Source organism: Cynocephalus volans, chromosome 1 (genome assembly GCF_027409185.1).
Source record: "Cynocephalus volans isolate mCynVol1 chromosome 1, mCynVol1.pri, whole genome shotgun sequence".
NCBI lineage: Eukaryota > Metazoa > Chordata > Mammalia > Dermoptera > Cynocephalidae > Cynocephalus > Cynocephalus volans.
In genome coordinates, this window is record NC_084460.1 from 33,712,219 (window position 1) to 33,766,028 (window position 53,810).

Consider the following 53,810-nt stretch of genomic DNA (forward strand, 5'->3'; position numbering starts at 1 on the left):
GAGACAGGGAGACAGAGACAGAGAGAGAGAGAGTGAGAGAGAGAGACCTGGAGACGTACAGTCTCCTTTCTTTCTTTCACTACTCCCTCCCCATCTTGGCATCATCAAGATTAAGAGGAGGAAAAACACAGATGATTTAAATGATTTAAATGTGCAAGTAAAATAACACCTCAGTGAACTCATTATGCAAATCTATTCAATTAACTTCACAAATGAGATGAAGCCACCAGTGCCAAGGAGCTAATTTTCCTGGGGGCTTCAGCTCCGTCCTTGCCCTTCTTTGAATGCCAGAAACCTCTCTGGGTGGAAGGGAAGGGATGGGCAGGAGCTCACAATAGAGCCTGCCGTGTGCCAGGGCTTGGGCACAGAGGGCTTTACCATCATTACTTCCTCAATCTGCCTAGTACCTGTTAGAAACAGGAATAGTTACTGCCCTATTTTGCAGAAGAGAACCTTGAGGCCTGGAGACGGGGAGGAGGTTAGAACCTAGATCTCCTTAGAGCTTTTTACTGAAAAATTTTCAACTTGTCCCTTGGGGTTTGAGCTTCAAAAAGGGGTGACAGCTTCCTTAAACCTTTAAGGCAGGGGCTGTAGGCAAACCTCTTGTGTAAAGGGCCAGAGAGTAGGCTTTGTGGGCCAGACTCAACCATGTCCTTGTGGTTCAAAAGCAGCCACAGACAATACATAAATGCCTATACTGTGTTACAATAAAACTTTATTTACAAAAACAGGCAGTGGGCCAATCCACAGGCTGTAGTTTGCTAATTGTGCTAAGGGATCTCATTTAATCAGAGCTTCTTCCACAGCAAGGTAGTTAGACACTGAAGGCTGTGGAGCTCTGGGCAAGTCCTTTGTCCCTCTGAGCCTGTTTCTTCACCTGAACAATGAGGGAATGTTCTGTAAGGTCCAGTGATGAGAGGGGAATGAGGCCGCCAATGGTGGGAGAGCGCTCAGAGTTTCCAGTGGGACAGCCCCCAGCAAGGTGCACTGAGGGGCACTGTTCCAGTATCATCTCTGCATCATGACTTCATGGTGTAAGACGACCATGGGTCTGTGGGCCAGGAATTCAGACAAGGCACGGTTAGAGACAGTTTGTCCCGATCCATGATTTCAGCTGGGAGTACTTGTAGGCTGACTCAATGGCTAGAGTCATCCAGAAGCATCGTCACTTGCAGGCCTGGTGATTGGTGCTGGCTCTCAGCTGGGAGCTCGGCCGGACTGTTGGCCAGCACACCTCCATGTGGCCCCTCAGAGTGGTCTCTCTCTGTGTGGACAAGTTCAGGCTTCCCTACAGCACTGGTGGCTGGGTTCCAAGACAGTAAAGTGGAAATGCATTTTTATTACCTAGCGTTGGAAGCCACATAGTGTCACTTCTGCCACACTATTGTCAAAGCATCACAAACAGAAAGGAACATAGACCCCCTACTGGTCAACAGGAGAGTCAAGGTCACATTGTAAAAAAAAGCATGTGGGGTGGGAGATGTCATTGTGACCATCTTTGGAAAATACAATCCTCCCCATACACATGATGTAAGGGTCCCTGTGTGGGAGCGGGGCCCAGAATTTCACTAAACTGGTTCAAGGCAGCATCAGCCCTGTCACTGGGAACCCAAGCTGTCAGACCACTCCCTGCAGACCCAGTCAAGAGTTTTCTGGTTATAGCCAGCCATGCTCAATCCTTGATCTCCTTCCAGAGCTAATCTCAGGCTGTTCCTGCAACGGGACCATATTAGCAGTCAGGGTTGTTAAGCCTTTTTCTTACAAACAATGAAGGAAACAAAAGCAAACAGCTCTCTCCCACGCATCAGCCCCAGTGACCCCAGCAATTGCAGGAGAGCAGATGGGGAACTGCTGAGACAAATCATCTGGGAAATGCCTCCTGAGGCTAGAAGATGGAATTACGCTTTGCAGGCTAGAGGGTGGAGCTAGGGTCCTGGCCTGGGTCCATAAGCAGAGACCTTCAGAGAGCAGCTGGTTGAAACAGGGCCCCTGCAAGAAGCTGGGGCACACCAGGGTCACACAGCTGCAAGCAGTAGAAGGAGTCACTGAGATCAGGGTTGCTGAGACCTGGGGGACATGTGAGAGTCTGACCAGCACCCAGTGAGATTAACAATGGCTCCCTGATCAGCTCATTCCAGAATTCTACCTCCTCTACCACCTGATCCTCTCCCCAGTAATGGGAGTCGGTGGGGAGAAGGACCCCAGGCTTGCTTGGTGTCTCACAGTAAGCCAGCAACTGAGCCAGGACTGAATCCCAGGGCCCTGCCTCCTTCCACTGAGGCAGTCTAGCAGGGTCTTGGGGCTCAGGATCCCTTGTAATTGGTCTCATTATTAATAACCATGCTACCTCCCATCTATGGCACCCAATGCACTAGACATTACACACATCACCTCACCCAACCCCACAACAGCCCTGAAGGGTACAACTCTTACTGTCACCCCCCTTTCCAGAGGAGAAAATGTTACTTCCATGGAGAATAAGTGGTTGAGCTGGGATGAGACCCCAAGCCTGGCTCTCCCTGGGAGTGCTTGGATGCTGGGATGTTCCTAGCCCTGGCTCAGGGGCCTGGAGCTTCCTGTCCCAGGTCATTGGCAACTGGAACTCCCATGAGCCACAGCTGGGTGTGGCTACTCGGCAGGAGTTCCTGGAAGTGTGGGAACATGTGGGCCCTGCAGTTAGAGCAAGGGTCATTGTGGCCATTTTAACAGTTGGCAAACTGAGGCCCAGAGAAGAAACCAGGGCACTCCTGGTACTGGAGGAGTAGAGGGTGGGAGCAGAAGCTGAGCTGGATCCTAGTTGATACTCCCTAGGGTGAGCTGGATGTGAGGGAATGAAGAAGGAGCAGAGACGAGCCAGCAGCTCCCCGCCTGCGGACTTCAACTGATCAGATAGTCCCCGTGACTCATCCCCACATCATAGCAGCCCCCAGGCTGCCCTGGCCTCAGCACCTCCAGCCCCAGCCTTGTCCCTCAGCAGTGAGGACAGCTCCAGACCTACCTTTTCCCCTCCCCATGCCTGGGGAACATTGTTTTTCAATGATGGTGGGCAGGGTGACCATGTAATTTATTGGCCAAACTGGAACACTTTGGGGAGCTATTAATAATTATGCAGGGACAGTAGGTACTAACTGAGACTGTCCAAGGCACGCAGGGATGTCTGGTCACCCTCTTGAATAGTCATTGTTTAACTCAAAGTATCAGAAGCACTAAAGTCAGACACGCAGGTATCAGCCACAGTTTAGGGCCAAAGAGTTCTGCGGCAGGTATATTTTTAACTCCTCAAGTCATGGGGCACTCCGAAGGGAATCCAAGTCTACACGTAGAGGCTTAGAAGACATATTCTGAAATGAAAATGCCGGGGTTTGCATCCTGGTTCTACCACTTACTGGCTGTGTGAGCTCAGGCATGTTACCTAACCTCTCTGACCCTCATCCAAAAAACCAAGCTACCCCCCTGGGACTGTTGTGAGGATGAAATGGGACAGTGCAGGTAAATCACCCACAGTGCTGGCATCGAATAAATGCTCAGCAAATAAGTGGCCATTATTATATCGTATTAATTTAATATTATTTATTAACTATGCTGGATGCTGAGAAGGCCAGACCTCGAGATCTCAGATACAGCCCTGCCCTGGGTTGTGGGAATGTAGGCCCGGTCAAGGGAGTGAGTGCTGGGCATGAAGGGTAGACTGAGGGCTGTGGGGTTCAGAGACGTAGGAGGGCCTTTCTGACCTGGGTAGGGGCATCAAGGTGGGCTTCTTGGAGGAGGTGACCTCTGGGCAGGGTTGTGGTCAAGGCTGTTTGGAAGATTAAGGTCATAGGAAGCTCCTGTTTCCAAAGAGCTTATGACGCCCCCTTTCTCTATACAAGTACACAAACAAAATTTACTGACGTTCTGCTTTTTATCTTTATGAGAACTCAGTGCTCTCTTTGAGATGTCAAATATCAAATTCTTTTCATCAAAAAGTTCCTTTTGGGGCTCTTGAACTCACATCTCATCTGCCTATTGTTTTGTCCAGGTTGCAGTAAACAGAAGTCCCTAGAGCTTGTGCTAGCATGAATGGAAGATGGAAGAGAAGGCTCGGGTTGGGATGGGGTGGTGAGTGGTGGTACCCTGGCGAGCAGGGCAGCCTGGCTCGGGTGTGAGGGGTGGGGCTGGACCCAGTGCCAGGGCTGTTGCTGCCTCTGAGCCTCTTGAGTCTGGCTCTGAGCCTGTCAGCTTTAGTCCTGCACTAAAGTAGTCAGTGAGGACTACTTGTTTTCTGTTTTCTACGGACACAGATGTACACAGTGGCCCTCCGCACTTGAGTTTACACATGCTCGGTTCAGAAACCACCTTGGTTGTCTGATTTCCAAATCCAAATCCTGAGGAAAAGAATCTGATTGGCTAGTTCGAGTCACGTGTCTATCCCTTCAACCAATCAGCCTATGACCAAGGGGCCCGTGGTGCGGCATTAGCAGAGAACTAATGGGCAGGGTCGCTGGATATTCGCTATAGATAGGTAATATTTCGACATGTAGAAAGCGGAAAGGCTTTTCTAGGAGGAGGGCACAGCATGGGCAAAGGCTTAGAGATGGGGAATCAGATGCTCTGTGTGGAGAACACCGAGCGGCTAAGTTTGTGTCGGTGCTCCTGTGGCTGCTTGAAGGACAGCTCCAGTAGCCACATCCCCGCCCCTGTGCCTATTGCCACAGACACAGAGAGGGAAGTCACAAGTGAATCAGCAGCAGAACCAGAGCTCGACCTCCCATTTCCTTTTCCCATGGAGTCGGGTAGAGGAGCAGGGAGGATGAAATCAAGAAATAACAGGCTTCACAGGAGCGGTAATGACATTTTAACTTGAAAATTGCAAGGAGACGGGCCTGTGGAGGCGAATGCAAATTTCATGCAGATAAGATGCAAATAGGCCTGCCTGGTGCACCTGGATGTGGCTCAGTGACAAATCCTAACGGGCACCACGTGGCTGCATGATTGATTATCAAGGCCAGCTGGGATGACAACTGCACTCTTCTGGGAGCTGAGGGAGAGGTGAGCCTGTTTCTAGGCAGCTCTGAGTGCCCTCTGATGAGGACCCTGAGGCATGGCCCCATCTAGTTCAAGGACAGCAAATGTGGGACATATCTACTACTTATATTCCTGCCGGCACCCATGGCAGACATCATTAATCAATCAAAAAATTGTTTCTTACTGAGCCAAGCGGGTGCTCTAAGCAGCCCCTACTAATCGAAAAAAGTTGGCATTCATCCATTTATTCATTCATCTGACAAATTTTGTTAAGTTTCTTTTTCCGTGCCAAGGATACATTGAACAGGCAGGCTCAGCTCCTGCTCTCATGAAACTCACAATTTAGTAGGCCATATGAGCATTAATAAAATATTGAAAAATAGCAATTGAGATAACGTGCTATGGAGAAGTATGTAGTTGTTTTTTTAATTTTATTAATTTTTTAATTTTTAATTTTTTTAAAAATTTTATTTTGTCGATATACAATGTGGTTGATTATTGTGGCCCATCACCGAAACCTCCCTCCCTCACCCCTCTCCCACCCAAGAATGTCCTTTCTGTATGCTTGTCATGTCAACTTCAAGGAATTGTAATTGTATGTCTTCTTCTCCCCCATGGTTTTTGTGTGTGTGTGTGTGTGTGTGTGTGTGTGTGTGTGTGTGTGTGTGTGAATTTATTTATTTATTTTTATCTCCCACCAATAAGTGAGAACATGTAGTATTTCTCTTTCTGTGCCTGACTTGTTTCACTTAATATAATTTTCTCAAGGTCTATCCATGTTGTTGCAAATGGCACTATTTCATTCTTTTTTATAGCTGAGTAGTATTCCATTGTGTAGATATACCACATTTTACATATCCACTCGTCCAATGATGGACATTTGGGCTGGTTCCAACTCTTGGCTATTGCAAAGAGTGCTGCGATGAACATTGGGGAACAGGTATACCTTCGACTTGATGATTTCCTTTCCTCTGGGTATATTCCCAGCAGTGGGATAGCTGGGTCATATGGTAGGTCTATCTGCAATTGTTTGAGGAACCTCCATACCAGTTTCCGTAGAGGCTGCACCATTTTGCAGTCCCACCAACAATGTATGAGAGTTCCTTTTTCTCCGCAACCTCGCCAGCATTTATCATTCAGAGTCTTTCGGATTTTAGCTATCCTAACTGGGGTTAGATGGTATCTCAGTGTGGTTTTGATTTGCATTTCCCGAATGCTGAGTGATGTTGAGCATTTTTTCATATGTTTGTTGGCCATTTGTATATCTTCCTTAGAGAAATGCCTACTTAGCTCTTTGGCCCATTTTTTAATTGGGTTGCTTGTTTTTTTCTTGTAAAGTTGTTTGAGTTCCTTATATATTCTGGATATTAATCCTTTGTCAGATGTATATTTTGCAAATATTTTCTCCCACTCTGTTTGTTGTCTTTGAACTCTGTTAATTGTTTCTTTTGCTGTGCAGAAGCTCTTTAGTTTGATATAATCCCATTTGTTTATTTTTCCTTTGGTTGCCCGTGCTTTTGGGGTTGTATTCATGAAGTTTGTGTCCAGTCCTACTTCCTGAATTGTTTCTCCTATGTTTTCTTTAAGAAGTTTTATTGTTTCAGGGTGTATATTTAATTCTTTAATCCATTTAGAGTTGACCTTAGTGTATAGTGAAAGGTATGGATCTAGTTTCATTCTCCTGCATATTGATATCCAGTTCTTCCAGCACCATTTGCTAAAGAGGCAGTCTCTTCCCCAGTGTATAGGCTTGGTGCCTTTGTCAAAGATCAGATGGCTGTAGGTGTGTGGGTTGATTTCTGGATTCTGTATTCTATTCCATTGATCAGTGTGTCTGTTTTTATGCCAGTACCATACTGTTTTGGTTATTATAGCTTTGTAGTATAGTTTAAAGTCAGGTAGTGTTATTCCTCCAGCTCTATTGTTTTGCTCAGCATTGCTTTGGCTATGCGTGGTCTTTTGTTATACCATATAAATGTCTGGATAGTTCTTTCCATTTCTGAGAAAAATGTCTTTGGAATTTTGATGGGGATTGCATTGAATTTGTATATCACTTTGGATAGTATGGACATTTTCACTATGTTGATTCTTCCAATCCAAGAGCATGGGATATCTTTCCATCTTCTTGTATCCGCTCTAATTTTTCTAAGCAGTGGTTTGTAGTTCTCATTATAGAGATTTTTCACATCCCTGGTTAACTCAATTCCTAAGTTTTTTTTTTTTTTTTTTTTTGGTGGCTATTGTAAATGGTCAGGCTTTCTTTATTTCTCTTTCTGCATGTTCACTATTGGAGAATAGAAATGCTACTGATTTTTGTGCGTTGATTTTGTATCCTGCTACTGTGCTGAAATCATTTATCAACTCCAAGAGTTTTTTTGTAGAGGCTTTAGGCTGTTTGATATATAGGATCATGTCATCTGCAAACAGGGACAGTTTGATTTCATCTTTTCCAATCTAGATGCCCTTTATTTCCTTCTCTTCTCTGATTGCTCTGGCTAGTACTTCCAACACTATGTGGAATAGGAGTGGTGAGAGTGGGCATCCTTGTCTAGTTCCTGTTCTTAAAGGAAAAGCTTTCAGCTTTTCCCCATTCAGGATGATATTGGCAGTGGGTTTATCATATATGGCTTTAATTATGTTGAGATAATTTCCATCTATACCTAACTTATAGAGGGTCTTTGTCATGAATGAGTGCTGAATTTTATCAAATGCTTTTTCAGCATCTATAGAGATGATCATATAGTCCCTGTGTTTGATTTTATTAATATGGTGTATCACATTTATTGATTTACGTTGTTGAACCAACCTTGCATCCCTGGGATGAATCCCACTTGATCGTGGTGAATAATTTTACGTATGTGTTGCTGTATTCTGTTTGCTAGTATTTTAGTGAGGATTTTTGCATCTATATTCATCAAGGATATCAGCCTGTAGTTTTCTTTTTTGGTTATATCTTTACCTGGTTTTGGTATCAGGATGATGTTTGCTTCACAGAATGAGTTTGGGAGATTTGCGTCCGTTTCAATCTTTTGGAATAGTTTGTAAAGAATCGGTGTCAATTCCTCTTTGAATGTTTGGTAAAATTCTGCTGAGAATCCATCTGGTCCTGGGCTTTTCTTTGTTGGGAGCCTTCTGATAACAGCTTCAATCTCCTTTATTGTTATTGGTCTGTTCAGATTTTCTGCGTCTTCATGGCTCAGTTTTGGGAGCTTGTGTGTGTCCAGAAATTTATAGATTTCCTCCAGATTTTCAAATTTGTTGGCGTATAGTTGTTTATAGTAGTCTCGAATGATTCCTTGTATTTCAGATGTATCAGTTGTAATATCGCCTTTTTCATTTCTAATTTTTGTTATTTGAATCTTCTCTCTTTTTTGTTAGCCATGCTAATGGTTTGTCTATTTTATTTATCTTTTCAAAAAACCAACTTTTTGATTCATTGATCTTTTGTATTGTTTTTTGGGTTTCAATTTCATTAAGTTCTGCTCTGATCTTAATGATTTCTTTCTGTCTGCTAACTTTAGGTATGGATTGTTCTTGTTTTTCTAGTTCTTTAAGGTGAAGTGTTAGGTTGTTCACTTGCCATCTTTCCATTCTTCTGAGGTGAGTATTTAATGCAATAAATTTTCCCCTTAGTACTGCTTTTGCAGTATCCCACAGGTTTTGGTATGATGTGTCATTATTTTCATTAGTTTCAATAAATTTTTTTATTTCCTGCTTGATTTCTTCTTGGACCCATATGTCATTAAGTAGAGTGCTATTTAATTTCCATTTGTTTGTATAGTTTCCAGAATTTCGTTTGTTATTGATTTCTAATTTTAATCCGTTATGGTCTGAGAAAATACATGGGATAATTCCAATATTTTTGAATTTGTTGAGACTTGATTTGTGACCTAATATGTGATCTATCCTGGAGAACGATCCATGTGCTGATGAGAAGAATGAATATTCTGAGGTTGTTGGATGGAATGTTCTGTAGATATCTGCCAAGTCCAATTGATCTAGAGTATTGTTTAGATCTTGTGTTTCTCTGCTGATTCTTTGCCTAGATGATCTGTCCAATATTGACAGTGGAGTGTTCAGGTCCCCTGCTATTATGGTATTAGTGTCTATTTCCTTCTTTAGGTCTAACAGAGTTTGTTTTATAAATCTGACTGCTCCAACATTGGGTGAATTTATATTTATGATTGTTATGTGTTCTTGATGGATCAATCCTTTTATCATTACGTAGTGTCCCTCATTGTCTCTTTTTATGGTTTTTAGTTTAAAGTCTATTTTATCAGATATAAGAATAGCTACTGCAGCTCGTTTTTCTTTTCTGTTTGCATGGTAAATCTTTTTCCATCCTTTCACTCTTAGTCTATGTGAGTCTTTATGGGTGAGGTGGGTCTCTTGAAGGCAGCATATAGTTGGGTCCTCCTTTTTAACCCAGTCAGCCAGTCTGTGTCTTTTTATTGGGGAATTTAAGTCTTTTACATTAAGAGTTGTTATTGAAAAGTGCTGATTTATTCCTAGCATTTTATTGATTATTGTTTGGTTGTCTTAGGTATCTTTTGTTCCTTGCTCTCTGATTTACTGTTTGTTTCCTGTGTTTGTTGGTTCCTTGGGTTGTAGATAGCCTTTTTGTTTGTTTGGTTTCTGTTCATGAATGCCATTTTTATTCTACTAGTGGGTTTTGACTTTTCTTGGGTTTTTATGGCAGTGGTAGTTATTTTTCAGGAAGCAAACCCAGTACTCCCTTGAGAATTTCTTGTAAGGGTGGTCGTGTGGTGGTGAAGCCCCACAGTTTTTTGTTTGTCTGAGAAATACACTATTTGCCCTTCATTTCGGAAGGATAGCCTTGCAGGGTAGAGTATTCTTGGCTGGAAATCTCTATCTTTTAGAATTTTGAATATATCATCCCATTCCTTTCTGGCTTTTAGGGTTTGTGATTAAAAGTCTGATGTTAGCCTGATTGGGGCTCCCTTATAGGTGATTTGATGCTTCTCTCTTGCAGCTTTTAAGATTTTCTCTTTGTCTTTGAGTTTTACCAATTTGAGTATAACATGTCTTGGAGAAGAGCTTTTTGGGTTGAACACGTTTGGAGATCTTTGAGCTTCCTGGATTTGAAGATCTGTGATTTTTCCTATACCTGGGAAGTTTTCTGCCACTATTTTGTTGAATATGTTTTCAATGCAATCTCCGTTTTCCTCCCCTTTTGGAATACTGATGACTTGGATATTTGAGCGCTTAAGGTTGTCTGATATCTCTCTCAGATTTTCTTCAATGCCTTTGATTCTTTTTTCTTTTTTCTTTTTTGTCTGCCTGTGTTATTTCAAACAGCCCATCTTCAAGTTCAGAGGTTCTCTCTTCAACTTCTGCAATCCTGCTGGTTAAACTCTCCATTATGTTTTTTATTTTGCTGAATAAATTCTTCAGTTTGGCAATTTCTGCTACATTTTTTTTTAGGGCATTGATTTCCTTGTACATTTCTTCTTTCAGGTCCTGTATACTTTTCCTCGTTTCATCATGTTGTCTAGCTGAGTTTTCTTGTATCTCATTCAGTTTCCTTAGAATTGTCACTCAAAATTCCTTGTCAGTCATTTCAAGGGCTTCTTGTTCTATAGGACCTAGAGCTTGAGAGTTATTATCCTTTGGTGGTGTACTTTCTTGATTTTTTGTATTTCTGGTATCTTTTGATGTTTATTCATTGTGGCAGGGGGTTTCTCACTGCACAGGTTTAACACTATTGACTAACTAAGATGTTACTGTGGTTGCTAATTTGGTATGGCCACCTCAGTGACTGCTCAGTTGGCCACTAGTGCCTTGTGTGTGTGGTTGCCTCGGGTCTTGGGCCTCTCCAGGGAGCCACCTCTCTGGTCAGCTTGGACTCTGCTGGGCTGCTGGGTCATGGGGTGGTACCGCAGGGTGTGTGGTCTCTGCTGAGCTTCCACCTCCTGTGCTGGACTTCTCCCTGTTCTGTGCACTCTTGGCCAGGCTGCTGGGATGCGTGGAGGCACCACAGAGCATGTGGTCTCTGCGGAGCTTCCCCTCCCCCTGCTGGATGTCTCCCTGCTCCGTGCACACTAGGTTGGGCTTGGGATGGAACCGGGTGGCAGCGGTGAAGCCGACCTGCTGCTGGATCACATGGCAGTGGTCCCCCCACAGGGTGTGTGGACTCTATGAGCTTCTTTCTCCCCTGCTGGACGTCTCTGTGCTCCGTACACATTGGGCCGGGCTGCTGGATTGCGCGGCAGTGGTGTGGTGTCCGTGGAGTTCCTGCCTCCCCTGCTGGACTTCTGCCTGCTCTGTGCACACTAGGCCGGGCTGGGAATGGAGCCGGGTGCCTGCGGTGAAGCCTACCTGCTGAATCATGCAATGGCGGCCCCACAGGGTGTGTGGTTTTTGCGGAGCCTCCACCTCCCCTGCCAGACATCTCCCCACTCTGTGTGCACTGGGCCAGGCTGGGAATGGAGCCGGGTGGTGGTGGTGAAGCCTATCTGCCGGATCATGTGACGGCGGCCCTGCAGGGCATGTGGTCTCCGCAGAGCTTCTGCCTCCCCCGCTGGACGTCTCCTTGTTCGGTATGCACTTGATGTTATGTTTTTATAGTGTAAATCGGTTGATTTGTGGGAGAGAGTGACGCTAGGGACCGTCTATTCTGCCATCTTGACCAGAAGTCCAGAAGTATGTAATTTTTATAAAACGGAGTTTTGACTCCTTCAGAGTGGGTAAGAAAGGCTGACGTTGTCGCTGATATCTGAAGGATAAGAAGGGCTTAACTAGCTGAAAAGGTGAGGGAAGAACATTCCAGACCTCGAGACAAGAAAGAGCTGTAGCAGACACTGTCAATGCTACCCCCATATTCTCTATGATCACTTCTTGTTTCTGTGCATCCCTCCTTTGGTGTGTGTGTTTTAAACAGCTTTATTGAGATATAGCTCACATACCATAAATTCATGCATTTAAAGGGTACAGTTCAATGGTTTTGTATACTCATAGATATGTGCAAACATCACCATAGTTAATTTTGGAACATTTTCATCATCTCCAAAAGAAACCCTGTACCCTTTAGGGATCACCCCCATACCCTCCCAGTGCTCCCTGCATTCCCCAGCCCTAAGCGACCACTAATCTACTTTCTATCCCTATACCTTTGCCTATTCTGGACATTTTATATACATAGAATCATATAATATGTAGTCTCATATGACTGCTTTCATTTAGCATAAAGTTTATAAGGTCATCTATGTTGTTGCATGTTTCAATATTTCTTTCCTTTAAAAATGTTTTATTGTGGTAAAATATATATAACATTTACCATTTTAACTATTTTTTAAGTGCATGATTCAGTGGCATTAATTACATTCATAATGTGCAACCATCACAACTACCTCTTCGAAAAGTTTGTCATCATTCCTAACAGAAACTCTGTACCCATTAAGCAATAACTCCCCATTTCCTCCTCCTCCCAGGCAGTAGTAAATCTCGAGTCTACTTTATGTCTCTATGAATTTGCCCATTATAGATATTTCGTATACTGGGATCATACAATATTGGTGCTTTTGTGTCTAGCTTATTTCACTTAGCATAATGTTTTCAAGGATCATCCATATTACAGCATGTATCAGAACTGCATTCTTTTTTATATGGCTGGATAGTATTCCATTGTGCATATATAGACATGAGGGGTCTTCAAAAAGTTCATGGAAACATTCATATTCTCTTTTAATTCTATTTTTCCGTGAACTTTAAAAAGTACCCTTGTGTATATTTTTGTTTATTTGTATGTTTATCCATTAATCTGCTTGTGGACACTTGGGTTTTTCCACATTTTCGCTATTTGAATCATGACACAATGAGCATTGGCATGCAAGTGTCTGCTTGAGTCCCTGTTTTCAAGTCTTTTAGTATACCTAGGTACAGAGTTGCTGGGTCAGTCTATGTTTAACTTTCTGAGGAGCCATCAAATTCTTTTCCACAGCAGCTGCACCATTTTACATTCCCACCAGCAATATACAAGGGTTCTACTTTCTCCACATTCTTGTCAACATTTGCTATTTTCTGCATTTTTTATTATAGCAACTCTAGGAGGTGTGAGATGGTATCTTATTGTGCTTTTAATTTGCATTTCCCCAATGACTAACAATGTATGTTTTCATGTGCTCATTGACCATATGCATATCTTCTTTGAAGACATGTCCATTCAAATTCTTTACCCATTTGTTAATTGGGTTATCTTTTTATTGTTTAATTTGTAGAAGTGCTTTACATATTCTGGATATTAAAACCGTACCATATATATGATTTGCAAATATTTTCTCTCATTCTATAGGTCATCTTTTCACTTTCTTGATAATGTCTTTTGATGCACAAAAGTTTTTAATTTTGATGCAGTCTAATCTACCAATTCTTACTTTTTTTGCTTGTGCTTTAGGTGTCATATCTAAGAATCCATTGCCAAATCCAAGCTCATGAAGACTTACCCATAGGGTAAGAGTTTTATAGTTTTAACTCTTATATTTAGATTGTTAATTCTATTTTTAGTTAATTTTTGTATATGGTGTGAAGTAGTGGTCCAACTTTATTCTTTTACCTGTGGAAATCCAGTTGTCTCAGCACCATTTGTTGAAGAGATTATTTTTTACCTGTTGAATGGACTTGTCACCCTTGTCCAGAATCAATTGGCCATAGATGTACAGGTTTATTTTTGGATTTTTAGTTCTATTTCATTTGTCTATATGTTTATCCTTATGGCACTAACCATGCTGTTTTGATTATTGTAGCTTTGTAGTAAGTTTTGAAATTGGGAACTCTGAGTCTTCCAACTTTTCTTTTTTAAGTTGTTTTAGCTATTTGGGGCCTCATGCAATTTGATATAAATTTGAGGATCAGTTATGTTGTTTCTACAAAAAAAGTGGTATGAATTTTGATATGATTACATTGAATCCATAGATTGCTTTAGGTAGTATCGACATCTTAACAATGTTAAGTCTTCCTATCCATGAACATGGGATGTATTTCTACATATTTAGGTCTTCTTTAATTTCTTTCAGTGATGTTTTGTATTTTTCAGTGTGTAGATCTTTCACCTCCTTGGTTAATTTATTCCTAGCTATTTTATTCTTTTAGATGCTATTGTAAATGGAATTGCTTTCTTAATTTCCTTTTTGGGTTTTTCATTGCTGGTGTAACACACTACTGATTTTTGTGTGTTGATCTTTTAACTTGTAACTTTGCTCAATTTGTTTATTAGCTGTAGCAGCTTTCTTGTGGATTATTTGGGATTTTCTAGTTATAAAATCATGAGATCTGATCTTTTTAGTACAGAGATAGTTTTACTTCTCCTGTCCAATGTAGATGCCTTTTATTTCTTTTTCTTGTCTGATCACTCTGGGTAAAACTTCCAGTACAATTTTGAATAGCAGTGGTGAAAGCGAGCATCCTTGTCTTGTTCCTGATCTTAGAGAAAAAGCTTTCAGTCTTCCATCACTGAGTTTTATGTTAGTTGTGGGTTTTTCATAAATGCCCTTTACCACGTTGAGTAAGTTTCCTTTTCTGGGTGTTTTTATCATAGAATGGTGTTGGATTTTGTTAAATGCCTTTTCTGCATAAATTGAGATGATCATGTAGTTTATTTCCCTTTGTTCTATTAATGTGGCATATTACATTGATTGATTTTCTTATGTTTTAGCAACCCTTACATTCGTGGGATAAATTCCACTTAATCATGCTGTATGATTCTTTCAATATGCTGTTGTGTTTGGTTTGCTAGTATTTTTGTTGAAGATTTTTGCATTTATATTCATAAGGTACATTGGTCTGTAATTTTCGTTGTGATGTCTTTATCTGGATTTGGTATCAGGATAATGCTGGCTTCGTAGAATAACTTAGGAAATGACTTTATTCCTTTATTTTTTATTATTTTTAAAATTTTTATTGAATCATAATTGATTATACATATTTTGGGGGTTCGATGTTGACATATATTGATCAAATCAATATTACTAGTATATATATTGTTACAAATTGTACTTATTCTTTATCCCCCTTGTCCAATCTCTCCCTATTCCCCCTCCCCCCTCTGATAACCCTAGATTTCTTCTCTCCCTCTGAAAGAGTAATGGTTATTCTGTTGATTTGTTGCCTAGATGACCTGTCCAATGCTGAGATAGGTGTTCAGTCCCCCAATATTATCATAGAGCAGATGCTTCTTCTGTCACTCCAGAATGGGCTTTGTGGAGAAAGACATCCTCTTCTTTTGTTTGGTCTCTGCTGATGACTGTGCTTGTGTCAATGCACTCCAGTGGCTGATGGACCATCTGCATGGTGGCTGTGATGTCTAGCCACTTTTGTGGCAGCCATGATTACTGTGGTGGCTGTGGTGGGCCACCCATATGAAGGTGATATTTTTGGCATGCTCCTTGGTGCTGGCAGTGTGCTTGGTTATGGGCGGGGGATCCAGTCCCTGGATCCATGACTCAGGTCCCCTGGCAGGCCCTGAGGCACCGGTGGTGTGCCTGGGCCAGAATTAATTTTTTGTCTTTTGCTTACTTCTAAAATGGGGGAACCTCCTGTGAGAACCAGTACTTGAGCTGTGTGGTTGAGCTAAATTGCTACTTTTCTGCTGTTTCTCTAGGGAAGGCTTTTTGTGCAGCTCAGGGTTTAATGGTTGACCTCATAGGTACTTCCGGCTCTGCAGAAACCTGGTGGATCTGGGTTGTGTAGAAACTATGATCTGGTCCTTAGTCTTTTCATCAAACCGCATCCCAGGCAATTCTGCATTCCTGACTAGTCTCCTCTGAGTTGTCCTGCACTGATTGGGGGCTGGGTCAGCTGTCCTTGCTGTGTCCCAGTGTTCTCCCGGTGGGGCCGTCTCCCCAACTGCCTGTGCTCCAAACACTTCAAAGGGATGGGCTGTGCACTGGTCCCTTGTGATGACTGACTGGCCTCTGAGTGGCTCCTCTTTTTCAGCTGTTCTGGCTCCTCGCTCCTGTGTGGGTCCATAGGAACCCTATTAGTGGTCTTGCTTGCCTGGGGGCCACCAAAACCCTCTTCTCCCCTGCCACCTCCAAGCAACTCCATCTGAAGGGCACAGCTGTGGCTTTTGCCGGCTCCTGCTCCATGAGCTCAGCAGCTCCAGCTTTAAAGTGGCCACAGCCTGAAATGCTCAGAGCAGTTTTGTCTTTCTCTCATCATGGCTTCTCCCACCTTCATGCACTCCATAGGTCTCTCCTCCTCTTCCCCTGAGCTCTAGCAGCCCCAGCTTGGCTGTTGTTGCTTTCTCATAGTTGTAAATTGGTTGATTTGTGGGAAAGAGCGATGCTGGGGACTGTCTATTCTGCCATCTTGACTGGAACCTCCACCCTGCATCAGTTTATGACTTTATTCCTTTTATGGCTAAATAATATTCTGTCATATGGATATACCATATTTTTTTCATCCATTTATCAGTTAATCAACATTTGGGTTGTTTCTGTCTTTTGGCTATTATGAATAGTTCTGCTATGTACATTCATGTACAAAATTTTGTGTGGTCATATGTTTTCATTTCTTTTGTGTATGTAACTAGGAGTAGATCATATGGTAACTTGATGTTTAACAGTTTGAGGAACTGCCAAACTGCTTTCCAAAGTAGCTACAACATTTTACATTCTCACCAGCAGTGTGTGAGAGTTCTGATTTTTCTGCATCCTCACCAACACATTATATGTCTTTCAATTATAGCCATCCTAGTGGGTGTGAGATCGTATCTCACTGTGGTTTTGATTTGCATTTTTTTGGTGACTAACGATGTTGAACACCTTTTCATGTGCTTATTGGCCATCGGTATGTCTTCTTTGGAGAAATGCCTATTCAGATTCTTTGTCCATTTAAAATTGTTTATTATTATTTAGTTATGAGAGCTTTTTTCCTGGGCATGTTCTGGTTTTTATGTAAGAACTTTTTATATATTTTTGATTCACAGTATTATCTTCTACAGGTCCACACCTGCAACTCTTTATCATGAAGTTGCCTTGGGCTACTGGACCATGCTTTGTACTCCATGATTTTGCAGAGAGCCTGAAGAGCTTCAGAGGTGTAAAATACCTTCCAGAGTTCCCCATGTGATCAGGCAGAGGCTGGGACTTGGTCTGAAATGGCACCTTGGCTTTCTTCCCTTCTCTGTTCTGATTCCTTTCCTGGTTTCTCTTGTGATCGCCTCTTCAATCAATCATCTGCTCCTGAGTCCTCATTGCCAGTTCTGCTTCTGGAGAACTTGACCTCAGAAAGAGCTTGGCATGGCTGAGAAACTGAAAGGAAGTTAGTGTTGCTGGAACTCCAAAAGCATGGAAATTGGGGTGAGACTAAAGCTGTGGGCAGAAGCCTGACCACACGGGGCTTCATAGATCACAGTGAGGGTTGGGTTTTAATCTGGAGAACTATGGGATGCTATTGGGCAGTGTTAAGCAAGGACTAACATAGTTTTAGATTTTACAAAGGCCCTTCTAGTTTCTGTGTGGAAGACGGATGAAGGAAGGATATCCACATGGCTGCAGGAAGACCATCAAGGATATGCTATAGCTATCCGGGACAGAGAACATGGAGGCTGGAATGAGGATGGAGAAGATGGAGGGAGAGAGAAGTAGAAGATCAGATAGAGATTATTAAGGGGGTATATTTAAGGGATGGAGGGAGGTTCAAGATTAACTTGCAGGTTTCCAGCCTGGGTGCCCGGATGGACTGTCAGTGCACAAAGAGGCAGGATCAGGAGAGGAGATCAGAAGCTCCACATGCAAAATGACACCAATTTGGTATCCCAGGGCTGGCCCAGTCCACCCTCTGAAGGAAAAAACAAACCTCTTTTTCTTCCCCCCCACTACTTTCTTTTAGGGTCACTCAATACAGAACACTTCTGTGTCCAACATGTGTGTGGAGGAGTGTGGGGTTTTCCCCACAAACCAAGCAATCTTCCAGTGGTCCTATAATTCAATTCAATTCCGACACTACTGCCTGGAGTTAGAGTTATATCCCTTAGGTTAACGGCTCAGTCCCACAAGACTGCCACCACTTCAGATGCCAGTCACAAGCCCCAAATAGTGACCTGTGCTTCTGGCCAACCAGCTATAAAATCACAACCCCATCCTTGGGTTTGATTAATTTGCTAGGATGGCTCACAGAACTCAAGGAAACACATTTACTGGTTTATTATAAAGGATATTACAAAGGATACGGATGCCCTCTCTGGGTGTGCTCTCCTGGATTTGGCATTGATCAGAACTAGGTCCAGATAGAAGAGATGCACAGGGCAGAGCATGTGGGAAGGGGGTGCAGAGCTTCCATGCCCTCTCTGGTGTGTGCCCCACTCCCATCATCTCCATGTGTCTAGTGATGGAGTTTAGATGTGTTGTCCCCTCCAAAACTCATGTGGAAATTTGATCTCCAATGTGGCAGTGTTGGAAACTGATTGAGTCATGGGGGCGGATCCCTCATGAATGGATTAATGCTCTCCCTGGGGGAGGAGGGGTAGTGAGGGAGTTCTCACTCTATTAGTTCCCACAAGAGCTGATTGTTTAAAAGACCCTGGCACCTCCTCTCTCCCTCTCTCTCTTGCTTCCTCTCGCCATGTGATCTGCCAGTACCCACTGGCTGCCTGCCACTTTTCCGCCACGAGTAGAAGCAACCTGTGGCCTGTTGCCAGACGCAGCTGTCCCAGAATCATAAGCCAAATAAACCTCTTTCCTTTATAAATTACCCAGTCTCAGGTAATTCTGTTATAGCAACACAAAATGGACTAAAACATAAAATTGGTACCAGAGGAGTGGGGTGTTGCTATACAGATACCTGAAAATGTGGATGCATCTTTGGAGCTGGGTAATGGGCAAAGGTTGGAGGAGTTGGGAAGACTTAGAAGAAGACGGAAAGATGAGGGAAAGTTTGGAATGTCTTAGAGACATGTGGTGGTGAGCAGAATGCTGATAGAAATGTGGATAGTAAAGGCCATTCGGATGATAAAGCCTCAGATAGAAATGAGGAACTTATTGGGAATTGGACAAAAGATCACCCTTGATACACCATAGCAAGGAATTTCGCTGCATTGTGTCCACTCCCTTGGACTTTGTGGAAGGTGGGACTTAAGAGTTGTGAACCAGAGCATTTGGCCAAAGAAATTTCTAAGCTGCAAAGCATTGAGGAAGCTGAATGGTTGCTTTTAAGAGCCTACTCTGAGTTATGGTGGCAAAATCATGATGTAAAGCTGGAATTTAAAAGAGAAGCAGAGCGTAAAGATTTGGAAAATTTGCAGCCTGGCCATGAGGTAGAGAAGCAGAGAGGAGGAGAAAAATGCAAGGGTGAAACAGATAAACTGGTTGCTAAAGACATTATCTTGACGGTCAGGCAGCCAGATGCTAATAACCAGGACAATGGGAAAAATGCCCTAAAGGTATTTGAGAAGTCTAGCAGGGTGCCCCACCCATCACAGGCCCTGAGGCCTAGAAGGACTGAGTTATCCTGGAGGACAGACCTGGAGTGCAGCTGCCCTCAGGATCCTGTTCCCTGCATCCCAGCTGCCCTGGCCGGAGCGACCCCACGTGTGGTTCGGTTCGTGCAGCAGCCCTGGAGAGTAGAGCTGGAAACCTTGGTGGCATCCATGTTGTGCTAGTCTGTAGGCCAGCAGGACACAAGAGCAGTGGAGGTGTGGCAGCCTCCACCCAGATTCCAGAGAATGTATGGAAAAGCCTGGGGACCCAGGCAGAGACCTGCTACAGGGGTGGAGCCACCACAGAGGTCATCTACTAGAGCAATGCCGAGCAGAAAAGTGGGGCTGGAGCCTCCACAGAAAGCCCCCACCAGGGAAATGTCTAGTAGAGCCAAGGCAGCGGGGCTGCTGCCAAGACACCAGAACTGCAGGGTCACTGGTAACGTGCAACGCAGGCCTGGAAAAGCCACAGGCACCAGCATGGCCCACTGTGCTGTGCCTAGCAGAGCTGTGGGAATGAGGCTGCCTGATGCTTTGGGGGCTCAGATGCCCAGTTGTGCCCAGGATGCAGGACTTGGAGTCAAAAAACATTATTTTGGAGCTTTAAGACATAATGTCTGCCCTGCTGGGTTTCGGACTTGTTTGGGGCCTGTTTTTCCTTTCTTCTGGCCTATTCCTCCCTTTTGGAATGGGAATGTATACCCAATGTCTGTTCCACCATTGTATCTTGGCAGTAGAAAAATTTGGTTTTGACTTTTATAGGTTCACAGCTGGAAGGACTTTTGCTTTTGGTCTCAGATGAGACTTTGGACTTTTAAGTTGGTGATGGAGCAAGCTAAGACTTTTGGGACTGTTGAGATGGAATGATTGTATTTTATATGTGAGAGGAACATGAGTTTTGGGGTGCCAGGGGTGGAATGATGGAGTTTGGATGTGTTGTCCCCTCCAAAACTCATGTGGAAATTTGATCTCCAATGTGGCAGTGTTGGAAACTGATTGAGTCATGGGGGCGGATCCCTCATGAATGGATTAATGCTCTCCCTGGGGGAGAGGGGATTAATGAGTGAGTTCTTGCTCTATTAGTTCCTGTGAGAGCTCGTTGCTTAAAAAGACCCTGGCACCCTCTCTCTGTCTTTTGCTTCCTCTCACCATGTGATCTGCTTGTACCCGCCGGCTGCCTGCCACTTTTCTGCCATGAGTAGAAGCAGACTGAGGCCCAGGCCAGATGCAGCTGTCCCAGAATCATAAGCCAAATAAACCTCTTTCCTTTATAAATTACCCAGTCTCAGGTAATTCTGTTACAGCAACACAAAATGGACTAAAACAGTCCAGCAAACTGGATGCTCTCTAAATCCAATCCTTTTGGGCTTTCTTGGAGGCTTTATTATGTAGTCATGACTGATGACATCATTGGCCATTGGTCAGCCCCTCCCCTCCCCCAGGTTGGTGAGGTGAGGCTGAAAGTCCCAACCCTCTAACATTCCTCAGTCTTTCTGTTGACCAGCTTCATCCTGAAGCTATCTAGGGTCCCCAGCCATTAGTTATCTCATTAGCACACAAATGATACTCTTTACTCCAGAGATTCCAAAGGGTTTAGGAGCTGTGTGCCACAAACAAGGGGCAGAGACCAAATGTATATTTCTTAAGTCACAATATCACATGCCCATTTCACAGATGAGGAAGGTGAGGCCTGAGGAAGTGCAGTGGTTCACCCAGAGTCCCCTACCATGCCCCAGGCAGTGGGGAAAGGTAACCCAGGAGTCCTGCCATCCAGCCAGAGTACTTATTCCCCATGGGGCTCGCTGGCTCCAGCTTCTGAGAGCTATTTTTCTGCTGGGAGAAGGTGGGGTTTCAGGCCAGATGAGTTTGTCCTGGGCTGGACCCTGGTTCACAGGCTCCCAGAGAACAGAACATTTCTGTTTCATGAGGGCAGACTGTGCCCTGAACCCAGCCAGCATTCCTGTCTGCCGGAGTGGGTAACTAGAGGACACAAGGGTGTGGGACTCCCACCTCAGAGTGGATGATAAGACAGAGGTTCATCTGCTCTCCTGGATTTGGCATTGATCAGAACTAGGTCCAGATCCCAAGGTTTCCCCTTCTTAAGCCCTTTACTGGCTGTGTGACCTTGGGTGAGTCATTTTACCTCTCCAGGCATCTGTCTTCTCATCTGTAAAATGGGGACATCCCAGAGTGTGACCTTTGTGCTCCTCAGGGTCATAGTAAATATCACACAAGGAAATGGATGGACAAAAAAGTATGTTGTAAAGTATGAAGTGCCCAGATGCTTGTTTGGGCTCAGTCCTACCTCTGTCCAGCATCACTGCCTAGCAGACTTTCAAAGCTTTGCTCCTTCACAAGACAGCCACTGAAAAAGGAAAAAGGCCTGGTGTGGAGCTCGGGGATCCAGAGATCTTATTATCCTGGCCCAACAGACTTGACAAACCCATTGGACCGATGAGGAAAACTGAGGGGCAGCCATCTACTTGGAGCCACCAGGCTGTTAAGCCTGGATTCAGAGGCAGAGCTCTCTCATTCCCAAGATGAGAAAGATCCTTATTTATCCAATGCCCCCATTGGACGGATGGGTAAACTGAGCACCAGAAAGGGGAAGCAACCTGCCTGGGGACACCAGGCCATCAGCAACAGGGCAGAAGTGCTGCCTGAGGTCCCTGACTCTGAGGCCATGCTCCTCCTGCCCCTTGCCTGCCAACCCTTCGAGCTTGAAAAGAGCACTCCCATCACAGTGGGATATTCAAGGTCATGTCATTGGCAAATGTGGGGTTCCTTGTAAGCCCCATCTTCTCACCAGAGCTGACTGCAAACTTTGTTAAAAAAAAACAAAAAACTCTCTGCCTCCTCAAAGCAGCATTTTGGGAACGGAGGCTATGCTGATGCAAAGCTATGTCCTGCAGGAGGCCGTGCATTGCCCCTATCACAGGTAAGTCTGGGCAAAAACCCATTAATTAGGCCTCTTTTAGCCTTTGAGAGACAACTGGGGATCCAGAAAATGAATTAGGGAATCCACATGATTCCAAGAGTGAAAAACTCTTTGAGATCAATAGGGGATCAATTGGTGCCTCCTGGAGAAATTTCTTCCTCAATTTGTCAGGTAAGGAAAACAAGGGCCGGCAGGGCTGGTCTAATACTAGATTCCATTTAATGAGCACTTCCCACGTTCCAGGCACCTTTCTGAGGGATTGCCACATATTAACTCATTTAATACTTACAACAAGCCTCTGAGGTCTTATTATTCTCATTATATGGGTGAGGAAACCAAAGCACAGAGAGATAACATCACTTGGCCAGAGATGCACAGCTTGAAAATGGTGGAGCCTGGGCGGGAAAGTGGTCAATCCAACCCCGAAGCCCATGTCACTAACCACTCTGCAACACTGCCTCATGTGCTACAAGAGACCTGGATGTGGGTGCCACCCAAAGGATCACGCCCAGCCCAGCCCAGGCAGGCTCCCTGGGCACACAGATTGGTCAGGCACAGCAAGACTGCAGAGAGGACAAACTGGTGGCCACTGCAGACCCAGCAATCAGCCCAGGCTTGCCTGACAGTGAGTCCAAGGCATCAGTGTCACATCAAGTCCAGCTCTGCCACTCACCGTGACACTGGCCAAGGCACCTGCATACCTCTCTGAGTCTCAGTTTCCTCCTCAGTAAAATGGGGAGGAATTAGTATTGGCTTCCTAGGTTGGTGTGAAGAATTCAACGAGCCCTGTAAAGCTTTTAAAGGACTGTGATATTGTGAAATATATATTTGGTCTCCTGTCACACAACTCTTAAAATCCTTAGATCTCCAAAGTGGTAAGAATGTCTTTCTGTATGCTAATGAGTTAAGTGGTGGCTGGCAGCCCCTAGGTAGCTGCAAGATGGGGGCTGGACTCAGGAAAGACCAATGCAGGAGTAGAGGGTTGGGACTTTCAGCCCTATCCCCCAACCTCCAGGGAGGGGAGAGGGGCTGAAGGTTGAGTTGACCACCAATGCCATGATTTAGTTAATCATGCCTATGTAATGAAGGCTCCATAAAACCCCAAAGGACAGGGTTCAGAGAGCTTCCAGATATCTGAACACGTGGAGGTTCCTAGAGGGTGGTACGCCTGCCCCGGGGAGGGCATAGAAGTTCCAATCCCCTTTCCCTACATCTCACCCCGTGAACCTTTTTATCTGTATTCTTTGTAATATCCTGTAGCACAAATGGGTACACGTAAGTATGTATTTCCCTGAGTTCTGTGAGCTGCTCTAGCAAATTAATCAAACCCCAATTTATAGCTGGCTGTTCAGAAATTCCAGAAGCCTGGACGTGTGACTGGCATCTGAAGTGGGGGCAGTCTTGGGGACTGAGCCTTTAACTTGTGGGATCTGACACTATCGCCAGGTGGGCAGTGATGGAATAGAATTAGAGGACACCCAACTGGTGTCCACAGCAGAATTGCTTGGTGTGTGGGGAAGACCCCTACGTAGAAGTTTTCTGTGTTGTTGCTGAGTAAGAGTATAGGAAAAACATTTCAGTTGGATTGTGGTTTTTCTACAGGACTTAACACAAACCAAGGCACAAAGAAAACGCAAGGAAATGTTAGCTACTATTATTCACTATTCTTATATACTGTTACTCATCATTGTATTTCATGTCTGCAGCCGCTTCTGTCCCAGGGGCTGCTGTGAGTACAGAGGTTGTTGAGGTGCAGTTCTTTTTGGACACAGAGGGATGCACAAGGTGACCTCGCCAAGGATGCTTCGATCACGCATCCCCCCAGGCCCCCATCTCTAGCAGTAGCTGTGGTCTCTCAGAAATCAGTTTCCATCCTTGCACCCCAGGTTCCCTGACTCCCTGCCTGTGGTCCCCACTGTCTGGATGCTGTTGCTATGGCAACAGCATCTTAAGAGGCTTCAGGCCCCCTTCTGAGATGACAGGCATGGATGGAGATGGGCTGATCAAACACCTCCTGCTTCCTCAGCCTGTCGGGACAGAAGGCGGGGAGTTGAGTACAAGGTCAGAGCTGGCTGGGGTGGGGGCTGGCTCAGCTGCAGCCCCAAGACTTTCCCAGCAGCATCCCACCCTGCTAAGTCACCTGGGGAAACACCGAGCAGTTGGTTACAATGCACATCCATGCATCCCCCAGCCCCAAGAGTCTGATTTTAACTGTCTGGGTAGGACTCCCAGGAAGCTGCCTTTTGATAAGCTCTGCTGGTGTTCTGAGGCAGGCCCAGACCACACTTGGGGAAATCTTGAGTCTTGGAAGATTCCCAAAGCCATGTTGGGCACTCAGTGTGTATATATCTTGCTGTTGGTCCTTCAAGGCCTGCTCCAGGCCTCTCTTCTCTTCCAGGCCTCATCAGTGGGAGGACGTGAGCCCCCACCCTCCTCCCTGAGCCTGAAAAAGCCAGGGCTAGGCTGCCAGAGGCCACCTGGGTCATGCTTCCTAAGGCAGAGACCGGAAAGCTCTCCTTTCCAAAAATGATGCTCAGGGCGGGGTTACTCGGCCTGTGAAACACATGGCTGCCTTCTGGACACTCCATCTGAGATGACAGAGAGAGGCCTCTGTCCACCACCCCACCACCTGCTGGATGAGAACGGGCTGCCTCCCCTCACCCAGCCCCAGCCCCCCGCAGAACCGCAATGACACTGGGCACCTGAGGCTGTGCCTAAAGAGGCAGGTGCGGGGCATGGGGGGACGGGAGACATTCAGTCTGTGACATGAGGGGGAGGGAAACAGACAGGGACCTTGGAGGGGGTACAGTCTCTCTCTGGAGTGCAAGGAGAAGATTCTGTGGGTTCCTTGAATTTGAGAATGGTGGACCATGCCGTTGGAGGAGCCAGGTGTGACAGAGAAAGCAGCAGCCATGCCCTGGCCCTCACCCTTCGTGCACACAAACTAGCCTCCAGCTCCGGCAGGCCGTCCCCTTACTGAGGCCAGTGGAGCCGGCTTTGGCTGCAGCCCACCAGCGCTAACTCCTGGGAGGTGGGAAATGAAGCCCCGGCTCCCTCACCCCTCGCCCCTCGGTGGGCTCATTTGGTGTATTTGGGAGTCCTGTGCTGTCTTCCAGAGCTCCCCGGCAGGTCGACTTCCTGTTGCCCATGCAGTAATTTGCTTCACAATGTACCCTTCATTCCCTTCCCAGACTCAACTCCCTACTCCCCCACCAGTGGTTCCTGGGATCACCACCAAATACACTTACACTTGAATCCTTGTCTCAGCATTTGTTTCCATAGGACCCCAAGAGAAGAGGCCACTCCCCAACCTCCCTATCCGTGGATTCTGCATGAGGGCAGCTCTGGCCCTTGTGCCCAAAGGGAAAGCTGTGTCCTTTTCTGAACTCCAGGTGGGTGTTCAGCTTGCCAGAGAGTGAGACCTTTGGGTCTGTACCAACAGATCTTTCCACAGCGAGACCCTAGAGTTACGGAGCCAACCACATGCTTTATTGCATCCTGGTTCTGACCCCCACGTTCACTATTCTGCCCCTCTGAGAGTCAAGTCTTCCAGGAGTTTTCTGGAGCTGGGAGCATGTCCACAGTTCTCATCCTCCCAGCACAGGGAAATGTAAGACCAGTGCTCAATAGCCACATCTCGATGGGGCTGTCCTGGGCTCCCCAGCTCCCTCTTAGATGGGCCTCGTCCCAGCGACACCCAGGAGCCTGGTGCAATCGATGGGGGCTCCCAGCTAGAGGGATGCACGGGGACTTGTCTGGGGTGAGTCCTCCAGAGATGTCTGTGAGTCTGTCCCCTCAGAGGAGAAGCTGTCCCCCGTGGGGTGGGGGACCTTGTTCTGCCTGGGAAGTCGCTGCCAGGAGAAGAGGGTGGCAAGAAAACACTCAGGGGCAGGGGCAGGGGCAGGGAGCTCGTGGGGGCCTTTGCCTTCGTCGGCCGCTAATGAAGGAGGGCCTGCCTGGAAATTCCTGTTCTTTCCCCCTCTGGGGGCCCGAGGAAGCCAACAGGATTTTGGCAAGAGATCCAGGCCCAGTGGGTCCTGCAGGGGCAGATCCCACCTCCCCCTGGAAGTGGGTTCTCCGTTCAGACCCTGGGCCTTGGCAGCTGCCCCTCTTAGTTCCAGGTGTGCCAAGTGGGCAGGGGGAGCCACTGGGGGCTGACAGTGGGCCAGCGCCTTCTTCAGGAGGGTCTGGATCTCCTCATGCCTTTCCTGGGCCTCCTCCCACAGATCTTGGCCCAGACCTGCCTGGCTCAGGGAGGCCACTTGCAGCCCCATGGCTGTGAGCTTCTCAGCAGGGAACTCAGATGCCAGTCGCTGCAGGTAGCGATGGAGGCGGCGCAGGTCCCCAGGGCTGGCCCTTTGGGCTTTGCCCAGCCTGAGCTGGGTCATCAGGTCCTGACAGTCCATGTGGAACCAGGTCATCTGGGGGACAAGAAGAGAGGGAGGTGGGGGCTCCATGAGGACAGGGATGTGCCTCTCTGAGCAGAGAGGGGGCTCAATGAAAAAGTATTGCTAGATGGAATTAATAAGTGCCCGATGGACGTAGGGCCTCTCAGCTTGGCTGTGATTCCCTCTGCCGGCCATGATGACAGTGTTTTCCCTCTCTTCCCTGGGGTACATACACCTGCCACCTGGAAACAGCCCGCAGCACTCCTGGGATCTTCAAGCACCTTCCAATAGACCTACAGGCCAGCAAGGACTAAGTGCGCTGTGGCTCTCAGTTGTAAAATGGGGATTGTACTAGATGATCACAAAAAGCCTTTTGTGAGCTGAAATTCTGGATCCTCAGATTGTGTTTACCTCTATGAGTGGTGCTGAGGGAGGAGAATGGCCACTGGATTGAGCGCTGTCAGGCTGTGTGAGTTTCACGTATGAGCACACTGAACTGTACCAGCAGCCCATTTTACAGAGGAGGAAACTGAGGCTCAGAGAGGTGAAACCACTTGCCCCAGGTCACACAGCAAGTCAGGGAGGAGCTGGATTCCAATTTGGATCTGTCCTGCCTCCAAGAGTGTGTCCTCCAATCATCTCCTTGTACAAAAGGAGAAACTGGCCCGGGCAGGGAGAGCCCTGGCAATCTCACAGTGAGACAGCCAGGCCAGGCCGGAGGCCCCCTCATGCCAGCCAGGCCTCGGCCTCATTTTGTGATTCTGGTGTCCCCGCTTCCCCTGCAAAATGTCTGTAGACTGCAAAGGAGCCAACCCATTCCCAGCAGCTCGTGAAAAACATAATCTTCCTCTCCATTAATTTAGAACCCGACAGCGGGCTGTTAGGCTGTGGGGATTGGAGAGCCATTTTCTCCGAGGAGACCATCTTTCCGCGGATTAAGGGAACTTGTCTTTAGATAAATGGCTTCATATTCGTGGAAGCACGCGGAGCTCATGGCTGGGAAAGGGCTCCATAAATCTCCGTTAGCGGCACAGTCGTGTTATTATTTAGTGCCAAAGCGGCTGCACACACGTTCCCCACCGGGGCTGAGCGCAGCACCTGGCTGCCCTGTCTGTCTGTCTGGGACTCAACACTCCAGGCCAAGCTGGGCAGAAAGGAAGAACAACTCAGAAGGCGTCTTGCTCACCCCTTCATTGTACGGATTAAAATTCAGGGCCAGAGAGGAGAAGGGGCCAGCCCAGATCAAACAGTGAGAGTTGGCCAAGGTGGATTCCTTGTCAGGACCGCCACCTCCCCCTGAGTGATTTCTAGGCCTGGGACAGACACTGCCTTCTCACAGGCCACACCCACTATCTGTCCTCTCCTGGCTCCATGCTCTTCCTCCATTCACCAGCCCAGGCATCCACAGTGTGCCCACCCTGTGCTAGGCAATAGGACGGAGCGTGACCAACTCAGACCTGGTCCCTGCCTTGGGGAGCCCACCTCATAGGCGACAGACAGGAGACCAGCAAGTGGTAAGCAATAGGATCATCTCAGGTCACAATGGGCACCATGAGGCGATCAAACAGGGTGATGAGAGAACGAGGGGTGGGTCACCCGGTGATCAGGAGGGGCCTCTGTGAGGAGGGGACAGCAGAAGAAAGGCAGGAAACCAGCCACGGAGGGGAAGAGCTTTCCAGGCTGAAGAACAGCATGTGCTTAGGCCCCTGGGTGGGAGCAAGTTCATTTGATCCAGGGAAGGCCAATGGGGCTCAAACTTGCTGAAATCAGTGAGCAAGGGAAAGAAGCTTCCAGATGCCCTTAACCCTTGAGGCATTGCTCCTACTAATGGTAATACGACTGTTGTTAATAATAATAATTCTAAATTTGAGCAAAGCCCTGTGCCAGGGGTTACTTCCACTTGATTTAATTCTCTCTCTACCTGGCAAGACCAGCACTAGAGCCAGATGGTCTGGGTTTGAATCTCAGCTCTGCCACTCTGCGAGCTGTGTGACCCTGGGTAAGCTATTTGACCTCTCTGTTTCCTCACGTGTAAATGGGTGTAATACTAGTTCCTGCCTTGTAGGGTTGGTGTGGCAACAATACGATATGTGAAATGACTAGAACAGGGCCCGGCACATGATGAGAATTACACGAGCACTAACTATAATTATGGTTATTAACAAGGAACTCCAGAGCAGCGAAGACTGTTGCTGAGGTCGCACATGTATGTGACCCTTGACTCTGTGTCTCAGATTCTGCCTGTACCTTGTTCTCTTACCTCTACACAGCTGAGAGTGGGGGGTCCCTTCACTGCCACTGCCCCAAGGAGTGCCCTGTCCTCCCACGGCCACAGGCATGAGTTCACCAGAGTCCCTCCTGCTGCCCTCTGAGGCATCCCAGGTTCTCTGTCCCCTGTGTGCTAGGCTGGCCTGACACCTGGGAGGTGAGGTATGGCTCTTCCCAGCTCTGTCCTTGGTGGCCAGCGTGAGGGGCAGCCAAAGGCACTGGGCCTGGGCCTGCCATGTGGGTTCCTGTCCCAGCCGGGTCACGTCTCTCCCAGGCTTCTCCTTTGTCTCTGACGGCCTCAGTTTCCCCATCAGAAAAGTGAGGGATCTGGCCACATGGATTTAGGAGAGGTGGGGGCTTTAAGTCAAATCTTGCTTGACCACCAACCCTCTGAGCAACCTTGAGCAAGTCACTTCCCTCTTTTGGGCCTCAGTTTTCTCATCTGTGAAGTGGGTACACGGTTGGTGGCCCTCCCTCATAGAGATACGGTGAGAATTAAATCAGAGAGGGTCTGCATGGAGCACACACTCAACAACGTGGCCATCCTCACAATAACCTGATCATCCTCATCATTGTCAGGGCTGCTTGGACAAGGGAGGCTGTCACCATTTCCTCCTCTGTCTTTGTAGAAGGACACAGGGCATGTCATAGGGCATGGACACATCTGCGTACAAATCCCAGCTCTTCCTCTCCCCAGCACTCTTTCCCCTTCGTGGGACTGTGGGACTGTGGGAAGGAATCCCACAGAGCCTCGTGCTGTGTCTAGACCCTCCCTGTCCCCAGTGCACCCCAGCCAGGGAGTAGGGGTCTGTGCGGTGGGCCGTAGGGCTCACCTTCTTGCAGAAGCGGTGCAGGTGGAGCAGCGTCTCAAGGTCTGTGCGTTGCCGCTCAGCCGCCATGTAGAAGTGGGTTAGCCTTGCCTGGAAGGCCCGCTGGGTGGAGGCGAAGGCCACCAGCCCCGGGAACTCGGCTCCTCCCGCCTCACCGGCCCCTCCGGCTGCAGCTCCCAGCTGGGCCGCCTGCTTGGACAGCTCCAGACCTCGGCGGTACTGGGCCTGAGAGGGGAGAGGAGGGCGTGCGCTCAGCTCCCACCATGGGGGGACCTCCCCCAGAAGCCAGGAACCTTCTGCTGCCCCACGGCTGAGTTATGAGGCTTCCTGAGCCTCGGTTTCCTCATCTATGTAATAGGAACTGTAAGAACACCCACCTCACAGGGCTTAGCTCATGGTAAGCGTTTAACAAACAGGAGCGGCTGTTATGCTTCTGAAAGTCTCCAGGCCTTCCTCTTGGCAGTTCCCTTTGCCTAGCCGGGCTCTGCCCAGGTGTCACTTCTGGAAAACCTCCCTGACTCTGAAGTCCAGGTAACAGTCTCCTCCTTTGTGTCCCCACTGTTCTCCTTTTCTGTCTGTTTCCGTTTGTCCCCCACCTCCACCCCCTACCCTGTGCTCCAGGGCCCAACACATCAAGGATGACTCCCCGCCCCTGCTCTCTAAGGCTGACTCAGTGAGTCTAGGGCAGGGCCCTGGAATCTGCATTTTAAGAAACTCTCTGGGGATTCTGGATATTCTTTGGACGTGGTGGTCTGGGAGGGCTTCCTGGAGGAGATAACATCTAAGCTGAACCCTTGTTATCCAAGTTGGTCTCTTCACTGTCTCTGGAAGTTTTCTTGCACTTTTCTACCTCCACATCTTTGCTCTAGCAGTGCCACCCCCTCTAATGCCCTGGCCATCCGCTCCAGGCCTGATCCTCACTGTTCCGGAACGCACTGCAGCCTGAAGGAAGAAGTCCTCAAACTCTGCGTGGGCTTTTTCCACCGTCTCCAAGCTTCCATCCTGGGGGGTCAGCGCTTGCAGGCACTGGCTTCCTTCCTGCTCCATCCAGTCGCTGACCTGGGGAAGGGGAGGTGGGTTTGGACTGAGGTGCTGCTAGGGAGACATCCCTGGGTCAGCTCCCGACGTCCTCGGAGGCTGAGGTCTCGATCTCAGTCATTCAGTGGCTGGGCCTGTGACCATTCTCCCAATTCTGGGCAGGGGAAGAGAGGGCTTGGGGAGGAGTGTGCATGGTCATGTTTGTCAATATCCGACGGGAAGAGGAACCCAGAGAGCATCTGGCCTGGCCAGCCCGTGGCACATAGCAGGCCCTCAGTACACACTGTGGTCAGAATGAAGTCACAGGGTGGCACATTTTGGCTTACTCTAGCCACTCAGTGCCACCCAGTCATTAAAGGGGTGGCCGTGGGTGGGGAGCTCCCTGTTCCAGGGGGCATGCAAACGGTGCTGGAGGAAAAGCTGCAAACCATAGAGGAGGGTGCATGGGCCTGCTAGGAATTCACTGTGTGAACCAGCAAGTCATTTCCCCTTCTAGGCCTCAATTTACTCATTGGTAAAATGGGATAAACATGAATATTCAACAAGAAACAGAGGGAATAAAATGGATCTCGATCACATGAGCAAAAGTTCCTTTCTCACTCTGGGGTGTCTTAAAGAGCACATATGAACTCACTTAATCCTTACAAAGCCCAGTGCAGCAGACACTAATACTATTCCCCATTCAGCAAATGAGAAAACTGAAGCACTGGATAGTTAAATAACCTGTCTGGGGTCATGCACTGGTAAGTGCTGGAGCCAGGACTGGAACCTGGGCCTGAAGGGATGTGCTGGCTCCAGGCACCAGCAGTCAGGTGAAGTGGTGCGAGGCACGGGATCCAGGATCAGAGCTCCCCACCCTGGCTACACATTAGAACCTGCCCTGGGAATGTTTAAAAATCTCAGTGCCCAGACCCCACCCCAGCCAACTAAGTCAGACTCTCTGAGTGGGGCCTCTGAGTTGTGCAACCATGGGCAGGAGACATAATGTTGCCCAGCCTCAGTTTCCTCATCTATGCAATGAGGGAATCTAATACCTTCCGTATATCAGTGGTAAGAGATGAGTTTGGAAGTGATGATGTACACAAAGGCTCTGGCCCCAGGGCTTGGCACACAGTTGGTGCTTAATAAGTGCAGCTCTTGTAATGGGTTACGTCTTCACCCATTAAGTGCTTATTGAGTGTCATGTCATGTGCCATGCCCCAAGGATGCCTGTCTGGCCATTGAAGGACTGCCAGCCTGGTGTCCTGATGCCAGAACAAAGCAGCTGGCTGGGCTGGGCCTGGAGTAGGGCCTTCCCTGTGGAGGGTGGCCTGGCAGAATCCCCACAACCCCCAGGCCAGCCTCCCCTTTCACCTGGTGGATGGCGGCTTCTAGGTGGCCCAGGCGGACACGGAGCTCCAGCCTCCCCAGGAGGTGGTTGGACGCGGTGACCAGAACATGAAGCTGCTCGTCCACAAGGCTGTACAGGGCAGCAGCATCAGCCAGATGGCTCCTGGGAGGTGGGGGAGGGTGAGGAAGGCCCACGATGCCCTCCCTCCTCCCTGTACTCCCGCCCAGCACAGGCCTGCCCCCGACTCTGCAGCCCAAGCCTGGGTTTCCAGATGCTGACTTGCTGTGTGACCTGCAGCAGGTACTTACACCTCTCTGGGCCTCAGCCTTGGTCTCTCATGGGACTGGGAGGACCAGAGGATGTATCTCTAGGAGGATATTGAATCCATTTGATCTGGATTCAAATCTGAGCTCTGCTACCTTCTAGCAAATTTCTCAACCTTTCTGTGTCTCTGTTTTTTAATCTCTAAAGTGGGGATAATAATAGAACCCACTCCACAGACTGGTTGTGAAGATGGAATGGTAAAATGCCTTGGCTCTCCACCCTGGCTACATATTAGAACCTGCCCTGAGAACTTTAAACAATCTCAGTGCCCAGGTCCCACCCCAGGCAACTAAGACTCTGAGTGGGGCCTGGACATGGGTGCTTTTTAAAGATCCTCAGGTGGCTCCAGGGCAGCCAGGGTTGAGAACCAGCCCTCGTGCATCCAAAACACTTAACACCCTGCCCAGCACGTGATGTTTGTTAGCGCGTATTATTTCTGCTGCAATGATGCTGAGTAGCTGCAACACACCCCTCCACCCTGTCTCCATTTTACAGATGGGAAAACTGAGGGCCAGAGGGGAAATGACTCTCATGTATGGCAGCCTGAATTGGAACCTAGTCCAGGGCTGTTTCTGCACATTATTTTTAAAAATGGTCAAAGACATTTTTAAAAATAAGACACAAGACAAAGTATGGGGTACAGTTGGGATTTCAGGCATGGGGATACCTGAGGGAAGGGAGAAATCTCAAATCCTGCCCCACCGTCCTTTGCCCTGGAGGGTCTTACTTCAGAAGGAAGAGGAAAAAGAGAAGCTGGAAGGGAATCGTGCTTTCCCAGAGGGAGCCTCGCTCTGCCTGGGCCTCCCCACCCGACTGCAGCCCGCCATGGGTTGCCACCCTTCCGGGGGAGGGATGAGAGCGCAGGGTGCATGAAGGGGACAGAAACTGCCAGCCCGCCTGGAGAGGGAGCAGGGGGAGGCAGCAGGCTGGGGCTGCATGGAGCGCATCTGCAGAACCACAGCGCTCCCTGGTGGAGCTGCCGGCGGCCTAGGGACAGGAAGGGCCTGGGCAGGCTGGGAAAGACAGTCCCCGCCCAACAGGCAGTGTCGGGGTGTGGAGATGACCCCCCATACCTAACGTCAGGGACCACCCAGCACTCCCATCTGCGTGAACCTTCCCGGAGTCTTGGGTTGCGGCTCAGGATGTTCAAGAATCTGGGGCCAGGCTGCCTTGGTTTCAAGTCCTGGCCCCACCAAGTCCCAGCTGTGTGACCCTGGGCAAGATACTTAACCTCTTTCTGAGCCTCAGGCTCCTCCACTGTAAAATAAAGATAATAGCAGGATCTACCTCAGAAGTGGGAATTGAATGAGTTAATATTTATAATCCCTTAGGACAATGCTGTACACACACTAAGTGCTATTTTGGGTGTTGGTTCAATAAGCAAATTGTTCTTAAAAGCTTATGCTAACTTGGCACTTGACTCCTGAATATAAATAGCAGTGTTCTAATAGAGATAAAATATTCCCAATTACTGACCAATTTAATTTGGCTTTCCAAATTAAATTTAGGAAAGTTGGTCCTTTCCAGGAATGTCTGTAATTTATTCAGTGGCTCCCAGACCCCTGACACACCAGAAGGTTCTCCCAGTCAGGCTGAGCAGGCTTCCAGGAAGGCAGGGCCATGTGGGGGTCAAATGCTGGTGGCCTCGCTTCAAATCCTTAACCAGACATTACCTAATAGTTGTTTCACTTTGCTGAGCCTCAGTTACCCATCAGGCAAAAGAGGGCAACATGGGCCTCCCAGGGTTCTTGCCAGGAATAAATGAGATGGGTCTTTGAAGGGGCTTGGCCCCGTGTCTGGGTCAGAGAAAGTGCTTTGTCCAGAGGGTGCTCAGAAACAGGTAGGGGATGTCCTCCAATGCCCATCCCAGGCCGAAGATGGCCAGGGCTGAAGGAGAGGCAGGAGAGAGGGGACGAGGAACTTGCCAAGGCCCAGAGTGGGGGCCGGGGGCCAGGCCTCAGCCCGGGATATGGGCCCTGCAAATGCCTGATCCTGGGCAACTACGGGCCTGCCATATGTAGGGTGGCCCCAGCTCTGAGCTCCCAGGCTGGGGAACAGGGTGCGGGTGAGGGAGGAAAGGCCGGGGTATCTGTACCTGACATCAGGGTTGAAGTCCAGCCTTCTGGCCTCCCTCCGCAGCCTGGCCAGGGTGGCTCCACCTTCTCGCTGGAGGCCCAGCAGGCCTGGGTCCCTCAGCACAGCCTCCATCAGCTCCTTGGACTTGCTCAGGCACCTGGAGGCTTCCTGCCAGCATAGGGAGTTGCCCTGAGGTCCAATCCCCTCTCTCCCCCTACAGCCTTCCAGGGCTCCCCATACCCAGAATGAGCCTGACTTTCCCAGCTGGCATTCAAGGTCTTCCAGAAAGTCTGTCCTTTTTATCTCTAAAGCATCTCCTCAAGCCACACACGCTGTCATCATGGCAACCTCTCCCATCCAAGCTCCATCCTCTCTTGCTGGGACACCATCCCAGCCTCTTCTCTATCTCCCTGCTGTCTTCTGGCTCCCCCTACAGTTTGTTTTTCCATATGGCAGTTGAAAGGATCTCAAAGTGTAAATCTGGTCATCCCCCTGCCTAAAACTCTCCAGTGGCTTCCCTACCTGCTTAGACTCGAATCCCAACCCAACTCCACCTTGATCCGGCCCCTGCTGGGTCTAGAAGATCCTCCAGTGGTTCACTCCTTCTCCCCTCCCTGCTCTGCTCCACATTGGCCTCCTTGCTCTTCCTGGGATCCCCAGCATAATCCCACCTCAGGGCCTTTGCACGTGTTTGCCCTCTGCCTGGTGCACAGTCTCCCTTGAAGGCAGGCTCCTTTTCAAACTTCAGACCTCACCTTAAATGCCATCTCTTCAGAGAGGCTCTCCCTCTTTCCCCACTATTCTCAATCTTCCTTTCATGGCATTTGGCACAATCTGTAACTACATATCCATTTCTTTGTTTGCTTTTTAAATGCCTATGTCTGCCACTGCACCACGAACCCCACGAGGGCAGAGAGAAGTCGGTTTGCCCCAGGCTGGGTTTGCAGGACAGGACATACAGTGGGTTCCCAATAAATATTGGTCAAATGAATGAATGAAAAACAAGGATGATGCCGACCCTGGCTGTCCTCTTCACTGAGCCCTTGGTCCATGGAGTCTGGACTATGGTATGGCCTCCCCACCGCATGCTCCAAGCTCACCTGTACACTGCCAGGGAGGTGGTCCGCCTTCTTGAACTCCTCGATGGAAGCCTGTAGCAGGGAGGAGGCCTGGCGGAGGTCAGCAAGGAAAGGGTCTACCTTCTGCAGGACGGAAGGCCAGAGCAGAGGCATGAGCCTGGGCCAGTGGGGAGGACACTTCCCCCATCCCAGGACACAGGAGGCACCATGCAGTGTTTTTCAAACTTTAGCTGCATCAAAATCATCTGGAGAGCTGGTTAAAACACAGACTTCTGAGCCCTGCTCCTGAGATTGTGATTTCAGTCCTCTGGGGTGAGGTATGAGAACGTGCGTTTCTAACCAATTTCCAGGGGATGCTGATGCTGCTGGTCTGGGGACCCACTTTGGGAAGCACTGGTGCTGGGAATGAGAGAGGAGGAGAAAGAGGCCAGGCTTAAGCTACTCCCAGGCCGGAGGGGATACCTTGCAGGAGGGAAGAAAGGGAAGGGAGGGGGTGGGGTGAGGGGACGTCCTTGGCTGAGTCCAATGTCAGCCCAGCTCCACCACTTTCTAGCTGTGAGACCTTGGACAAGTTACTTAACCTCTCTGTGTCTCCACTTCCTCCTCTGTAAAACGGGATCATAGCAGTTCCTGCCTTACAGCGTTGTGTGAGGATTAAATGGATTAATTTGTACAAAACACTGGGAATAGAGCCCAGCACATACTATTAGTCATCATCGTTATTAGTTTTATATTCTGGGTCTATAGGTAAGATCTCATTTTAAGGAAAGGTGTTAAAGCTAAAATATAGTTCAAAACCCACTGGATTAATTGGGAGAGGGAAACTGGGTGCTTAGGGGACAAGTAGGAAAGGAGATTTTCAGCATATACCCTTTTGTACCATTTGAAATTTGAATACATTGCCTATTCAAAAACAGGCACAATTTGAAAAAGATCGCCTAGGCAAAAAGCAAACCACCACGTTAGACTGTGAGTATAGACTAGTGGTTCTCAACAAGGGGTGACTTTGCTCCTTAGGGGATATTTAGCAATGTCTAGAGACATTTTTGGTTGTCACAATTTTTGGAGTGCTACTGTCATAAGAGGGTGGAGGTCAGGGATGGTACTCATCATGATACAGCACTCAAGACAGCTCCCAACAAAAAAGAATTACCCAGCCCCCAAATGTGAATTGGCAGAGGTTGAGCAACTCCTGTCTAGAGAGAGCCCTGGGCAGGCATGTATGGGCACTGGGTCCAGCATGGTTTGAGCCTATAATCTTCTGTGTGTGGTTGTGCAAGTCGCCCCCGTCCTGTGTGTCCTCATCTGTTAAATAGGGCATGAAATGCCCCTTGCAGGGTTGCAGTGAGGAGGGATTGCAATCACATAGGCAAGGAGCCCAGCACTGGCAGTTTCCTTATTTCTCTCCTCTTACAGATGGGAGCACATCTGCCTCCCCCACCAGACCCCGAGTTCCCCCAGTTGTGTGGCTCCACAGAGCAGGTGCCTGTACATTTATTTTCAGTTAACAAAGGCATAGCTCTTAGCATGTACCAGACACCCTTCTAAGCTCTTTACCACATTAACTCAATTAACCCTCACACACACATTCAGAAACCATGAGGAGATGCTACTATTAACCCCTACTTTGCAGATGAGAAAACCAAGGCTCAGAGAAGGTAAGTAACTTACCCAAAGTCACACAGCAGAGCTGGGAAGAGAACCCAGGCAGTCTGGCCCCAGAACCTGAGTTCTTAGTCATTCTACTCTGCAACTTCATTGTAAATGTTTGTTGAATGACTGTGTTTTTGAACCTGACAGGGTTGATGGATCTATGGGACAGGACAGTAAAGAGAAGAAGAGAAGGAGGGGCAGGGGCTACAGGCTGTGATGGCAGACACCTGGAAGAACTGCACCCACTCGCTGTGGCAGTAGGGCAAGGAGCCTTCCAGGTCTGGGGGCAGCTGGCTGGGGTCCACATGGTGGCTGAGGGCCTTCAATGAGGTCAGCACCTCCACCTGCAGACAAAAGAAGTCAGTCAGGAGGACCAGGGGACTCTGTGGAGACAGACATTTGAGAAGGTCCTGCCCAGATCCCAGCTCCAGCACCAGCCCACCTCCCACAGGGAGGGTTGACACCTGGCTTTAGGAGCTGCTTTCTGGGCAACCAATCTTCTCTGCAAGCTCTGACAAATCAAAATTTGGGACCAGACCCTGGTTAAGGAATAGCAAATATACAACATGTGTAGTGCCACTCTCCCAGCCTGTGCCCAAGGAAGACATCATTAATCAATCACCGCACTTGTTCCCTCTGAGCTTGGCTCTTTCTCAGCACAGCTCTCCAGGCAATCACACAAGCTGATTGAAGCTGGCCCTGTGTTGAACTTCTTTATAATTCTTACACTCTTTTCTGGTGACCTACCAAGGTGCTGTCTCCTCCTTGGGGCTGATGAAAAAGGCTACCAAATCCTAACAGTGTCCCCTAACACATGGAAGAGGGACTAGGTGACTGCTTCTCCTAGGCAGTGAAGTTTGAGGTTTATGCTGAGAATAGATTCAGATATGTAGACTTGGGGTTGGATGGATTCTGTGGGTTTTTGGACCCCTCTGTTATCCCTGCTACTCAAAGTGTGGTCCATGGGCCAGCAGCACCAAGGAGCATGCTAAAAATACAGAATCCCAGGCCCCGTCTGGAACGACTTAATTGGAACCTGCACTTTGACAAAACCCGTAAGAGATCTGTAGGCACATTGAAGTTTGAAAAGCACATCTCTAGCTCACAATGTGCCTCTTTAACCAGGAAGTGGGAGAACTTTTAAATCACTTCCCGAGGCAAGGCAGAGGGCTGGGTGCCCACACTCATTATTGTGGTATATGGCACTAATTAAAGGGAGCTGCAGGGATCTTTCCTGCAAAGTCCTGAGTCAACTCCATATCTGTATTAATTAGGGAGAGAAATATAGGAAGAGCAGGGCTGGGCTGCGAGCCAGGAGACTCCAGCTCTGTGTCTATTCAGCTTACTGTATGGCCTTAGGCCTCGGTTTCCCTATCTGAAAAGAAGGGGGAGGGGCTGACTAGATGCAACTCAGTCAAGTGGCAGTGCCTACCAGGAGTTGCGAGGATCGCCAGAGAAAAATAATTCTGTGACAGATTTGGCGATGCCGGCCATGGGGCAGGACTGAAGAGTTGTAGTGCCCAGGCCTCGGGTTTATTGCCCTACACTGGACTATTTCAAGGCCTCTTCTAGCTCGTGAGTTCTGCAGTTCTTCATCCCCATCCCCCAGCTCAGCTCAAGCCCAACAACTCCCCTCCTCAACCGCGACGCTGCCTGCTCCTCACCTGGATGTCAGGTAAGGTCTGCACCTGGAGAGCATCCTCCTTCTCCCCCAGGAAGAGGACAGCTCGGAAGGAGGCTGGGACCAGAGCCTGTCAAAGAGAACCACTTCAGAGCTGCTCTGGCCAAGCCTCCACAGAGCCTCCCCACCCCTTTATCTCCTCCTCCTTTCTCTCTAAGATGCAGGCACATTTACAGGGTGGGAGCTTCTCCCATGACTGGGACCTTTGTGTATTACATTTGGATGATGAATCATTAGAAGTCAAGACAGCAGCAAGTCCAAGCTGCACTGCAAACCTTCCTAGATGACCCGCCCCTCTGGGTCTCAGTTTCCCCACCCATAAAGCAAGGCGGTCAGACCATGAGGTAAGCATATGCCAAACCTCCATTTACTCTGCTGCCCAGAATGGCTGGTCAGGAGTCTCTTTCCTCCCCCGTTCTCAGTTCATGAGGTTTGTGGGGTCTAAGTCTAAGCCAATCGGTGTGTTGCATTCCCCTGGCCACCGGGATTGGTTGATGGATGGACACCTGAGCCAATCAGACTTAATGAGACACAAGAAACTTTTGCTGGGACCCCTGGGAAAATAATCTCTCACTCTTTCCTACTGCATTTAAATGAGAGACCATGTTAGAGCTTCTGGGTTCCATGCTGTCACTGGGACCTGGGGGAGCAGGGAGAGCTGTTTGAGAAGGGCACCCTCCCAGGAGAACAGGGCCAGAAATGGAGAGAGAGGAACTAAGCCCTTCTGACAATATTTGCCCCTGGATCAAGCTGTACTTGATGCCAGATTTAACTCCTGATCCATCCAGTGACATGAGCCAATGAACTCCCTTCATCTTTAAGACTGTTTGGGCTGGGTTTTCTGTTAGCTGCCACTAAAAGGTCTTGCCTGGGGATCCTGGTTCTAGTCTGAGCCCCCCAGGCTGTGTGAAGTCCAGAGGCACCTGGTGGCTCCCAAGACTTACCAGACTGAGGCTCTCCACCTCCCACTCACCTGAGCGGCCTGCAGGGCACTGACCAGGCTAGGCTGTGGGGGATGTTTCCTGGCATCAATCACGACTGCCAGCCCTTTGGCTTTATCTTCAGGCCTGTGGGTGACAAACACAATTGGCCATCTTGCTGAACAGCCGGGGGCTCTCCAGGGGGAAGGACTAATGGAAGGTGAGGGAAACTGGCTGCTAGAAGCCTCGATTTATTGGTGAATTCTTCATCCTGCAAGACCAAGTTCCAATGCCCCCTCCTCCAGGAAGCCCTCTGTGATTCTTCTCCAGGCAGAGTGCATTGCTCCCTCTTTGCTCCCACAGTATCTCACACAGCCCTCTCTTGCGACCCTAATAATCATAACTATAGCCACTAGCCCAGTTGCAATGAGTGAGTCACCCAGCATTCACCTTCCCCTTTTGTATGGGCACAACCCCCAATTTGTTCAAGAATCTAACTCCCTCTATACAGCCATGTCCCCCCAGGGACTGGTTTCTGATTGGTTGAGTGACCAATTCCCCTGGCCAGTGATTGGGTTAGATGGGGTCGTGTGACATATTTCTGGCCAATGAGATGTGAGGGGAAGTTTGCTGGGGACCTTCTGAGAAAGACATTCTCTCCTCTAAAAAGTTGTGACAAGGAGATACAAGGCAGAGAAATAGAATGACAAATTTCCTTATCAGATAAGACATTTTGAACTGGAATTTCTTTTACTTGCAGCCAAAACACTCTCACTGGTTCATCCACAGTGCACCGAGCTTACAGTGGGCCACTTCTCAGTGGTTACCTTAGGATTTTCCAAACTGGACCAATTGTCAGGACCTGTTAAAATACCAGCCCCTCACTCCAACCCCCACCCCAATCCCTCCAGACATCAGAGCAGTGGGTATAGGGTGGGGCCAGGGAGTCTGTGTGCTTCTAAGTGTCCTCAGCTATTCTGATGATACAGCAGATTTGGAAAATAACTCCCACCTACCTTCAAGTCTTACAACCACCCAGTTCATAGACAAAACCAGCAGTGGCCTAGTGCAGGGGTGTTGTGGTGTCTGGCAACTGGGGTGAGTTATTTCATCTCTCTGAGTCAATTTAATAATAATAGCACCATCCTTCTAAAGGGCTGCAGTGAGAACTGGTGGATTTACTTATGTAAAGCATTCAGTGACTGCACAGAGTGAGAGGGATATAAGTGTTTGCTATTATTACTGTCCTCAAAGAGGAAACTGAAGCACAGAGAGGTGAAGTGGTAGACAGTGAGAGGAGGCTCTGGGAGATGATACCAGGTCCCTGACTTCATGTCCCAGGCTGCACCTGTCTCTGGCTATGCCTGTGCTGGATAGTGCTTTGTTTCCAGACCTGTCTCCACCTGCAGCCTAGAGGTCCCTTGATGGAGGAGCTTCTGCCCAGCATGAAGCTGGGCCCAGAACGGGTGCCCAGCCAATGTTTGCTCAGAGCACAGTAGAAAAACAAGCCCAGCACACAAGAGACTCATGTGCACCATGATCCACGGTTTACACTACACACTCCCCTTATCTTCTGTCACCACTTGTGACCCTATTTGGTCCTCAGAGCCCACTTGGTCATCCCCTTCTTTCAGATGAGCTCAGAGAAGAAAGTTATTGCCCCAAGGTCACATAGCAAGTTGATAGGATTCCAGGGGTCTGTCTACCACACTGGCCACTTCTCAGTACAGAAAAGGGGGTCTCAGCTCCACCTGGGGCCAGAAAAGCCACTCCACCTTGACAAGAGGAAAAAAATCCCAGTGATCAGCAGATGGCAGTGATGGCTCCAGTGGGGTAGAAGGATCCAAAGAGTTCCATCAGTCTCCCCAACTCCTACCCCCAATAGCAGCAGGCCTCTAGGTTGGGTTGGTGTCACTAGCCACAGTCCTGAGCAACCCACCTCTGAGACTGCTCCACTGGGGACGTGGTCTCAGAGGAAAGGATGGTGACTCATCCCCCTCCAGTTCAACATTAAGTCTGAATCGTGGCGGGATGGGGGGCTGTTAGGAATTAGCCCGGGTCACTCATCATTCACTCACTCATTCTTTCACTCGCACTCATTTACTCATTCATTCATTCATTCATTCACTCATTTACCCTTTTCTTCATTTATTCAACAAATATCTATAATTCAGATGCCAGCTCAGGTACCACCTCCTCAGGGAAGCCTTCCCTGATTTCCTAATTGAAATTAGACAGTGGTTCTCAAAGCGTGATCGCCGGCCCAGCAGCATCAGTATCACCAGGAAACTTGTCAGAGATGCAAATCCTCAGACCCCATCCACCTCAGATCTACCGAATGGGAATTCTAGGGGTGGAGCCCATCCATCCATCTTAACAGCCCACCAGGTGATTCTGATGCATGCCCAAGGTTGAGACCACTGACCTACAACATCCCTCTCTTTTCGTCACCTCACTAACGCTCCTGAAAGTTGCTTGTCCATGGTTTGTTTCTTATAGATGGTCCATCTCTCCCACCAGCCTGGGAATCCCCCGATGGCAGGGACAGAGCCTGTCCTGCTTTCCCCCCAGCGTCTGGCTCAGGACTGGCTCTGTGAACAGATGACTGGATGGAAGGGTACGGTGTCTCTCCACTCAGTGCCTGGTCCAAGGCTCTGGGCCGAGAGGGTTCAGGGGGAGATTGCATGGTCAGGGTGGCCCAGGCCCTTACCTGGGGATGGCACAGAGGTAGGAGAGCAGCCTGGTGACCTCTGAGACCGTGCACCATGGTGCTTCCCAGTCTCCCTTGGTGGTTGACACCAGAAGCAGTGGCCGCCCCGCTCTGTCCCGACAACCTGGAGGAGAGAAGGCACACATGAGCAGTGAGAACCTTGGGGGAGACCTCCACAGGAGCCTCCCCTGTGGCCTCAGGCCTTTGCCCATGCTGGTTCTTTTGCCTGGAATGCCCTTTCTCTCCTCCTTCTGTGGACTTACGTGAGCTCTGAACTCTTATTCATCCTTCAAGACCCAACTCAAAAGCCCCTTCCCGAGAAAAGTCTTCCCTGAATCCCTCCTCCGTGCAGTGATAGCCTCACTCTCTTCTGGACTCCTGCTGTATGGGGCATCCTGGGATGAAAAGCTTGTGGAATGAGCTCTGGGGTCACACAGACAGGGCTTCAAGTCCCCATTCTGCATGTCCTTGGGCAAGTCTCTGAGCCTCAGTTTGCTCATCTGTTAAATGGGACGAATAAAACACTGAGCTTATTAGGTGAGACAGGTAAATGAGAATGAATTGAGACAGTCCCTGAGAAGCAAGGGCTCAGTGAACGGTGGTGTTATGGTGGTCATTATCTCTGCTCTCGTCTCCAGCCCGTGGCGTGGTGAGTGTGCAGCCCCATGGCCACAGCTCACAATTTTCTCTTACAGATGTTCAGCTGTGGGCTCTCGATAGGATGTTTCCTGTTCCAGGAATCTGGGCTGTGTGCCCCACTCTCCCCACAGAGGACATGAGGCCGGGCCTGGGGAGTCAGTCTGCACTGGGAGGAGAGAGGACTTACAGCAGTGGGGAAAGAGGCCCAGGCCTCTGCAAATGCACCAGTCCTGCACCCTGGACTCAGTGCCCTGCACTCCAGAGTCACCTTCCTCAGCACCACTCTGCAGTTACCGCCACCCACTTAGTGTGGGCACAACCCTCTACAGTGTGCAAGACCCTTTACAGCTCATGAAGCCTCGGACAAACTTAACACCTTCACAAGTGCTGTCTTACACAGGGGTCCAACCACCTGAAACATTCTTTCACATATGTCTTAAAATTGGACATCATTTAAAAATTTTAAATATATATTTTTGTGTATGTGGATGTATACACACATATGAGAAAACTTTATATCCTCTTGATAATGTGGGTTTGATTTTTTTCCTTAGATTTGTTTACAAATTTGAAAAGTAAAGCCATTTTGTTGAAGACAATAGGGCAGACTTGATATTAACAAACCAGGTGTTGAGCAATATTAGGGAATTATTTCTCACTTTGTTAGGTGCTAACGGTGTTGTGATTGTTAGGGGACACACTGAAGTATTTAGCGGTAAAATATGAAGGTCTGTCACTTATTTTAAAATACTTCAGAAAAAAATAGATGAAACATACCAAAATATTAAGATTTATTCAATCTGGGTAATGGGTAAATGGGTATTCATGATACAATTTTCTCTTCTTTTCTGTGTGTTCGAAAAAACTTATAATAGGAAGTTTAAAAAACGTGAAATAGCTAAACCATGAAAAACTCGTAAAGCTGGAGATGTTTATACACATCCCTCCAAAGTCCTGTGGCAGCCATTGGGTCCCTCAGGTAGGGAAATGCTGCGTCAAGTCACGGGGCCCATTTTACTGATGAGGAAACTGAGGCCTGGAGAGGGGAATCAGCTTCCCACTCTCTCACAGGCCCAGGTCCCTGACTTGTCTGTGAGGGGGGATCATGCCTGATTCACCCTTTGACCCTGGGCCACACTAAGAGGTGAGCTTTTGTCTGCTATAAACCTGACGACTGGAGCTCAGGCACAGTTCTGATGCAGCTACTCCCCTGCTCTAAAACCATCCATGGCACCTCCTGGCCTCGAGGAGAAAGTGCAAGCTTCTTGACCTGGCACTCAAGTGTCCTCCCAGCATCTGTGCCCTCTTCCAGCCTCATTTCATATACTATATGTTATGGGCTCAGTTGTGTCCCCCACCAATTCATGTGTTAAAATCCTAACTCCCAGTACCTTGGCATGTGACTGTATTCAGAGATAGGGTCCTGAAAGAGGTGATTAAGTTAAAATGAGGTCATTAAGGTGGGCCCTAATAGAACATGACTGGTGTCCTTACAAGAAGAGGAGATCTGGACATAGAGGGAGACCCTGTGGAGACACAGAGAGAAGACAGCTATCTACAAGCCAAGGAGAGAGACCTCAGAAGAAAGCAAACCTGCCAGCACCTTGATTTTGAACTTCCAGCCACCAGAACTGTGAGAAAATAAATTTCTGTTGTTTAAGTCACCTAATCTGAAATGGCAGCCATAGCAAACTGATACACTGTCTCTGCTTGACACCGCCTATGGTCAGAGTGGCTCCTCTGTCATTGCCTACAAGAGCCTGTCCCTTTCCCATCTCCCACGTTCGTTCACCCTCTAACTTCTACCAAGTATGCCCTTCCCTCCCATCTCCATCTGGTGAAATACCCTTCACCTCTTAATGCCCAGCCAGGATGCCACCTCCTCCAGAAAGACCTACTTACTCCCGGAGGACTGAGATTTGACCATTGGGTCTAGAAACATGCAGGTCATTAGTGACCTCGACAAGACCTGTCTCAGTGTCAAGGTAGGGAAGGAATTCTGATTACAGTGAGATGAAGAGAGAAGGAGAGAAGGGAAGGTGCAGTGACCAGGAGAAAACACAACTCCTTTATGGAGTTTTGATGTAAAAGAAAGACAAGGATGGGGAGATGGGGCCTAGAGTGGGATATTTCAAACTGGGCAGCATCACAGCATGCTCTCGTGCTGATGGGAGGGGTCTGGTGCAGACAGAAAAAGGTGATCATGCAGAGAAGAGAGGAGAATCTTGATGGGATGTCTGATGGGTACAGAGGGACAGTGCACCGATGGAGGGGGAGGCCTTGGATGAGGAGAACGGATGGTTCATCCATAGGGGATGCTGAGTGTGTGGGTACAGAGGCTTCAGGTAAGTAACTGGGGAGGCAGGAGTTTGTGAACTTCCTCTGATGGCTTCTAGTTGCTCAGTGAGGCCAGAAGGAGGGTCGTCAGTGGAGAGTAAAGTTAGGGAAGATGATGTTGAAGGTCAGAGGAGAGAAGGTGTGAAGTCATCATTCAGGATGGTGGAGCAGTCATTCAGGACTCTGGAGGTGAAGTAGGATCCACAGGCACCATTGGGACTCCCTGAAGGTCATGGTCAGGAATCTAACATGTGACCAATCAGCACGGTTGTGTCAATTTTTTCCAGCTTTGTCCAGCTATAAGGGTGCAGGTGGGGAGTAGGTGGAAAGTTGGATTTCACTGAGGCTGGGATTTCTCCGGGTAAATGTGAAAGTGGGAGAGAAAGTTAAGGGTGTTGAGAGTATTTGTGAGAAAGTGATTATAATAATGGGCCATGGAACCTAAGCTGGGAAGGAGGGACGCAAGGACAGGATGGAGGGTGGGGAGAGACAGTGAGAAGGTGGTTGGATCAATAGGTTGAAGGTTCTGGGGGGAGGGAGGGTCGAAAGTTAATTAAAATTTGGACGCTGGGTGAGCTGGAAAGAGAGGCAGTGGTAATAAAGGAGTAGGAATCCTCAGATTGAAATCAGGAAGGAAGACAGGGGGTGGCCATGGGAGGAGTTAGTTATGGGGAGTGAGGACAAGATCACTGGAGAAGAGGAGGTCAGAAAAGGGAACAGAAGGAGCATCCACAGAGATATTGCTCATGCATTCAACAAGTGCTTTTTGAGCACAGACTATATCCCAGGCACTTGGGACCCATCAGTGTACGATGTATCCCCCAAGGATTACAAAAGTAGTTGTGGAAAGAGTGACAGTGAGCCAGGTCCTATCTGCCTGCTCTCCACCTCTTACACAAGGGGGAGCCTGAGGCCCAGAGAGGGCAAGCAACTTCTCCAAGGACACACAGGGAGCTGGTGCGAGAGTTGGAACTAAAATCAAGGTCTCCATCATCCCAGAGCAGGGCCCTTCAATGAACAATACCTTAGCCCTTGGAACATGACAGCCCTAAGAGGATTGAAAGATCCTTTTCATACAATTAATATGGGAACACACAGCAAGAGCTTCAACAAAGATGACCAGAAAAGGACAGACGATGCCTCCCAGGAGCTGCAAAAACACAGGGCAGTGCCCAATGCCCTGCAGAGATGTAGAAGTCTATGAAGTAAAATAGAATTGCAGGATGGTCGATTCCCAGAGAACACCGTGGTCTCTCCTGCCCCCCAGACCTTTACACGTGCTGTTGCCTCTGTCCAGAAGAAAGACTGTTCCCAATGCTTCACCTGAATAACTCCTATTCATACTGTAGGACTGAGCTTTACGTGACTTCCTCTAGTAAGTCTTCCCTGAACTCTTCCCACCCAAGCCTGGGCCAGGGGCCTCACCTGTGCTCCCACAGCCCTCTGTACTTCCCACTGTTACACTTTTTTTTACACCGGGTTGTAATAATCTTCTGTAATGACCTGTTGAGTTTTCTCCACCACTGGAATATAGGTTTCCTGAGGACAGAGAAAACATCAGACTTGTTCCCTGATGAATCCTCAGGGCTAAGCCCAGGGCCTAGTAAATATTTGTTACAATGATAATTAAATGTTAAGCAGGAATGACAACTCCTTCTGGATTGGATGCTGTTGGTTCTCCACCCAGATGCCTTCAGCAGGCAGAGCATCCATCACCCAGGGGCTGGAACTACCAGCTGTAAATGGCTCACAGGTGCCTCCTTCTCTGAAGAATTGCCCTTGGCTGAAATGAGACACTGGCTCACCCCGCAAATCCATCCAGGATCAGCCCACAGTTAATGACTGACAGACCCAGGCATACAAAAGGCCAGCAGCCCCGCACACCGTGAGATGGAGCCAGCTCTGTGGTGTAATTCGTGCTCCAGAGAGCCCCCTGGGGTCAGGCCACAGCCTTGCTCAGCTTCCCCTGCCCTGTCCTGCTTCCCTCCCTCCCTTCTCCTGAGAGCCTCCTCCAATAAATCACTTTCCCAAGAATCCATGTCTCAGGCCCTGCTTCTGGGAACTTGATATCCACCTTGGCTGCTTCACTGAAATTTAGATGGATGGATGGATGGATAGACAAATGGATGAATGGACAGACAGATGGACAGATGAACAGATGGATGGATGGATGAATACCTAGAAACTGCTTTCATCTAATCCAACTCCTTCATTGGAAAGATGAGGAAACCGAGGCCCAGGGAGGTTTGGTCTAGAACACAGGCCTCCAGGGCTTTCCCTGCCTCCTCTCCACCCACAAGCATCTGACGATGCCCTGGGACCTCCCAGCTCCCTTCTCCACCTCCCCGTTTGATCCCCCGGAACCTGGCAGGCATGCTATCCTGGAGTGGAGAAGCTCAACACCCAGAGCCCCAACACTGCGCTCAGGCCCTGGAGGGTCCTCGTCCAGGGTGGAGTCTCTTTCTGGGGGGTCTGCAGGAGCTTCTGGGAAACCAGCCTTTTCCCCAGTCAGTGGGCCTGACTCAGCAGCTGGGCCAGATGTTTTGGTCTGAGTCTTTCCAGCTGAGGAAAAGCAACAACAAAGAAAAAGATATTAAGCAACAACAAAGAAAAGAATTTTCTAAGGGGATAACATATTCTCTTTCACCTTCTGACTAATAATAACAGTTTAAAAGTGTTGATCTCCTACTATGGGCCAGACATTGTGCTAAGCTCCTCACTTTGGGTATCTCTTTGAACCCTCAAAACAGCTCTGTGAAGTGGGTGAGATCTCCATTGCATAGATAGGGAGGCCTGGACTCAGAGAGGTTAAGTACTTGTCCAAGGTCACACAGCTAGTGTGTGGCAAAACTGGGTGTGAACTCAGGCAGTCACAACACAGGCACAGAGGCTTGCTCAGTTCCAGAACCATGAAACTTCAAGCCCCTTGATATGCTACATGGTGCACTAAACTCTTGAAATTGAGCCAGTGCAGGTGGGTCTCTGTTCCTTACAACCAGAACCACCTTGTAACCTGATCTCATCCAGACAATAATCCCTTTTTCCAGCTGAGGGAGTGAGCCCCTTACCTTTCCCCAAGGATCTGGCTCGGTTGGGTTTAGGAGAGTAGAATGAACAGAGGACTTTCCAAGGCCCGTCATGCTGGAGTGCGGCTTTCTCCAGGGGCATAGGGGATTGTCTCTGCCCCTTCAAGAATGAGAATTTGAGCCCAGGAGTGGGGGACCCAGAAGAGGAGGAGTTTTCACTCGGGTGTGCCTTGGGCTTGGAAAGTCTCCCGATTCCTTGTTTGGTCTTCTCCTCCATCTTTGTTTCAGAGGCTGGGGCTGCAGGAATAGCGGGGGCCAGGCGGGGAGAAGAAGATTGTCTTGGTCCAGGCCTGAGCTGGAGCATATTCTCTGAGTTTCCCAGAGGTCCCTGCATCTTGGAAGCAGCTGGCTCTTCTGAGACACCTGTCCCCAGGCCAGAGTCACAGTCCAGTAAGTCCTCAAGGACATTGACATAGGGCCCGTGGGGCTGCCGTTCTGAGTCGCGGGTGGGTGCTTTATGGTTGACCTTTCTCCTCAAGCCAAATATGCAGGGCTCCTCCTCCGAGCTTGCTGGCTTTGCACAAGACCATTTTTCCAAGGAAGGTTCTCCATTGGCCTCAGAGAGAGGCAGCATCTTTTGAGAGAGAGGAATTTCTTTAGTTCCGGACAGCTCCATTAGTGCCCCCAAAGTACACCCAGTGGATGTCTCTACCTCTCTACTGAGAAACTCTCCTCTGGTCTCTTGGGGAAAGTCCAGGAGGGCCACATAGTCTCCCTCCAAGTCCTGGGTGACCACATCATCCATCCCGAAGGCCACCTCCCCAGGCCTGGCTTGCTCCACCTTGATGAGTCCCGGATACTTGTTCCTATATGTGTTGCCCTTACCCTTGGCCAAACTCTGGACTAGAAACACCTGGTTGCCTGAGGTCCTGGCCTGGTGCAGCTCTTGAGGGCTACTCAAATCAAGTGCTTCTAATTGAAGGGACTCCCAGGCTGCGGAGAGGACATTCACAGCTTGGGATCTGTCATCCACAAACTCTGGGCTGGTTATCTTGGTCCAAGGCACAGAAGCAATCCCATTTTCTGAAGCTACCAGGCAGTTGTGTAGGGGACTCCCCTCATAGTCACTATTGAAGGCCTCCAGCCATTCTTGGGTGAAAAGTATAGGGTAGGATGATTCGGGAACAGGCTTCTTGTCCACTGTGCGGAGGTCTAAGGAGAGGCATTTGATCATGATGCAGACAGACTGCTCCTCCTGGGGCTCAACTTGGAGGAAGAAGTCACCCTGGCGCAGTAAGAGGGAATTGAGAGGTGCCAAGTGGACTACGACCTCATCCCGCAGACAGAGCGGCCAGCCCTCGTGCAGGAAGAGGCAGTGTGAGTAGGGGGCCTGCGGAGAGAAGGCAAAGGCATCAGAGAACCCGGCTCTGGGAGACCCCACCCTTGGATCTGTTCCAGATGGAATCTTGAAGTGGTTGGGCACTAAGGTGAGGCAGGAAAGATATCAGGGATGTAGCATTTAAGAGGCCCTTGTTCTCAAGTTTGCACAAGGGTTGCTTCTCCTGCCTCCCCTACTCTTGCCCCTGACTTTGAGAATACTTGCTAGCCTGCTGGCCCAAGGGAGAAGTCTCAGAGCTTGGATTGAACAGTCCTTGGACATTCTTACATAGTTTGGGTGTGTGTGTGGGAGACCTCCAGAGAGTGACAATAAACTTCCTGCTAATTAAGCAGGTGTTTCCTGGAATTATTAATTGGGGAAATTAGTGAGATCTGACCATATTTGTACCCAAAGTTGATAAATCCATTCATATCAGCTACACTGTAGATTTGGCTACCTTGGAGAACCTTCATATCCATGAGCCTTCATGAGTCTGTGAGTTATCGCTCCTCTTTCACCGAGCCCTCTACAGTTTACAGTGTGCTCTCCCTCACCTTCTCATTGAATGAGACAAACCAGCACAGCCGTATTTTGCAAACAGCAAACCACCAGAGATGACAGCTAGAAACATTTTGTTTGACTCTCACAGTAATTCAGGGTTGCAGGCAATTCAGCATTACTATTCTCACTTTTAAAATGAGGAAACTGAGGCTCAGAGAGGTGGGATAATTGGCTCATGGTCACACCGCTGATAGTGGCAAAAGCAGGACTTGGGTTCAGGACTTCACATTTGGAGTCTGCGGTATTTGTCCCTGAGCCCCACTAGACTTCGTCTGAAGGTGGCTGCCTCTGGCTGACAGTGGCTAGACAGATAGACTTTGAGGCTGGCACATTATTTCAGAGGGAGAAATGAGGAAGTGAGATAATTACAGCCAGTGGCTAGTGAGCACTTGCTACATGCCAGACTCTGTGCTAAGCGGTATGTGCTATCTCTGTGCGTTAGGTGCTATGTTATTAACATTCCTACTTGACAAAGGAAGAAACTGAAGCTCAGAGAGGTGACAGGGATCCCTGAAGTTCACAATGATGAGCCTGGATTTGAACCTGGGACACCTGACGCCAGAGGCCATACTGTTAATCCCATATTACTCCCTCCTGCTCTGAGGTGACACGAACTTGCCTATAATCACAATTAAATTAAATTAGCCTATAACTAAGAATAAAGATGTGGAGAGGTTGTGACCTGGTCACTGGGAGAAATGAGGAAGGGGTCAGTGCACATGTGGTTTTAATGGACACATAAAGGAAGTGGGTAGTCGTGCAGCTTGTCAGGGAGAAGCAATCAGGACGGGAGGAGCTGCGTCAACTAACATCAGCATGGGGGTGTGGAAGTTGCCTGCAGATGTTTCCACAAGCAGCTCCCCTCTCCTGCAATACCAATTTCTGTGTATTGAGCTATTTCTATGGGTCAGGCACTGTGCTAAGCATGGCAAATGGGTGATCTCACTTTCCTTCTGGTTCCAACTCTTTCCAGTCAGGTTCCTAAACCTGAACTTTTAGCTGCTCCATTCGATTTCTTTCTACCACTGAAGTGATGCACACAGTCCCTACCCTTGCTTCTTGCTGCTGGTGAGCTGTGGCTCTGGCCTTGGCAGGCAGTGAGCAATTCAGGAAAGGCTGGTGGGGCTGAGAACCTCTTTGTGACTCTTGAGGCTGGCGTGGCAGGCAGGTGGGCACTAAATAACAGCACAGCAGGAAACCATCGGCAAACCTTTAAAGGCAAGTTCCTGCAGTGGGCACTGAGGGTGTGGTCTCCTCAGGCCTCTCCTCAACCTTTTCTTAAAACAGTCTCCATCCTCTGCCCATGGAGGTAGATGCATGACTCAAGCCTAGCCAATCGTGGTACCTCTTGCTCGAGCCATAGTGATTGGTCCAGGAATGGACATATGACCTAAGCCTGGCCAATCAGGATCCTTCCTTGAGATTTTTCTATCTGCAGCTCATGGGGAAGAGTTCATTTTCCTCTCCAGGGTAAGATTAACCCCAGAGCTACCCTGGGATGCAGCCTTGCAGGAACACCTAGCCTGTAAGAATGATGCTGACAGGCAGGGAGAAGCAGAGGCAAGAGACAGAAAGTGTCTTCAAGGGGTTTGACCAGAGAATCAATTCAGCCCCGAGGCCTGACCCACCCACCCTGGTCTGGGTGAAGATTCTGTCATTTGCAGGCAATGAATCCTGCCTAAAACACTTTTCTTTCTGCTTTGCCTCAGGAGAGGCCTCCCTGAGATCTGGATTTGAAGGCGTCTCCAGAGAAGAAAGTGAGAGTCCTGATGCCTCAGGGGCTCCTGGGAAACTCTGCAACATTCTCTGCTCTTTCCATTGAAACTGCCTCCCTTCAGCCAAGGCAGCCTGGCCATGCCCACAACACCAGCCCCAGGGCAGGCTCCTCACAGACAGGGAAACCCCAAGGATGCCTCTATCCAGGACTTCCTCCCTGCTAGTGAAAGTGCAGATGTAACTGACTGCTAAATGTCACAGGGTAAAGGACCAAGTGGCCCTCTTGCTCCATTTGGGGGGCTGATGGCTCCCTTTGGGCAAGCAATAACACTTGGAAAACCACCCACACCCTCAGTTCTTCCTGTGAGGCCAGACCCCCACCCCCCAGCTCCTCTGTCCTCGCCTCCAGTCCTGTGGCCTTCTGGAAGGGTGCGTCCCCAGCCCTGCATCCCTCCCAACTTACGCAGGCTGCTTCACGCACTTGCTCACACAAGCGCTTGGCAGGGATCAGGAAATCCAGGAGGAAGCTCAGCCCATCACCCTGGAAGTCAGAGTCCAGGAGCCGGAACACCTGACCCAGGATAGTGGGAGCTGTAGCCTCAAAAGGAGGATAGAGGCCTGCCAGGGCATGCTGGATGGCTGTTTCCAGGGATGGTGGGTCCTGTGGGGGACAGGAGGAGAAGATGAAAAGTAATAGGAATAATAATAATAAAGGTAGTGGCCACTTCCCATGACCTTCCAGGCCCCATACCACTGAGGCCCCTCTCTGACCTCCTCTCTTACCCCACCTCCCTCGCTCACTGCCTCCAGCCACATGGTCCTCAAACACACTTGGTACAATCCCACCACAGGGCCTTTGCACTGGCTGTTCCCTCTGCCTAGAATACTCTTTCTTGAGACATCCTCACTCCCTCACCTCTTGCAGGTCTTGGCTCAAATGTCATCCACCACTCCAAGGAGAAGTGGAGGAATGGGGGCAGGCATTCAAGCCAGGGCCAGAGGGAAAGCGGAAGGTGGCATCCCCCACATCCCACCACCTGGCCAACCTGCACACCTACAGCTAGAAGCTGGGCCACCAGTGAAGCCCAGCCTGGACTGGAAACCCCCAATCCACACGCAGATGTGCGAATGCTAATAAGAGATCATTGTTTCATACCAGAGTTTTGGGGTGGTTTGTTACACAGCAATGACTGACTGATTATGTCCAGAGCTCCAGACTCATATGCGCAGCTGCCTCCTGGATGCCTCCCCATAGACGACTCTCAGGCAGCGACGTCAACACATCAACTCCAACTCTGCAACTTGCCAAACCTGCTCCTCCCCCCATCCCTACTTCAGTGATGGCCCCTCATCCGGTCAGGCTCCAAGGCAAGAAAGCTGCTCATCACGCTGCCTCCCCACCGCACAAACAGCCCCCAGTCACAGAGCAGTCACAGTCTGTTCCCCTCCAGCAGCTCACCAACCCACTCACCACTCTGCT

At 48.6% G+C, this 53,810-nt stretch overlaps 1 protein-coding gene across 1 annotated transcript; it reads right to left on the minus strand.

The window, feature by feature from the left end:
* Positions 1-26,107: 26,107 nt before the first annotated feature.
* On the minus strand, positions 26,108-53,146 carry KIAA1755 (KIAA1755 ortholog). The gene is made up of 14 exons (XM_063091726.1): positions 53,114-53,146; positions 52,794-52,991; positions 48,718-50,065; positions 48,014-48,211; positions 42,674-42,797; positions 40,017-40,110; positions 39,027-39,113; positions 37,590-37,706; positions 35,731-35,832; positions 34,650-34,798; positions 32,254-32,392; positions 30,799-30,921; positions 29,866-30,087; positions 26,108-26,797 (listed from the first exon to the last, which is right to left on the minus strand). The coding sequence occupies exons 1-14, from the start codon at positions 53,144-53,146 to the stop codon at positions 26,108-26,110; spliced, it is 3,624 nt and encodes a 1,207-aa protein (XP_062947796.1).
* Positions 53,147-53,810: the final 664 nt, after the last annotated feature.

What these genes read in the sequence shown, in the direction of transcription:
- KIAA1755 (XM_063091726.1), bottom strand. Translation starts at nt 53,146, where the DNA reads ATGTGGCTGGAGGCAGTGAGCGAGGGAGGTGGG. An exon ending in AGCCAGATCCTTGGGGAAAG is followed by an intron (nt 48,212 to 48,717) that starts GTAAGGGGCTCA and finishes GCTTTTCCTCAG; the next exon opens with CTGGAAAGACTCAGACCAAA. An exon ending in TACCTCTGTGCCATCCCCAG is followed by an intron (nt 40,111 to 42,673) that starts GTAAGGGCCTGG and finishes TGTCACCCACAG; the next exon opens with GCCTGAAGATAAAGCCAAAG.